The 72,089-nt window shown below is 31.6% G+C and overlaps 2 protein-coding genes across 2 annotated transcripts; both read right to left on the reverse strand.

Moving 5' to 3' along the window:
• Positions 1–1,280: 1,280 nt before the first annotated feature.
• Positions 1,281–59,871, reverse strand: Nse4 (SMC5-SMC6 complex kleisin component Non-SMC element 1). Its single transcript, XM_072534847.1, has 5 exons — positions 59,564–59,871; positions 42,151–42,380; positions 6,767–7,181; positions 6,131–6,246; positions 1,281–1,402 (listed from the first exon to the last, which is right to left on the reverse strand). Exons 1-5 carry the CDS (start codon positions 59,670–59,672, stop codon positions 1,355–1,357), a joined length of 918 nt encoding a protein of 305 aa, XP_072390948.1. The 5' UTR covers positions 59,673–59,871; the 3' UTR covers positions 1,281–1,354.
• On the reverse strand, positions 43,956–46,914 carry LOC140442713 (uncharacterized). Its single transcript, XM_072533699.1, has 3 exons — positions 46,646–46,914; positions 46,240–46,437; positions 43,956–44,302 (listed from the first exon to the last, which is right to left on the reverse strand). Exons 1-3 carry the CDS (start codon positions 46,708–46,710, stop codon positions 44,260–44,262), a joined length of 306 nt encoding a protein of 101 aa, XP_072389800.1. The 5' UTR covers positions 46,711–46,914; the 3' UTR covers positions 43,956–44,259.
• Positions 59,872–72,089: the final 12,218 nt, after the last annotated feature.

Below are 72,089 nucleotides of genomic sequence, written 5' to 3' on the forward strand. Positions count from 1 at the left end.
TTGTATAGAATAAGAGTGCTAAGAAAAGGTAGAATTCAATATTTTAAAACAGATTAGTTTTGGGAGGCAAAGCGATATAGTAGGTGAACATATTGGCAAAATATTTTTTTAAGACATAAATCGACATAGCACAAATAATATAATAATAGAAACACAATCAAGAATAAATAATAGCTACAAGATCTAACGTCAGGAGAAGTAAAACAACTAATAAAAAAAAAACAAAAAAATAATAAACATGTAGAATAAGAAGAAATATATCTCAGGTAGAAACATTTAAAGACCGAGAAGTAAGAATAGGGGATAAAAAAAACTAGAGGAGTTGTTTTGATGTAATTACCACACTTTAAATGCCAAAAATTGTTAAAAAGAAAACAGATATAATGGCCACGCTGTAAATCTTTGGACAACATTGACATTAGCGTCTAGATAGCATTAAGATATAGTTCGCTCACGGAACAACAAAAAATCTTGTTTGGATTTGATTGCTCAAGGACTGAAGTATTATCAGTACCAATGAATTAGATATCTATACATGAATAGAGATGTGAATGGGAGTCACCTAAGGAAATAGTTTTTTTATACCATTACTATTAGCCATTAAACAAATTTAAATATTGATACCTGAATTTACATGCATTTTAATGTGAAACTTATATTAATTTTCATATTTGTGTTGTATGTTTTTTGTCCCGAGAGTACCAGAAAGACAGAGGATCTGCTGGGACAACTAAGTAGTATCGATAAAAAAGATTGATTACATTATCAAGTTACATTTGATGCATAGATTAGGATATTACTGATATGTAAGTATTTTCTCACATATATATTTCTATTCTATCTACTTGTCATAATTGACTGATTATTGATTCTGTCCTCTGTCCTAATCAAATAATAATTGTTTGTTTGTTTTGTCATATGCACCATGTATTTTAGCCTTAGTTTCTTGAGGACCTAAAGATGCTGTAAAAGTTTGTAAACAACGAAAATGGTAGCCCATTCTCTTTTACCAACTTTAATAAAAACCTATAACTGATTGTGAGTAGAAGACTTACTTCCCTAACATTCATGAATATGTGCTCACACCAGCAACCTTTTCATCATTTTAAATTAATGTTAATTCTCAATAATAGGTGTCTGGTAGCAGTAACGAACTTTGGATTCATTTACTGTGATATAATCCCACATATTAAATGTACATATGCCTTATTTGTAATTCGTATTAATATTTTTTTTCGTTCCCTTTTCCCAATAAATAAACACTAAAAAAAGTATTCACACAAGGTAAATATCTTTATTATGGAAAAATATAAATATATTAAACGTAAAATTAACTTCATTATCCACTAAATCATCACGGTTTTTTCTTATGTTGTTGAAGGTATCCAGGTTTCTTGAACCTCTACAAAAAATAATAAGAACCAAATAAGCCATTAGGAACACATAATCATAATGAAACATTATCATAAAAAGAAAAATTTACATTACTACCACGTTACATATTTCTCTGTTACATTTTTAAATTTGAGACATATAGTATAAAAATTCTATAAGTTACGGTGAAAAGGGTGAACATAATACGGTTTTCTTTGAAAATACAGATTATATAAGCTATTTTCATCGTTTTAAGGTACATAACCACAACTGCATTTTTAGTTTTTGAAACATTACGGTTCTCTGTATAATACAGTGATCCCAAATTTTTTAAATTATTTCAAAAATGGTAGTCATGGTATATTTTTTACAGGTTCTAACTTGATCTTCAACATTGTTCTGAAGCTATTTTCTTGTGGCATGTTAAAGTAATTACTATTTAAATGGGAATAAGCCACAATTAAAGATTAAAGTACGTTCTCGTTTCGTAATCGAACGATTTCCGAAGTGAAAATTGAAATGTCAATAAACGCACTTTAACCTTTAATTGTGGCTTATTCCCATTTAAATAGTAATTGATCTTCAACATTTATATTGTATAATATTGCACCATACGCAGGATTAAAAATAATTTATAGGAATGTTTATGCAAATACTATTCAAAATTGTCTCATCAGTCTTTGTTTATCGACGAAAAGACACCTGTTGTTCTATGGACTCCATTGTAAAAAAGGTATCGTAGCACGGTTGCCAGTATAAAATATGTTATCTGCCTCCCGCATTTGAAAGCATAGGAAGCATAGAAACATAGAAGCATTTAAATTTTGTTTATTCTATTCTAAGAGAAACTAAGTGTTTTTCGCCGAAGTTTATGATAAACTAACGTTCGAATATATAAGTGGAAGACGCAGAATTAAAACCTTATACAGGATGGAATTTGAAACAAGTACATGAATTAAAACTTATCGTTCTTCAAAATTATTCGGTCGCCAAAAAGGAAGCGAAAGTGGCAGTAGCAAAAACTAAAGCAGAAGTGTATACAAATCTATATGATCAATTTGATACCAGGGCAAGAGAAACAAAGATATATAAAATAGCCAAACATAGAAACTTCTGGTTTCTTGAATTATTATTATAGTTATTTCTCTTGTATTGTTTTCTCTTACGTCTTTTCTGATTGACCGGTGAATATATTTATTTAATTTGTACATATCTTTTTGTACATACTTGTGACAAATCAAAAGATGGAAAAGGGAAGTATTTTTTAATTGTGTTAACAATTTTAATTCCTAGCTGAGCGCTTTCTACTTACGAAGCCATCTTCAGAGCTATGATCAAATATTAAAGTATCCTACTAGGGGAGATCATATAGTAAGAAAATTGCAGAAAAATGCTAGTTCTATTTTATTTTTCTACTTTGTCAATGAAAAAACACAAAAAGGACTGTACACTGGACTCCACAAATACAAACATTAAAACATTTGGTTATGGTACGGGTGTCAGAATCCGACCATTTATTGTAGTTGAAGCACCAGATCTGCTAATTTTCATTGTCAAAGTACAAAATATAAAATAGAACCAACATTTTTCTGTAATTTTCTTACCATATGATTTTCCCTAGTAGGATTCTTTAATATTTGACCACAGTTCTGAAGATGGTTTTATAAGCCGAAACTGCTCAGCTAGGAATTAAAATGTTTTACACTTCAAAAATATTTCCCTTTTCCATTTTTTAATTTCTTTTTAAATGTTTTGGTTGCTGAATGCCTTTGTTTTAAATTTCGGATCCAAGAAAGAAGCTTTACCCAGTATAATATCGTTTTCAGGATTTCCAAAACGGGCAATAATCGAGACAAACAGATAATTTATTACATTTCTTTCTGCTTGACTAAATACTTTAACTTTAATTCGTTCTAAAGACGAAAGTAGTCCTTTTATAACAAGTTTAACTTTGGAGAGAGTTACTTGCTTTTCTGCACTTATTTCACCAGTAACTGCTTCAAAAGGCTTTAAAACAAAAGTTTTTTTTAATATCGTCAATTTTTCTTCAGTTAGAATATTAATAGGATTGAACAAAAGACCATCTGTTGCAGCTAAAGGTTCTGAAAATGTAACTAGTCTCTCAAACATATAGTATGTCGAGTTCCACCATCATTAATTAACTTCAAAGGGTTCCGTCAGGTTTCATTTCATATTGAGTAGCTATTATTTAAAAAAATAAATCTAAACCGAAGTCTCTCAGTTTTAGTTCTCAACTCCCATCCACTCAAAGCAAACAAATATTTAAAACTAATAAAGTCAAATATTAGATTCTTTTTCTGGACCGTCGTTCTGCCTATTTCTTTTCATTTATATTAAAAAACAGTAGGTCAAGGCTTCTTTTTATTACAGTTGCATATTACTAATAAATAGTGTAAATATCAAAGAAACCGGCAACCATTTCGGCAGGCGCCTTTAGTCTTTACCAACGATGTAATATACTCTGTCGTTGGTTTTTACACTACACTGCGTCGCCAGTCTCATCTCGGTTGATCTTTCGAAGTGCTGATTACTGACATGAAAATCGAAGAATTGGTTTTGTTGCCGACATTCGGGTATTTCGCATAGTTTACTACAGCTTGTTTCAAATCCAGTGGTGAGCCCTTTGACGAAATAGTTAATGGCGCAGACAACAGAATATATATGATCAGAATCATGCAGTGACGTTGCAATATTAAACAAATTAAATTATTTGAAATCGCACTAATTACAAAATTATTATTCATTTAAATAATAAATGGAGTTTGATTGTACACAGATTGTTTTATTGATACCAAACTTTTTGTTTGTTATAATACCATCTTTAATAATTGATACTCTATAAAGTTTGGTAAAAGTTAATTTCTAATTCAGTATCAGTTACCTTAAAGTCAGTATTAATGACTCGTTAAGGACATACAAAGTCTCATTATGTTGTCGAGTCTCAACAAGAAAGGAGCTACAACGCGTATTAGAACTATTTTGTAGAATGCAGATGGTTAAGTGTAGTACGAGTAAACAGATCAGATTGACACCAGAATTGAAAGGAATAGTTTACAATGTATTTAAATATATGCAAATACTATTTCCTGAAGATAATCGAACCAGTATTAAACAACGTGTGAGTGAAGCTACTGGAGTATCTTTAAGTACAGTACAAAGGATCATTCAACAAGCGAGTATGTTAACAAAGGCAGAGTCAAATAATACACTAAAATTTCCCGCTACAACACTTGCTAAAAGGAAAGTGACAGACTTGAGGGAGTATGACAAACAGTTCATTAGAAATACCATTCATCGTTTTCGTGAGACTGAACGTTGTCGTGTATCATTGAAGCTTTTGCAGAAAAGGCTTGAGAAGGTGTATGAGTGGACTGGAAGTGTGAGTTCTCTCTACAGAATTGTGAAAGATTTGGGATTTAAACGAAAGAAAACGAAAGATAATCGACGTTTATTAATTGAATGGAATGATATTCGTGCTCTACGCATTAAATATTTGGACAAAATTGAATATTACAGAAGCGAAGGTAAGTCAATTGTATATGTTGATGAAAGCTATGTACATGCAGGACACACTACGCCAATTAGCTGGACAGATGACAGTTTCAAAGGATTGTTCAAAAATATTTCAAAAGGAAGTAGGTTGGTTATCGTACATGGTGGTGGGGAGATGAGTTTCATACAGAACAGTGGTACACTCGGGGAGAGGGGGTTGGAGGTTAAAACCCCTCCCAGGGCACTATTCCAACACTGTTACTCACAAATTTTTAAGGCCTCAAAATGGAAGTAGGATAAAAAGTTTTTAATATAAGATAATATGATAAGATCATTTTCAATATAAACATGTTTCTTTAAAACTCCCGATATATCATACAGACTTGAACCCTATAGAAATGGTTTTTTTCGCAAATAAAAAATGAAGTTGCAAAACAAAACGTTTATTTTAAGTTAGAAGACGTAAAAGTGTTGATGGAACAGGAATTTGCTAGAGTAACTGTAGATAAATGGAAGAATGTGTGTGAACATGTTGTCAAGGTTGAAGATAAGTATTTATAAAGTAAACGTCGCATAGATGTAATTACTAAAGAATTAAGGATTGATTTAAATAATTCTAGTGACGACGACAGTGCATCTTATGAAAGTGAATAATATAATTTAACACTACGATGTACCTATGTAACCTATGTGAATATAAATTTTCCAAACTGTCCTGTATGTATGTATTATTTTTTACTTTATTACAATCATTTCGTATATTCTTCTATTTATCTTTGTGATGTTTAAGTGGGTAATAATATAAATAATAAAGGTTTTAAAGTTAAAAAAATCTTTGTAATTAATATTTATTAATACTGTAATCTGTAAAACGTATCTATGGTTTCACACACAGATAATATACGTATGTGATATATTATAATAATATGCATTAAAATGTAGTACAATATTGCCAAAAATATAATCTGATGTCATTGTTTAATAAATTGTGTGTACATATCTTTAACAATTTGATTTAAATTATAAGTATTTTTTGGAACGCCACTGCTTTGTTTGGTGAGGCTTTACTGTTCCTAGAAGTTTCCGCCACTACACTTGAAACATACTCTAGCTTGGTTATCTGTACCAAAAGTAACGAGTATTTCTAACAATGAGGAATCGGTACTTTGGGTATTGGACAAATACCCATTAGTTTGTAACGGTTAGGTACTTTTTTTACATCACTAATAATTACACTACTTACTTTCCATTGCTCCATATTTATCTGTGTAATAATTTGTGCATTTACACCACCTTCTTCCCTAAATCCCTTTAGTACATTCTTTTTCACAGGTTTAATGATTGGGTCACCTTTACGATCTAAAATATATAAAAGGAAAGTACAGAAAGTGTATTTTTAAATCCTTATATTATAAAGTAAGCAAGTTCTAATAAACTAGTCATGCAAAGTGGGCTTCTATAGTCTCGGAGGAATATAAACTATAAAAAGTTGATGTGAAATGTTAGGAATTATTTTGGGAAACAACTACTTTAAACCAAAGATGAAATAATTCAACATAAAACCTATGTATCATTAAATACACATGCCCCTAGTGAACTAACATTTATTTGCCTAAACTTTACAGAAAAGTGAATGAAATCAAGAAGTGAAACCTACTATAATCTACTACAAAATAATATAAGACAATATGGCTTCTGCAAGTTCTAATGAAGGCCGTAAAAATCAAACCATAGGATAATACTTCTAAACAGTTTAATGTCCATAGTGATATCTGGTCAAGAACATTTCAAGAATTCGTTCGGATACACTTTAAAAACAATTTGTCGAGATAAAAAAAAAACAAGATAAATATTATATAGAACATAGTCAATAACTTACTTAGATCTATACTGGCTTTACCATCTCTAACTAAAAATGAGAAATAAAAGATGTTTTCTACAGTATTTGCAAAATCGTCAGTATCTATAATATAATCGTAGTAAGGAATAGGCTCCTCATTATTTTCGATATATTTAATATTTAACACTTGAAAAAATACTTTCACAATGTCCTCAATCGCTTCTTCTTCTTTGTTAAGATTGGTAACTCTTTCTGGTTCTTTCTTTTGAACTGTCTCCTTTACAACTTTTGCTCGTTCTTTTCTAGGTTTTGGTTGAGGTTGCGTATCTAGATCATATGCTCCATAGGTATATGAGTATTCAGGTACTTGTGGAATGATGTGTCTAGCATCTTCAAGCAGTTTTAATAAATCTAATGATACCATTTCTTCATTTTCTTCTTTGATATTATTAATCTGAAAATAGTTTTAAAGTAATTCCAAATCTAGAATTGTTTAATTTTCTAGCATAAAACATAGAGATCAGAAAAGAATATTCTCAATAAATAAAAATTTCGAGAAGGGTACAAAAAATATATTTTTGTTTATTAAAATGTCTTATCATCTTATCATATATAAACTATAATGCACCGTAATTTTTTTATTATATTTATTTAATATCGTCCGAACCACTGGAGTTATAGACGACAACAATGGAAAACCACATCCATCCATCCTATGGCTCTACAACCCAATTCAAACCCTGGCCTCCCTCATCAAACATTTCCATTCGTTATGGTCTGTAGTCATTCTCGTCCACGATCGACTGTAAAGGAGATTTCTGGCATCCTCATCCACATCATCCTCCCGTCGCTTTCTCGGCTTTCCAATAGGTCTCTTTTCCTGCATTATTGCATTCAAATAAGAAAGAACATTTATAATTGTCGTTGTAAACTGTTACCAGGTCCATTACCAAAAAGCATATTAAAAGTCCATAACGCGGTTACTAATTATTCTCTTAAAACCTGTCGCAATGAAAGTTTATTGTTTTTGGACCATCCTGAATTTAACATAATTATATTTTCATGCGAAACAAATATTCGTTTGTTGTGCAAAGTAAAAACTTTGTATATGAATGGTACATTTTCATACAGTACCAAATTTTTTCTCCAATTATTTACTGTACATGGCTTGGTAAATGGACATTATGTTTCTTTAGCATACTGTTTGTTAAAGGACAAATTGTCAATGACATACAAAAATTTATTTTTGATTTTTGAAACATTTTAATTACCATTAGAGCAAACTGAAATATTTGTGGACTTGAAAAAGCAATTAATTGTGCTTTATTGGATATGCGGTCCAATGTAAAAATTAGCGGATACCGTTTTCACTTACAACAAAACTGGTTTAAAAAAATTCAATCTTTGGGTTTGGTACAAGAATATAAGGATACAAATTCAGAAATTGGAAAATGGTTATGGGCATAGGTTGGTTTAACTTATTTAAATCCAGTGGATATTGAAGAATGCTTTGTTTATGATTTCATGTATAAACCTAAAAACAATACTTGATGTATATGCAGATTATTTACTGGAAAAATACATAATCGATTTTCACATACAATTAGATATGGTCTAATCAGAATCCGTCTATTGCGAGGACCACGAATGCCTGTGAATCCTTTCATTCGAGGTTTAATTCTTCTTTTGAAGTGAATACTTCTTATCGCTCTAATGTTTTCCACGGGCCCGAAATCCTATTTAGCGTAACTCGAAAAATCGAGACGGGTATATTAACCTTGCGATATACCATAATATACATTATATACACAAATTTGCCAATCAGTTGTCATCTACCGTCAGTCATTAAATTTATAAACTTTTTGCATATAATCTGAATTCGCATATAATTTGCAATAGTAATAATGGTTTGTTTACTATACCCCGTATATATATATATATATATATATATATATATATATATATATATATATATATATATATATTATATATATATATATATATATTATATACATATATATATATATATATATATATATATATATATATATATATATATATATATATTATATGTACTATATGTCTCACGTCGTCCTTTTTGATGTCATATGCTAGTATTCGGCTAGTTGTTTATTTAGTAATCAGTCAGAGGCCCTTTTCAGGTCAATAAAGCGATATTTACCTTATGCTTTATATATAAAGCAAATAAGTCTATTATCATCCATAGTGTCAAGTGATATGTCGTATGTAGCTATACATTCAATAATAACGAAGACGACGTGTAGTGCCCTTTTGTTAGTCTATTTGTTTGTTTTTTCTGAATTGAATGAAAATGAATTTTGTCAGAATAATGTCATTTATGTATTTAGAATAATTAAGTGTTTTTGGATGTACAGTAATTTTTAAAATTTTTAAACATAAAAATATGTTTTGTATATTAAAAAAAAAAAGATGAGAGACTGTGATAAATTTTATCAACATTACAATACATCTTCGTTGATACAACCTCATTAAGTTTGTAAGTAGTGAATTTTTTAATTAATTATACCAATGCCAACAATTTATTCATCACATTTGTAGCTCCCTGATGAAGGACATAACCAATGTCCGAAAGCTTGGAATAAAGATTTAAAAGAGTACACGTTTCATTTTTATTGCTGCAAACCCAATATTTATCGTTTACTTCTTTATATATATATATATATATATATATATATATATATATATATATATATATATATATATATATATATATATATATTGCTATGTGGCAGGTTAGGATTCGTTCAGTTGTTTATTTTGTACTCAGCCAGAGGCCTCCTTTAAGTCAATAAATCAAAATTTGTCTTTTAGTCAAATTATTTTTATGCATAGTGCCCTAGACATCTAGTATGTAACTATATGTTCATTAATAATGAAGACACTTCGTAGTGCCCTTTTGGTAGTCGCTTTGTTTGTTTTTTCTATCTTAATAGACTCCTGATATCCTTCCCTTTTATTTAACGTATCACACGCTCCAATCGGACCAAACGCAAAGGAGATATGATGTAATATCCTCTTAGCAATGCCGCAATGTGTTTTTTCTGTCTCAACATATTCACTACCGCCTCTTCTTTCCATTAATATGATACGTCACGATTCGACGAACTATTCTACTCCCACCGCAAAACGCTTAAAACATTGTTTAATTCTACATAATTCTGTTTAACTTGATTTAATTTTATTTAATTCCATTTACTTTTATTAAATTTTATTTAATCTTATTTAGTTTTTATTTTATTTTTGTAAAGCGTTGTCGATTGTTAAACGTTATTTTATTTTTATAGTAAGTGTATGTTTATATTACTTAGGTTTTATATCTAAACTAACATAAAGCTTTAAATTATTTTATAGGCATCATCAGGGAAAGCTACAAAGATTGTAAAAAAGGGAAAATTCAACGTTGCCAAACTTATTGGTTTTATTTGACCTGTTGTCTTTTTAGCATTTGAACAATGTTCTAAGATAATAAAATTTGGGCGAAATTGATTTAAATGGCAGCTTACTGTTTTTTATTGGGATATGCCACAAGTGTTATTTAACATTTTGATTTCCACTTCGGAAATCGTTTTATATAAATAAAATTTATTAATGTTTCGTATTTTAAGTACGATTTCCGAATTAAAAATATAATATAAGCTTATTTTAAAGTCAGATTGTGCCTTATTTTCAATAAAAATAATAAACCGCATTATAACGTCAACAATAAAAAAGTTTCATACAAAATTGCTTGGCAACCTCGCGTTGCAACAGCAATACCACTGCAGCAACAGCTGAACGGGTATTCGACAGGCGATAACTAAGAAACTAGAGGTGGGACGTTGACATTTTTATCGATAACGAAACTGAATCGTTTTTCGTAAACAAGTAACTAGTTGATTGTTACCAGTAGTTTCAAATAAGCGAGTACATAAACAAACATAATGGATATTATCGTTTATGTGTATATTTATTGAAGTGAAAGAAACTAATGAAGGATATATTTATTATAACTTGAAAAATAAACTAAACAATACAAATAGTAAATCGTACATTTACATTACACGTTATTATTAAATCGCGAATCGTCTAAATTGACATTTAAAAAAATAAGTTTTTCTACTTTACTTCTTGTTAACCGTGTTCTTCTTTTATTTAAAATTAAATCAAATTTTGAACATGTGTTCACATTTACAATATTTGATGAATATAGTGGTCAAGTTAGGATATACATGGCGATGGTTTTTCCACCATTGTAATGGACTCTCGATACAGGTGTACGTTTAGATGAGTCATGTACAATTAATTGATCAAAAATACTTAAGTCATCTTTATCGGTTTCTTTTTCTTGTACTGATTGATTTTCAATAGTACAATCTTCTTGTTCTTTAATTATAGAAGTAACCAGGTTCTTAACTCTTTCTTTTGTTTTTTTAGCTTCATTTTTATCAGAAAATCCCTGCACTTTAAATCGTGAATCCATAAATGTACATAATGACAATGTGCCACTCTTTTCTATCCCTCTAAATCTTTTTGCTAAGCCCGATATTAGTAATTGTATTACGTCGGATACTATGGATGTAAGGTTACCGTTTGATAAAATTTTATTGCGAGATTCTTGAAGGCAGCGTACCATAACAATCACTGAACTACCCTTCAAGTATTTATGGACACTCTATTGTACTTGTTATTTCTTTAAAAGGCTGTAAAATTTGGGAAAGTTGAGAACAAATATTGCAATGTTGCGAAGAGTTCGGAAGACCCAGTCTTATCAAAGCTCAACCAAAAATCAAAACGAAGAAAAGATAGAACATTCATATGTGCAACATGGAATATACAAGGATGGAACAAAAAGGCGACGGAAGTGATCAAAGAGTTTAAAGAAAGCAACATCGACATACTAGTAACAACAGAAACCAAAAAGAAAGTAAATGGAACGGAAACAATAGAAGACCATATCCACTGCTGGAGCGGAGTTAATAAGGAATGTCAAGCAAAGGCAGGAGTGGGAATACTAATCCAAAATAAGTGGAAGAACAGGGTTAGAACATGGGAACCAATCAACGAGAGAATAATTAAAATGCATATAGACATATACGGTAAAGAGACAGTGATACTCGGAAGTATATGCACCAACAGACGATTCTTCGAGAGTAGAAAAAGAACATTTCACGAAACAACTCCAAAATCAAATAGAGCTAATTAAAAAGAATGTGGAGATAATTATAACAGGAGACCTTAACGGCAGAACCGGAAGGAAAGAAAATGATAAAGTAGTGAGGAGATTTGGAGATGATGAACAAAACGATAACGGAGAACGTCTGATTGAATTATGCGAACTAAACAACCTAAAAATCACCAACGGATTTTTCAGACATAAAAATATTCATAAATATACATGAACGCAAGAAACACGAAAGCTGAAATTGATAATAGACTACATAATAATCAAACAAGATACCACAATAAAGATCAAAGATGTGCGAGTCAAAAGAGGGGCAGAATGTGGAACGAACCATAGACTACTGACAGCAAAAATGGGCATTAATTGGAAACATAACAAGACCCCCTCCACAGAAGAACCGTTGAACACTATAAGAGAAAAACAATACAATATAGAACTAGTCCAAGAACAATCAATAAGAGAACTATACCAACAACGTTTAGACCAAAAATTAATAGAATTTAGATACGGCAACATCGAAGAAATATACGAGCATATAAAGGCGAGTATAAAGCAAGCAGCATTCGAAGCTCTTGGGGAAAAAGAACATATAACAAATAAACAGTACTATTATGAAATAAATGAACCAACAAAACGAATAATTGAAGAAAAAAAGCAACTATACAGAAAATGGCTGACTACAAACAACGATGAAGTTTATAAAGAATATAGAGAAAAACATAGAGAAGTGAAAAAAACAAATAACACAGCAAAAGAATGAAGAATGGGAAAGAATCTGCTTAAATATTGAAACATATATAGGAGGTACAAGAACTTCGGAGTCATGGAAAGTACTGAGAGGATTGAAACAAAACTCAAAAGAAAAAATTAAATTGTTAAATATACAGGACAAAGAATGGAAGGACTACTACAAGGAACTATTAACAGAACAAAGACCACAATTCATTCTCACATCCCTACACAACAGACGAAGCAGATTCTCACAACAAGAAATAGAAATAACAGATAGGGAAATGAGAACGGCCATAAAAGCAATCAAAAATAAGAAAGCACCGGGACCTGGAGGCATCTCACCTGAGCTTATAAAATACGGATCAAAAAAATTACACCGGATGATACAATGTTTATTTCAGAAAGCCATAAATGGAGAACAGCTCACAAAGGAGTGGACTGTGGACGGAGGCATATATGACATCTATATTTAAGAAAGGAGATAGAAAACGATGCAAAAACTACAGAGGAATAAGCGTAATATCATCAATAGGAAGATTATATGGGAAAATACTGCGAGAAAAGATAGAGCAAGAGATAAAAGGCAAAATCGGTGAGGATCAGGCAGGCTTCACGGCAGGAAGATCATGCATAGACCAGATATACACACTGGAACAACTGTTAGAAAAGAAAAAAGCAAAAAATAGAGATATACACTTGGCATTTGTGGACCTGAGAAAGGCGTATGACCCTGTACCAAGGTCAGAACTATGGGAGGCAATGTACAAATTAGAAATACAGACGGAACTCATAGAAGCTACAAAAGCTCTATATAAAGAAAATAAAGTGTCCACTAAAATGGGAACAAGAATCATAGGAGACTTCACCACAACAAAAGGGCTCCTGCAGGGTTGTTCCACATCTCCAACCCTATTCAAAATATACTTAGAGAAAGCCTTGACTACATGGAAAACAAAATGCGAAGGCATGGGAGTACCGGTACGGAACGAATACCTATATACGTTAAGCTTTGCAGACGATCAAGTAGTGATTGCACAAGACCAAGACGACCCCAGCTACATGATGAAGAAACTACAAGGAGAATATACCAAGGCTGGCCTAGATATTAACCTCGCGAAAACAGAGTACCTATCTACAAGTGAAGAAGACATAGAAAATCTACAGATTGATGACAACGTAACAATCAAAGGAAAGGATAAATTCAAATACCTGGGGTTTATAATCACGTAAAAGGCAACAACAGAGGAAGAAATTACGCAAAGATTAGGACAAACAAGAACAGCAATCCGACAACTGAACTCAGTATGGTGGGATAGACACCTAAATATGAAGACAAAAACGCAGATTTATAAAACGGTGCGAAGTATTATGACATACGGGCCTGAAAATTGGATCATAAACAAGAAAAACAGCAGTAAGATAGTAGCAACACAGATGGAATGCCTGCGAAGACGCAGCAGAGTAACAAGAATGGATAGGAGAAGTAACGACGAAATAAAGCGAAGAACATCAATAGAAACAGAGATACTAACATATATAGAACAAAAAAGACTAAAGTGGTATGGACATGTAAGAAGAACTAGCGACAGCAGATGGATAAAGAGAATAACCGAATGGAGCCCCATAGGAAGGAGGAAAAGAGGACGACCCCGAAAATCCTGGAGGAACGAAATGAGTAAGAGAGGCCTAAACGATGGAGAATGGAACAACAGAGAGAGATGGAAACGGTTGAGCGAGGGAAGGCAGTGAATACTGTAGAATCCCTAAATAAATATATATATATATATATATATATATATATATATATATATATATATATATATATATATATATACAGTAAAACCTCCGTTAACCAAAATAATTGGGGGGGAGGCCGTTTCGGATAACAAGAATTTCGGTTAAAAATAACATTGTTTTTTATAATATTCTTGATCAAAGTATTGGTATTAAAAAATACTATGAGTTGATTTCGTAATGTTTTCTAATAAGTAAATCCAAAATAAAGTAATAAAATGAACAAGTTTAACATGCTTTTTTAAAGAAAGCTGCTATTTTTTTTTGCGTTTTCGTTTGACATGTTTCTCTCTTCCTCCATCGTTAATTTGCAGAACGTCATGAGTTTGCCTCATTCGATTGTTCGACGAAACGTAAAGCAATCTGAAAAGGACAAAACTTTATGTAATGACAACAAAAATTAAGAATCTAGTCGTGTCCCTAACTAATTAGGCCTACTGTATAAAATGCTTTCCTCTAAAACATTGAAAATCTCAGGTTGTCTTGATAAAGAACCATATCAATGATGTCCTGGTCGATGAATTCACGTTCTGAGTCATCAGCTGCTAACCAGTCACGTATCTCTTCTTAGTTAATTTCGTCATGCCCCGGCAAATTTTTAATGAAAGGTTTAATTTCTTCTGTAGTTTTCTTACCATTTTCTTCTTCAAGATCGTCAATTAAAATCTTATCAAAAAGTTTGTTCCAGCATTTTTCCAAAGTTGAAGATTTGATCTTGGCCCACGACTCAGCTCACCAATAAAAATGTTTTATTGTTAAAGATTTGAGAATTTCGGGAACACTTTTGGATCAATTCGTCTCCTGTAATAACAGATGTCTTAAGAATGCTTCTCTATAATGTCTCTTGAATGTCTCTATGACTCCCTGGTCTAACGGCTGGATTAAGCTTGTGACATTCGGTGGCAAAAATCTGACAATTGTCACCATTTTGTAGATTTTGAGGGTGAGGGCGCATTGTCAACAAGCAACAATGCTTTGATGAGAAGGTTTTTTGATTTTAAAAAGGATTTTACACTTGAGACGAATTCATTTTCAAACCATTCTAAAAATAAAGTGGTCGACATCCTTTTCGGAAATATCTTTTAGAGCTCTTGGTTTTTGTGATTTCCCAACACATATAGACATCAATTGGTGAGTGAAATTAACAGAATTGTTTACGTTTTGCGACAAACATTTACTTTTTATTGACGAAATTATTGAAACTGTCAGCCGTTTCGGTTAAACGATGTTTCGGTTAAAAAGGTTTCGGTTAAGGGAGGTTTTACTGTATATATATATATATATATATATATATATATATATATATATATATATATATATATATATATATATATATATATATATGAGAACAAATAATCCAGTCTTCATTATTTAGATTTGGTCTAAGTCTGTATTAACTAATAACAATGTGGAACGGATTGCTTCGTTCACTTCGAACAATGCGGTCATTCTTTTTAACATGTAATAGGTGAAGTTCTACCTAGTTTCCACGGCTTGGATTGGCCGTTTGGGAACTTTGTTATGTTTTAATTGATATTTAAAAACCTTTCTGAAGATAAGGTACTTTTTTTGAAACGTGTTTTTTGCCGAATTGTCGAAGAAAAAAGACTTTTTATTTTATCTATTTGTACACGACAGCATTTAAGTGCATCCTCCACCAATAAATTTAACGTATGAGCAAAACAATTTAAATGTTTTCATTCCAAAACATATTTAATAGCTTTGACCATATTTGAGGCATTATCAGTTACTGCAAAACGTACTTTTTGTATTAGACCCCACTGATAAATAATTTCACTAATTTCAAAAGCGATGTTTTTGATATAACATTCCTAAAGTAATGAACCTGACAAAGTTTTTCTTGTTGGCGGTTTATATCCAGGAATCCACCCTGCAAACTTTTTAAAAGCTCGTTCTTCAACTATGGAAAACGGATGAAACGAGTCTTTGCATAGGTTTAGTAAATCCATATCTATTTGTTTTTTTTTTGTTCTAAACTAATATTTTTATTAATGGAAGTATCCATCGCCTTCGAAAATGCAGATCAGTGGTAAATCGAAACTCATTAATTAATCAGAATACCTAGTTATTTTATTTTCAACGTTAACCGATAGCCCGACTGTCCCGAAAGAGTTATTTTTAGTTTTGTAGTAGTCTCTCAGATCAACTAATCGTCCTCGTCGACGTAAAGTGTTCGTTGCTCCTCTGTTTACGTCTACACAAAACGTAGTTTTTTTGAATCAACCATCAACTAGTTGGCTTACTAGTGAGAAACCGTAGATTCGTAAATGACAAATAATGATTTAAAATGCAGGGATTTTCTGATAAAAATGAAGGTAAAAAAACAAAAGAACGAGTTAAGAAGCTGGTTACTTCTATAAAAAAAGAAAAAGAAGAATGTACTATTGAAAATCAACCAGTAAAAAAAAAAAGAAATTGATAAAGATGACTTAAGTCTATGGTGTATTTTTGATGAATTGGACATGACTCATCTAAACATACACCTGTATCGAGGGATATAAAAGAAGTCGACATGTATTTGTCTGATGATATATTACCCACAAAAAAATTCGAACGGAGATTGGAACTGTCCATTACCATGGTGGAAAAACCATCGCCATGTTCGATTCACGATTTAATAATGTGTAATGTAAATGTAAGTACTACTGTATATTTAAAATGTCAACGACCCACCTCTATATTAGCATCGGAACCAGAGATATGTAAAATATCTCTGATCGGAACTAATCGTCTCAGTAATGGGCAATGGGCGTCAATAAGAAATATGGAGGGGAGACCAAGAGGAAATATGATTGTTATCTTTGTCTATTCGCTGAAAATATGATTTTATATCTGTGTTAGATATCCTGTTAAATTTTACCATACCGACCATAAACTTTTACCTACACTGTACATATATATATATATATATATATATATATATATATATATATATATATATATATATATATATATTCTTTTTTCTTATATATATATATATATATATATATATATATATATATATATATATATATATTGTTATGATGTATTGTTTGTTTGAATGATGAGCAATGAGTATTTTTTAATAATATAGGGTTTTTATCGCGGTTCTCAAAGAATTAGTTTGTAAGTACTTTTTTAAATTATCTTTATTATATCTATTATGAAACACACATATATATCTAACCTAGCCAATGTAAATTTAAAATAAACTATCTTTAAATTGAAATTCTTATGAAACTAATTAAATTCTATAGACAATGTAAAATTTAAACAAAATATCTTCAAAATTGAAATTGTTATGACACTAACTAAATTATATTAACAAAATTTTGTACCTTTCTGTCACTGAATGCCTAAATGAACTGTTTTCCACTATATAGATTATAATCACCACTCAATGTCTTCTTCGCAGCTTCGGTTATCCTTGTTTTTGTGAAATTACTTTTTCCAATTATCAGCTTCCACCAATTTAAGATATTTTTCTTCACCAGCATTTATAAACCACCAAGCAAACCAGCAAACAGCATTTATATTTATTCTTCTTTTCTATATACCAATATCCAATCACCAAATATATTATTTAAATTTAATATTCAATTAATACTTCTTCCATTATCCAATTATCATTTATACATAACATAATTTTTAATCTTCAATATTTTCTTTATACTGTTTCTTACTTTTGATTTAACTCACTATATTGAACAATTGTAACTGATTGACTGCCTCTAACTAATTTTCATACTAAAACTGGACTAATAGTAACTATAACTCACAACTGACTAACTTAATGGACCTTCTTACTAAAAACTTTCTGACTGACTGACTAAAACTGGACACATAGTAACTGTAACTCATAACTCATCACTGATTGACCAACTGAATCCAAATCACCGGGTATTTATATCTTTTTGGATGTTCCAGAATCATCTGGTAAGAAATCATGTTCCATTTGTTCTATTAAATACATGTCTGAATTTTCTGGAACAAACCATTTCGCAAACAAGGCCATCTCCGGTGATCTAGAGAATTCCATACTTTTCTATTAATAATTTTGTTGACATTTAGGCTTTTCAGATCAGAATAAACACTTAAATCAGTAAATATATATAAATTAAACATTTTAAACTAACATTATTATTATAACCCCACTTAAATTCGTAAAAATGATTAATTTCTGTCTGTCACTTACTGTATAGTTGGTTGCCTATGCACATGGCTCACTTAAATATATTTACAACATTAAAATACAACTTTTTACAATTATTATATGCTAATTTCTTAAAAATGCCCTCACATAAATAATTTTTATTAAATTCTCTAGTATATAACTTATTAAAATAACCAACTACTTTTAATATCTAATCTTATCTAATCTATAACTTGTAAATTATTTTTAATCACTATTTTTCTTTCTCCTATATCATATCAATATATATATATATATATATATATATATATATATATATATATATATATATATATGTATTTATATATATATATCTACGGCATAAAGTGGACTCCGCCCATGTTAAAATTCAGGTTCAATTGAGCTCCGTGGTCAAGTGGATACCGATATACGGAGCTCACTTGACCATTCCATAATATTGGTTCTGTCGATTCATCAACATGTAGAGTTTAATAATTTATAAAAATTTTTTGGAGCCCGTAAATACCCCTGTATCATAAATGTATATCGTTTAGTTCACGTGTATATATTATAGGGGTCGTACAGATCTTCTTCAATGTATATTTGAACCATACGTTTATCGGTTTAAGTAAGCTCTGAGAGTTTGGCAACTGTGCGATTATACCGTATATTTTCAGCATATACCCTGAACGGTTCATATGGGCTCCTTATTTTTATCTACTGTTCGTAGACAGTGTAATCTAATACGCATTACACTGAGTAACAGAGGATATCTTATTACCTGGTATAACTACGTACTAAAGGTAACTGGTTCTTTAAAAACAGGTATATAGATACAAAAGGATTTGGGCTTATTATTTCATGGAATATTCGCTTGCATAGGAAATTTTATTTTTTCTGCATTTTTAAAAATGTTGTTCTTTTATTTAATATAATTTTATTAGTTCAATGCCGAACTCGATGTTTTTTTTAATTACAGAAATTTCGTAATATATTTTGTTTACGTGAGTATGTCTTTGTACGTCTTATGTAAGCATCCGATTAATAAAAACTAATTTTATTTCATCCAATCTTCTGCGATATCTTTTATAAAGCTTTTTTATTATTTTAGTTCTGGTCTTATTTGTGTACTACATATGATATCTCGATGAACGGTTATCTCAAAATAAATATGGTTAAGAGCTACAATAGATATTTTTGTGTTAAAATTGGTAGTAGTGTGCACAAAAACAAAAAATGGTTAATTTGTCTAACAAGGTATATTCGGCGGCAGATGCATTAGACCAGTCTAGTTAAAAAAAAAGGTGGAAAAATGTTTCGCAGATATCTGAAGCTTTTAAGACATAGGTGGGGGATACTAGATGATGAACAGATGAAAAGATACTCCTAGTTTTACCTTGCGTTTTTCTTAAGCAATAATTTATGGTCACAATTTGATTTTTTGTCTATAAATTTTTTCCCTTATATTTTAAATAAACAATATTTATGTAATTTTTTTATGTCAAGAATATATTTATTTTTCCGTTTTTTTAATTAAAATTGATATAAAATTTACAGAGATATTTGCAAAAAAGCTATTTTTTGCACTAATTTATAAATTTTATTAATTTTTTTATTAACAAAACAAAATGCTATTAATACATTTAAACATCAAGGAATTACCATCTTTTAGATTTGTGCGAAATTTCCTCCCGATCAGTCATATATTTTATAAGTTATTTAATTTGTTTATCCCTGAGGCTAATTATTTAAACTATTGAGCTTGCCCTATGCATGATGCTAGATACATTCAGCAAATTTCATAGGATTCTTTAAGACTTAGACTATCTCAGAAGTTAAATGCATATTGAGTTTTCATCGAAATTATTTACAAAATAAACGTTTGAAAAAGGGGTATGTTTTTTACTTATAAACAATTGTAATAACTTCTATATTTTTCAAGCTACAGACTTGTACGTACAACCATTGAATAGCTGGTAAAAAAGCTCACATTAAAAAATAAAAAATCTTCTCTGACCAATAGGAACGAAGTTAGTGACTATTTTTAAAAAAATCATATCTCCATTGTTTATAAACATTAAGAAGTAAAATTTGCACAAATTTTGAATGAAAATCTAAACTTTATATTGAAACTTATAGCTATAAAATTTATCTAATTTTTCGAAACAACGGTACTTTCGAAAGATCGACATAGGAAAGTGGAGAGGATATCTGTTTCAGCTCCGTTTTTTTTTTCGGCATCGGAACTTCAAATTGCAACACGTAGGAAAAATATACATTATCTCGGCTTCCTTTGCAGCTGCAAGCCTCTTTTTTTTATTCTGGGATAGCTCGTCGAAATATAAATAACTACATAGTTTTCACTGGCCGGAAAATATGGGAAAACTCGGAAAAATTGAGTCCATTTGAAATTCACCCTAAAAACTTACTTTTTTTTATTTGCTCGAATAGTCTGTCTCAGTATTAATAATAATGACATAATTTTCACCCCCCATAAATCTCGGAAAATCCCGGAAAATCAACATATGTTTTTTCATTTTATATCAATGATATAATAATACTTATATATTTTATAAATTAAATTTCAGGTAATTTTTTACACATTATATTATTATATTCCATATATTAATTATAATTGTTTGTATTTTTATAATTAACAATATTGATTTTTATTCTATTTTTCTTACAAATATGATATACAATATTAATCTAATCTGCCTTACTGCTTTGATAAAATAAGTCGATTTTTTCATCACTTGCCTTATTAAATTTTGCAATGTTTATTGAACTTTACTTTTTTTATTTTCTTTACATACATTGGCTTAAAAGTTAAAATTTGGATCATTTATTCAACTTCACTGTCAGGTCTGAACCTTTTTGTTGCAGGTTGTTTGTCTTCACTTATTAACTCAGTCTTTCCATACATTAACATATTAATGGGCGACCTTAATGCCAAGGTGGGTCAAGGTAAGGTAGGAGAACAAGTAGGAAAATATGGGCTTGGAAACAGAAATGACGGAGATCGATTGATTCAATTTTGCCAAAGTGAAGACTTCGTAATAACAAATACCTTTTTCAAATTACCTCATCGACGGTTATATACATGGACATCTCCACAACATACCAAAGAAAAAATAGTGAGAAATCAAATAGACTACTTTATGATAGCAAGGAGGTATCATAATGCTGTTAAATGTACTAAGACGTACCCAGGAGCTGATATAGGCTCAGATCATAACCCGGTAGTTACTGTGATAGAGGCGAGACCAAAAAAGATTAGAAGACCACACAGAAAGGCACTAGATTTAAATAAACTTAGAAACAAAAATATACGACAAGAAACAGGAGAAGAAATAAATGAAAACCTCCGTTCAGTGCAGCAACAAATTAAGGATACAAACAACGTTAACCAAAAATTAAAGTACATAAATACAGCTATACAAACAGCAGGAAAGAAATATCTTACAAAAACAACAACAAAGAATAAGGGGTGGATGACACAAGATATACTAGACTTGATGGAACAAAGAAGAAAGATGAAAAATTACCCAGACAAATACAAAGAAATAAATAAACACATAAAAAAGAGAATAAAAAAGCCAAAGAGGAGTGGATTAAAGAACAATGTGAAGAAATGGAAACCTATGAGAAAAAGTACGATGCGTTCAATATGCACAAAAAAGTAAAAGAGATAACAGGAAACATAAAGAAATGCCAAATATGTAAACTTAAAGACAAAGATGGAAATCTTATTGTAGATCTAGAGAATAAAATAAAAATATGGACAGAATACCTGAATGAATTATTTGAAGACGATAGAAACAACTTAACTCAGATAATCAATGCAACTGGGCCAGACATATTGAAAGAAGAAGTAGAATACGCAATAAGAAACGCTAAACGGAAAAGCAAATGGACCTGATGAAATTCCTACAAAACTGTTGAAGCTTTTGAATGATAAATCCGTAACCATAATATTAAATTTTGCAGCGAGAAGCTAAAACAGTTTCCCCTCCACTTTCCTATGTCGATCTTTCGAAAGTAACTTCGTTTCGAAAGGTTTTAAGTTTCGAAAAATTGGATGAATTTAATAGCTATAAAATTGAATATAAAGTTTAGATTTTCATTCAAAATTTGTGCAAATTTTATTTCTTAATGTTTATAAACAATGGAGATATAATTAACAAAAAAATTGTCGCTAACTTCGTTCCTATTGTTCATAGAAGGTTTATTTTTTTTGTTAAATGTGATTTTTTTTACCAGCTATCTAATGGTTGTACGTACAAGTCTGTAGCTTGAAAAATATAAAAGTTATTGCAATTGTTTATAAGTAAAAAACATACCCCTTTTTCAAACGTTTATTTTGTAAATAATTTCGATGAAAACATAACATTCATTTAACTTCTGAGATAGTATAAGTCTTAAAGAATCCTATGAAATTTGTTAAATGTGTCTAGCATCATTCATAGGGCAAGTTCAATGGTTTAAATAATTAGTCCCAGGGATAAACAAAAATTAGTGCAAAAAACTGCTTTTTTGCAAATATCTCCGTGAATTATATATCAATTTTAGTTGAAAAAACGGGAAAATAAAGATATTTTTGATATAAAAAAATGGTATAAATATTGTTTATTTAAATTTTAAGGGAAAAAACTTATAGATAAAAAATCAAATTCTGACCATAAATTATTGTTTAAAAAACACGCAAGGTAAAAATAGGAGTATCTTTTTATCTATTCGTCATCTAGTTACCTCCACCTATGTCTTAAAAGCTTCAGATATCTGCGAAACATTTTGCCGTGAAATCGATGATTTTTGTATAACCAGACTGGGCTACATATAGTGCAAGCGTCTATGTTTTAAGGGTGGAAGGATGTGCACCTCATTTTTAGCTGACAAGCTTGCGAACAATGTTATTTCTGGTCCTCAATTTACCTTTTAGTTTTAAACAATAATCTGTGACTGACCCCGTGCGATACAAACTATTTTCAAGGAATTTATAGGGAGTCTACGTTCAACAATCATGACATTATTGGATGTTCAGTTTTGTGAAAGCGTCTATGTTAGGGAAATTGAAGGAGCACACACGAGCTTTTCAGGGGTTTTGGCTGAAAATTGATTCATAGTATATTTTTATTGTGCAATAATAGGTGTATCGTCTATATAATAGAAGTCCTAGTATCTACCGGTATGGATCGTTCGTTTGTGTAAATGTTATACAGTGTAGGTGCCTTTATGCTACCCCAAGCGAGACCGTTCTTCATCTGCTATTCTTACCATTGAGTGATATAAAAAATATTCTCTTGTGTAGGCATAAGCAGACAATATAAGTGAGTTTGTTATCCAAGGGGATATCATATAGTTTTTGAAAAAATATTCTGTAAGTTAAGGTGTCGTAAGCGGCATTTAGATTGAAAAATACCACCACTGATACCCGATATTTTTCGTACCCATCTTTGATTTAGTATTTGTGATGTACATTACTTTGAATAGCTGACAAACTAAAAATTTCGGCTCATAGTTTTTGTGGTCGTTGGAGTTTTTGCCAGGTTTAAGCAAGGTAACAACTTTGGCTTGTCTCTAGACTTTGGGTATCTCCTAATTTGAATACAGTTGTTCATCATCTGGATAAGCCATTGTAGTGTTTTTGGTCCAGATTTCGTAATAAGCTTTGTGCTCAGATCCTCAATGTCGGTATTTGTATTATTTTTCATTAAATATGTAGATGGTGGATCCAAGCTCAAAATCATTAAAAGGTTCTCTTAGCTGGTTTTGTTCTTTCTTACTTTGAGTTATTCTTTGCTTCTTTTCCGATAGAAATAGTATGTCTATATCTATAATGTGGTTTTCAGCGATCAGCTATATACCAAATACCCTAGGTTAGGCCCTATATGTGTTTCCTGTACTAGAAATTAGTCAGATTCATGTTTAGCTCATATGTCTGATAAGTTTAAATAAAGTAAAGTTTCTTGATTTTTAGATATACCCTTAACAGTTATAGACATATGTTATTAGAATAGTTGGTCCTAAAAAGGAACAATTTGACAAAATCATATTAAAGGGGTGACTGAAGAATTACCCGATTAATTAATTAATCATTACCCGGGGTATGCCCGATTGCGGTGGTCTTATTAGTACTTCAATCTTCCTAAAGGCTCGTTTTTTAAACCCCATAAGTAATGCGTAATCTTTTACTTTTTATTAAAAATTTAAATTTTACATGCCGTGTATTACTTTTTGAAGATATGTCGAATCAGATTTGTATAGTAATAATTTTAGGTTCTAAAGAACCTCTTTGTGGAAAATAAATAAGTTTGTGATATCTGTCACAACTCATATATAGATAATAAAAAAATAAACAGGTAAAATAAGTGTAAACAATCTTAACTACATACATCGGCGCCACTGTTCAGGTGATGGGTTTATCACAGATATCAAAGGTTACATTCTAATTCAATGTACTATTTACGTATCTTCAATATTAAAAAAGTAGAAAAAGACATGTTTATGCTTTTATTTTTTTATGCTATTTTCTTTCTAGAGTTCCGTCTTTTTTGAACGACCTGTGTTCTTTTTTCAATTGGGTACTTGTCCAAAGCTATGACAAATACTCTGTCCTCTGCTATTCTACATTAATATGACTGATTTATTTTATCTTTCTTGCAACTATTTTATTGGTTATCCTGTGTATCTTCTTCTTCTTCTACTTTTTCTTTTCATATAGACATAACTGTCTGTTTTTCAATGTGCCTCCAGTAAGTTGCCTTTCCATCGTTTTCGTGGTCGTCCTACTGATCGTCTTCCTATGGGTTAACCGTCTCTTGCCGTCTTTATTGTTTTATTTGTTGTCATTCGGCTTATATGATCGTTTCATTCTACTCTTCTATTTCTTAACCAGTTTTTGATGTTCTTCACCTTGCATCTACGTCGTATATCTGTACTTCTAGCTCTGTCCCATAGTGTCTTACCATCAATTTTTCTAAGTGTTTTCATCTCTGCTGTTTCATATCCTTTTTGTCCTCTCTGTGTCAGTCTCTGTGTCAGATCTTGTTTCTGCCGCGTATGTCATTATTGGTCTGATGACTGTTTTGTAAATTCTGCCTTTCGTTTCTGTTTCGATATTTTTATTTCTTCATAATGTTTCATTTATGCAGCCTGTGGCTCTGTTTGCTCTATTCACTGGGTCTTCCACTTTAGTTTCGAGCTTTCCGTAGCTAGATAATGTGATGCCTAGATATTTAAGCTCTAACACTTGTTCTATTATATGACCTTCCAGCTCCAATTAACGTCTTAGTAAATTTGCTGTTGTAACCATGCATTTTGTCTCTTTGGGCAAATTAACATATTAAATTTTCTGGCGGTTATATGAAATTGGTACAGCATACGTTGTAAATCATTTTCACTTTAAAAGAGTAGTATTCCGTCGTCTGCACAGTAGATTATTTTAATTTGTTTTTCTTCCATTTGGTATCCTTTTTTAGTTCTTATTTTTTATTATTTCATCCATAATCAGGTTGAATAATAGAGGACTCAGGTAATATTCCTGTCTTATTCCATTGTCACCTTCAATAGGGTCGGTTAGTTCTTCTTCTACTTTTACTTTTATTGTGTTGTTTTGGTATATATTTTCGATCGTTTTGATTTTTCCTAGAGGTATCTCTCTTGCGTACAATAAGGGGATAACGTTTTTTTAATTTGTGTATCTTCTGTATATCATTATTTCTTTTGTGGATTAAAAATTAAATTTTGGTTATTATTTCTTAAGATTCTCTTAACGTGTTTATTAATTGTCTTGTTTTATGTGTATCAAGATATGTGTGTCATGATAGATTGTAATGCATATTTCATTTAATGTAATTAAAGTGCTCTTTGCGTTTGCCTATTACTTTCTCACTTCCTTAGCGATAGGTCTTTTTTTCCTCATCAATAACCTTATCCTCGCTCGATACAGCTATTTTAACCCTCTATAGCCCCGTGTGTACTCAAGGTAACAAAGGAGTTTTTGATGCAGAAAACTTTTTTAAAACAATTTCCGACTCTAGTATGCCCTCTGTTAATTTCAGGCAATATTTGGTTATACATTTTAATACACTCTATGAACCTATGACGAAACCTATATGGAAATGTTTAACAGTATGTCAAATGGACATGACTGCCTTATTAGTTTGTATTTTCGATCGTGATTTATTGTTATAAATTGTGTACAATTTATATAAAAATACATACAGAGGCATTATATCAGCATTTAGATATTGATTACCGTTGACATTTGTTTATTTTATTGTGTTGTTTCAGTACTGTGATAAAAAACTGGTATGTAGCTTTGAATCCACACTTTACCATATTATTTTAAATTATTTCTTTAAGATGGATACAAAAACGTTCTACGGGAAAAGCAGTAAATATCCGAGGAATCCAAAGACTCTGACTTTGATAGTGATAATAAGAAAGTAATAATAAATTTTCCAGGTACCCAGATATTAATCGATCCAGAATCAAATAAAATGGAAAATGAAGACGATTTGTACGAAGCAAATTTAGACCAGGATACCAATTTAGATTTAGACTAAGATGAAGATGAGGGCGATACCGATAAAACTGAAAAACACACTGAACAAAATGTGCTCAAAAGGTCAAAAATGATCGTAAAAAACATTCAGTGGAAGAGTGGTTCTCGAACAGTATTTCCAATTCCAGAATGGAAAGGTAATTTACCAACATGCAAATTATTAGAACCGGAATCCCCTCTACATTATTTTAAAAAGATGATATCTACCAATATGCTGGAAAACATAGTAGAACAAAGTAATTTGTATGCACTGCAAAAGAATATAAATAAACCATTGAATATGACACTAGCAGAATTAAACCAATTTATTGGATCTGTTCTACTGATGTCAATATATGGCTTGCCAAGGACAAGATCATTTTGGCAGAAGGAAACACGTATTGCTCAAATAGTCGAAACTATATCTAGGAATCGCTGGGAAAAAATAAAAACTAAAACGCATTTCAATAATAACGAAAATATGGTCAACAATAATGATAAGTTATACAAAATTAGACCATTCATCAACGGTCTATTTTAAAATTTTCAAAGTATTCCAATGAGTGAAAAATTGTGTATTGATGAACAAATGATACCATTCAAAGAGGCACATTCTTTAAAACAATATATGAAGAACAAACCCAAAAAATGGGGATACAAGGCATTTGTTTTGTGTGATAGCAATGGTATTGTTTATAACTGGGAATTATATACAGGAACTGTTAAAGATCCCCTTCATTTACCTAATGTAGACACCAGCGGTAATGTAGTAATAAGATTGTGTGAGATAATCAAACCAAACAAATACTATAAAGTATATTTTGACAACTGGTTCAATGGCATTCAGTTGCAGATTGAAATGGAAAAACGTGGACTGCAATGTTTGGGAACTGTTCTTCCAAACAGATTGCCTTATTGCCATTTTTCTGATGACAAGAATATGAAGAAACAAGGCAGAGGTACTGTAGAAGAAAAGCACGCTACAGTAGATGGCATAAGACAAACAGCGTTAAAGTGGTACGATAATAAACCGGTTCATTTGCTTAGTACATTTGTTGGTTCTAAGCCTACTTCGTTAGTCAAGAGGTGGGATAAGAAACAAAAATCAAGAATTATTGTATGCTGTCCAAATTCAGTACAATTTTATAATAAATTTATTGGAGGTGTCGATCTTATGGATTCACTAATTGCTCTTTACCGAACAGACATAAGATCTAAAAAGTGGTATCTAAAAATATTTTTTCACCTTCTGGATTTAGCTGTTGTTAACAGCTAGTTGTTGCATCGTCGTGATTGCGATTACTTTGAAATTAAAAAGAAAAACCAGTACGCTACATAAGTCCCACTTATGTAGCGTACTGTTAGCAAGCAATGATCAGATCAAAAACAAAGGACGTCCCAGGCTCAGTGAAATTGAGAACGAAATTGTAAAAAAACAGAGGAGAGGATCTACTGCTATTGTACTACCAAAGGAAGTTAGGCTTGACCAAACCTTCCACTGGCCAGTAATTTCTGAAAAAAAAGGAAAAATGCAAAAAACCAGGATGCTGTAATACTTCTAAAGTAATGTGCGATAAATGTAAAGTTGCTTTATGTTTTACAACTAACTACAAATATTTGTTTTTTTGAATGACATAATAAATAAGTATATAACTTAATTCGTTAGTTTTTGCTAAACACTCCCAAAACTCTCCCCAAACGAAATTTAAAAAATCTAAAAAAATTACTAGTTGTTGTAAATGGATATTTGAGCACATATACAAATTAAAACATTTTATAAACAAACAAGTTTACAAAAAAGTCGGGCAATAGAGGGCTAAGATATTTATATTTCACTATATGCTCTATCATTTGGTTTTCATTTATAATTTGCACCTATGACGAAATTTATAATATCTAAGATCTGGTGCTTTCATATGAAACTGGAATAAAACACTTGTTAGATAATATTTATTCGTTTTGAGTACACTTTTCTTAGAACCTAGTATATAAAAAAATAAATATTTGTCTGTCAACAAATTTCTTTATAAAAGTACGAGGCACTATTTTCATACTGTGAGCTTTGCTGCTCTGTTACTTTTATAACGCTTAAGCTATTTTTAATTTATTGTCAATAATTTTGAGGTGTGTTATCTTAAATGATCATTTTTAAGGTTAGTACGTTTGATTAAATGAAATTGACATTAATTTGATAGTTTCCATTTTATTAGTGCTGATGGTATATGACTAGCATCTGTTGGTACTATATATCAATTTCAACATGTGGAAGTGAGAGCACTCTCTTGTTAGTAATTTCAGCGTAAATTTTGAAATAACCCATATTATTCTCCCTGTGTGATCTTAGTATTTCCGTTGATTAAATAGTATAGGGTATCCAATATCAATATCTAATGTTGATTTTTAAATGCACACTTTAGATACTCTGTTTTTGTTTACCTTATTTTTAGACCTTTTTGCTCAAGCGCCCATCTCCATTGTCTCAATCATTAATTCAATTATCTCTCCTTATCTCTTACTAACACCACATCGTTAGCATACATAAGGCACCAAGGGATATCTCCTTAACATGTTTTCGTTAATTTTTCCAACACTAATTAGAAGAGATAAGGGATTAGCACTGACCCCTGATGCAATACTATTCTCAAATGAAATTTATCAGTCTTACCCTTACTTGTTCTAACATTAGTTTTCCATTACTTGCCTTATGATAAAAATTGCATCCGTAGTTGATATGCCTTGCATGAATTTAAACTGATTTCCAAATATTTCTGTTTCTTCCTTTATCCTACTATCAATTATTCTCTCCCACAGTTTCATGGTGTGACAGAGTAGTTTTAGGGCTCTATAGTTTGTACAGAGTTTAACATCTACTTTGTTTTTGTATACAGGTACTAAAATGCTAGTTCTCCATTCATCCGGTATTCGCCTTACTTTCAAAATTCTATTAAATAGTCCTGTTAGCCAACTTGTTCCTGATTTTCCTAATGCTGATCATATATATCCAGGGATGCCATCAGGACCTATGCCTTTTCTTTTTTCATCTTATGTAGCTCTTGAATTACTTCCGCGGTCGTCATTTTCGGCACCATTGCTATTACTGTCTCTGTTGCCTCTATAGATGCTTTCTCAAACTCTTAGTTTAATTGGTCGTTAAAGAACTCCTTGTAGCTATTTTTTAGATCCTTTTCTTGCATAAATAGTTTAATGTATTTATCTCGTATACATTTAATCTGATTAAAATCTTTGGTTTTCTTTGCTCCACTTTTAACAATTTTGTATATGTTTTTTTCTTAGTACTCAGTTCATTGTACAGCTTTTCATGCGCTGCTACCTTAGATTGTGCTACCGCACATTTGCTTCCTCTTTATCTATTTGATACTTTTGATAATCTTATTCTGATATTTTTTTCTTGTCCCTCCTTATATAATCTTCTCTTGTCTTTTATATTGTCTTAAACATCGTCTGACTATCTATATTTACCAATTTTTAAGTCAATTTTCTGAGATTTTTTCAAGTATTTTAGTTACACCCTCTTTAATAATTTTTGACACATTTCTCCAAATTTCATTATGACCTTTTTCTATATTCCAACACATTCTTTTTTTATTTCTGTTCTAAATTGAACTACTTTGTCGCTTGTTAACGTCAATTAATTGTTTTTGTGACTCTCCTCGATATTTTGGTTTTATTTCATATTTTACTTGTATATCTAGTACCAGCACTTTATGCTGTTGGCTTACAGTTTCACTAATTATTACTTTAGAGTCTTTACATAAGGGATTGGCTTACGATCCATATTTGGAATGGATTTTGTCTGCTTTTAAATTGGATAAGTTGGCTTTCTCTTTTCTAAAAGCATGTACTAACAGTGGACTAGGTATGGCCACTGTTAGTACATGCTACTGCTAATTCCAGCATATTATCTGCCATATTATTTGCTGCTAATAGCATTCTAATATTTCATCTATAGATTAAATCCGTATAACAAATAGATATTTTTCACTTTCTCGGAGTAATAATATTCTAACATACAAAATGCTATTAAATTGCCAAAACCTTCCTTGCATATTTTATTCACTTATAAGGGACAGCAGCAATATTAGTACCATAATAAGGGTATAGTCCTGGACTGGCTAATCGTTGGATAATAGGAAGCATGAGTGTAGCAGTTTTAATGTTTTCGGGACTGCTACCTGGTATGGGGGAGCAGAGATATCAGTACCAAGTTATTGCATATATGAATTGTTGCTTGAACTTTATTATTATTAAACAGCACTATATAAACAGCACTATATTCCATAACACAAGAAACACTGTTATAAAACAGTCGAATAATATACAGATTCTCAATTCAAATATTCAAAAAATTAAAGAACAGCTTACTAAAATAGAAATCGCCTATTTAAAATGCAATCCATTAATGGCCCAAAGTACCAAGCACTTCTAGCATATGGTAATGATATTGATCTCATAAGAAACTCCCTCCCGTCTGCGACATCTTCAACAAAGTGAAGAGAACACGAAAAATGTTTTACTTAAAATCAACAAAATGAAAAACAAATACAAGCGAATCAACAGAAGAGAGCAATTCAATCTAGATTGTGAATAAATCAAGTGATGTTTTTATCTAAGGGGACGTCATAGAATTTTTGGAGAAATTTTCTCTAATTTAATATGTCGTAAGCGGCATTTCGATTGACAAATACTACCCCTAATACCTGATATCTTTCGTACCCGTTGTTGATTTTTGCAACAACGGGTACGTTATTACATACTTTATAAGTATTACGAATAAAAATAAATAAGCAAGAAGAATGTAAGTGTACTATATTTAAACCAAGTGACAGAAAAAAGAATATTATACATACATGTACTTCTAAATTAAAAATTATATGCCTGACAACGCAAGATACAAAAAACAATGATTTAACATTGAAAACAATGATAGCTTGCACAAGCGACAAAGTATTTAAAACGATAAGGCCGAACATATTATATGTAATTGTAATAGATATGTTGGCTAAAATTATACCATAAGACACCGAAATATTATATCTATGTGTTTATGTGTATCTAAAGTATAGTAGTATATTGAATTCCCTACATTAAAAAATCGAAATATTTAAATTAGACAGTAAAAAATTATAATTTTAAGATTGATTTATAAATTATTATAATTTAAATTTTACTGCTTGATGAAACAAATATTGTAAGTCATACACTATAGCAATCGAAACATCGGAAAGTACATTAATAATATAATAAATATTTCAGTGCCAATGTATTCAAAAAAATTCTAGTACATAAAAATGGACACTTGCCTATTCAAAGTTTATAATAGACACTAATTTCAGTTTATCTATAATTAAAGCAAGTAATATAAATTATAATTATTAAAATATTTAACTACATTAACCAAGTACGTATTTGTGAAATTTCTCGATGACTAAATTGATTGATATTTAAATAAATTTGAAGTTCCAAAACGTACCTGCTGTAAAATTTAAAAATCTACGACTAATCAAATTATTGGCAACATCGGAGGAGTTTAGTTGGGTACGCAAAGAAATGTATACGGATCCCAAAAGTGTTTTAACCTATTACAGAGTCTACTTAATCCGACGTGTTGCTCGGAGTCCACATAAAGCGCTACCCAGATAATAATATACACGGTGTATATTCGCCTGGAGTTAGTATAATACCGTTTTAGTACGGAGCTCTCATTAACCGCTAGATCTATATATATATATATATATATATATATATATATATATATATATATATATATATATATATATATATATATATATATGTATTTATATATATACATCTAGCGGTTAATCTGAGCTCCGTTCTAAAACGGTATCATACTAACTCCAGTAGAATATACACCGTGTATAGTATTATCTAAGTAGCGCTTTATTTAGACTCCGACCAACATGTAGGATTAAGTGGACTCAACAACAGGATAAATCATTTGTGGGATCCGTATTTACCATTTTGCGTACACTTCTAATCTCCTGAGATGTTGCCAATAATTGTATTAGTAGTAGATTTTCAAATTTTACAGCTGGTACATTTTGAAACTTGAAATTTATTTAAATATCCATCAATTTAGTCATGGAGGAATTTCAGGACTATTTGGCTAATGTAGTTAAATATAAATTGTTAACCGACACATAACTTTATTTTACTTTTTAGTTTTAATAAACAAGGCGGTAATTTATATTACTTGTTTTATATATTTTTAAACATAAGAAAGTGTCTATTATAAACGTGGAAAAGTTAAGTTTCCATTTTTATTAATTAGTATTTTTTATTTAAAGGCATTGTCACTAAAACATTTAGTTCATAAATGTACGTACATCGGATAGAGTAATCGTGTAACAGTTTATGAAAGTAGAAGCCCCTTCGGTAGGATTATAATGCTTGTTACCCTATTAATATAATTAAAGAAAACTCAAACAACAGGGAGATCTTTGTAATTTTTGGATTACTGCAGTTTATGACATGCAATGTTTGTTTTATAGCGTAGTTGAATTTAAACTACAATAATTTATAAATCAATCTTTAATAACATACTTTTTTACTGCCTAATTTCAATAGATATGTCGATTTTTAATTAAAATATTTAATGCATTAAAGTCGCGTAGAGATTTTCACTAAACATTTAATTTTAAAGCTATTATTATAATAGTCCAAAAAAAAAGTATAAAAGTCTAGGTAATTCAATATCCCACTATGGATTTGTTTTATAGATTATCGTAAAGCGTTCGACAGAGTCAAATGGATACACTTATGACTGATACTAAAAGAATTAGGTGTACAACAACACCTAATTTTGCTTATAACTGAACTGTACGAACACACTACTGGACCATTTAAACTAACATTAAAAGAAGATTGAAAATCAAAACGAAATATAAGTATCTGGGAAAAATTTCTCAAACGATATTAATATTAAAAGGGACTTTAAAGAGCATCTGACAAAGCATGCTAAACCTTAAGGCGACTAAACCACACAAAATGGTTATTTGAGAAAAATTATAGCTCGTTCCAGAAAGAATTGTAAATATAATAACATTAATGTAGATTAAGAAGAAACGCTGAAGAAAAAAACAGTAGCGGTTAGCCTAAATAAAGAAAGGCAAAAAGAAAATGTAATTTGATGTTTTGAAAAAATCTGATCCGAAAACTGTATGAAAAACATCTCATAGTATAGACATAGAGCGCGGCGGTGCCTCTACCGTCTGGCGGCCTATATCGGAAACTTTTACTACCATTTGACTATTTGTGTACAATTTTGTGTATGGTTAAGTGGCACACCACAAAAAGTGTTTTTATTTTCTCTTTTGTTCAACAATTAAAATGTATTGCTATACTTCTAGATGTTCCAATACAATAAAGGATAATAAACATAAAGCACAGGGTAAAAATTTTTATTATTTTCTCTGCACTAGTGATTATAAACACATAAGCTATACTACAATTAAAAACTATGACCACTATGAAAAAAATACGGTAGACTATGACTACATTTGTGCTTTAGCACTATAGTAAGAACAAGATAAAATTCTTAATTCCTACATAATTATATTAACGAGAAGTTAATAAAACTTTTGTTCGTTATCAGTAAGAGAAAGCGCATTTCAGAATATATTATGAAAAATGTTGTTGATATTACAATATCAGATGATAGGAATACAAAAATAAAAAACAACTTACCTTTTCAAAACAACAATCAATCACTTCATTTTATCACGAAAAATTTAAAAATTGCAATGTAATTGAACCCATTTTGCGAGCTATAGTTACATTGATACTTATGTGGCAATTAGCTGTAAAGTCATTAGTCTTTCGCGTCGTATCATATTTTCCTAATATTTTTTGTAGGCAAGCGGTTTAGTTTGTGTAATATAATATCCCCAATTCGTCTCATAATATTTAGTTTTCAAAACAGCTGTTAATAATTCGTTCACATTTTTTAAAGCTCTTTGCAGTACATTTGAAAATCAGTCGACAGTAAGATACTTTATTAATTAGTTTATTAGGTAAGCCTAGTTCTGCCATGGTATTTCATAGTTTTATTCTTATGATTATATCAGTGTTTGTTTAAAATCTATAAATAACTAGTTTAATGTTTTTTTTTGTATTCCCAACATTTCTAATTAACTGCCTAATAGTCAATAATTGATTATTCACTCAATCGTTCCAGGTGTATTAGAAAAAATATTGTATATCCTAATAATTAATAGATATATAGCTTATATATAGCTTATATCGCTATAGTTTGTGTAGTATATTTTATTATCCCTTTTGTGTATGGTATGCTTTTCAGCAAGTTGGTACTTGCTCTTACTTCTAAATTGACAGATCAGCTGTTTAACTGCCTGTGCTTAACTTTCTTCTTCATTTTGCAAATATATATAAAATTTATAAAACTCTGACATACCATTAATTAAAATATTGGATACCCTATACTATTCAATCAACGGAAATACTAAGATCACGCGGGGAGAATCTGTCTCTATCTAATTAGCCTTTTTCGGTCCATCTTTGGACATAGGCCTTCCCAATCCTTTTCCATTCTTCTCTGTCTGTCGGTATGGTTATCCACCTAGAGCCCACGTGCTTCTTGATATCATCTGCCCATCTCATTTGGGACCTTCCTCTGCTTCGTTTATATTCCCACGGTCTCCAACTTATAAGAATTTTGTTCCATTGGTCTTCTTTTTGTCTTATATTGTGCCCGGCAAATCTCCATTTCAATTTTGCAACTTCTTGTCTAACATCCCTCACTTTTGTTTTCTCTCTTATCCACTTGTTTCTCTTTTTATCCATTAGTCTTATGTGCAACATTTGTCTTTCCATTGCTCTTTGGGTTTTTATGGTTATGTCCATGTTTGCTTTTGTAAATGTCCACATTCGAGAACCATAATTTAGAACAGGGAGTACGCATTGATTGTATACTTTAGTCTTAAGATGCTGTGGATATATTTTGTTTTTAAGAATGTAGCTTAGTTTGCCAAATGCCGCCCATGCCAGTCTAACTCGTCTTTTTATCTCTGCTGTTTGGTTTTCTTTGTTACGTTTTATAGTTTGACCCAGATATATATAATCCTGAACTTGTTCTACTTCATCTTGTCCGAACCTCATTGTGATGTTTTCATCTGTATTTGTTATAATTTTGGTCTTGCTGTAATTCATAATAAGGCCTATCTTTCCAGCTTCTACGTCCAGTTCTTTCATCATTTCAAATAATTCTTCTCATTTATCTGTTATCAATGCGATGTCATCAGCGTATATTAGATGGTTCAAGTGTTGTCCACAAATTTTTATACCTTTTTCTTCCCATTCTAATCTTTTAAAAATATCTTCCACAGCCTGATTGAAAAGTTTCGGTGATATTGTGTCACCCTGTCTCACGCCTCTATTTATTTGTATTGATTTTGTTTATTCATATACTTTAATTGTTGTTTTGGCTTCCTTATATATATTGGCTATTAGTTCCGTATATCTGTGGTAAATTCTGCTGTTAATCAAAGAACTTTTCACTACCCAATGTTCGACACTGTCGAAAGCCTTTTCGAAATGTATGAACGCTATATATAGAGGAATATGGTATTCATTTGCTCGTTCTATAAGTATTTTCATACTTAGTAAATGGTCACTTTTGCTGAATCCCTTTCTAAAACCAGCTTGTTGGGTTTCCATCGAATTTTGTCGTCAATCTATTGGTTAAAATTGTTGTTGGGAGTTTATACATTACATTGAGGAGTGTTATGGGACGGTAGTTTTTTATATCTGCTTTATCCCCTTTCTTGTGTAGGATAATGGTTACGGATTCCTTCCAGTTGTTTGGGATTCTTTTTTCTTTTAATATCTTGTTAAAAAGGGAATGTAGAGTGTTAATTACCACTTTTCCACCATATTTCAGCATATCTGCAGTTATTCCATCTTTTCCAGGCGATTTGTTGTTTTTCATTTCTTTCAATGCCTTCTTTATTTCTGATTTGCTTATTTCTGGCTGTAGCTCTGAGTTGACATTTTTTACTTTAGCTTTAAGTTGGTTTTTAATTGTTTCTGGTGGTTCCTTTTTTGTTTTATATAGTTCTGAGTAGAAATAGTGGATAATATTTATAATGTCATCTTTAATGTTTGTTTCTAGTCCGTTTTCATCTTTTATTTTGTTTATTTCACACTTACCTAATTTCGGTCTTAAGCATATTATATTTTTGTTGTTTTGTATTACTTTTTCTATTTTTATTTCTTGTTCTTTTCTCTTATTTTCTCTTATCATTCTGCTTATTGTTTTATTGATTTCTACATATTCTATAGCTTTCTTCTTGTATCCATAAGCTTCTTTGTTTCTGTTGATATATAGTTGTTCTTTTTTAGATCCTTTTTTGCTATTTCTTTTCCTGATGTAATCATCGTTGCTGTAAGTATGTTGTCTATTTCATCTATATCTTTGTCATCACTGTCTAATTTTTAAGTAAGTTGTTCTTTTAATAGGTCTTTGTATATCTCTTTATATTGCCCTAGTTTGTTTCTATCTACTAGATCCCAGGTTTTAATTATTTTTCTTTTCATTTCGTAGTTACCGTCAACACTAATTTTTGCTCTGACCATCCAGTGATCGCTACCTGTTGTGAATCTGTTAAGAACTGTTACAACTTTAATGATATATCGTTCCGTGGACAGTATGTAGTCGATCTCATTTTTTGTGGATCCATTAGGGCTGATCCATGTCCACTTTCGTTGGGGCTTCTTTTTGTAAAAGGAGTTCATTGCGTATAGATGCTTTTCTTCTAGGTAGTTCATCAAAGTAGCACCTCTATCATTTCTCTGACCATACCCGAAATCTCCTGTTTTAGTTTCTTCCTTGTTTAGTTTTCTACCCAGTTTGGCATTGAAATCTCGAATTAGTAGTATAAGACGATTTTTATGTTCTTCCATAGCCTTTGATATATCTTCATAAAATAGTTCGATATCTTCGTCATCATAAGCTGTCATGGGGGCATATACCTGGATAATTTTAATTGATGTTCTTCTTATTTTAAGTATGACATAGGCTGTATTCGGGTTTCTTCTTTTCGTCGAGTTTCTGATAGGCCTATTATATCTCATTTTATGTTTGTTAATTCTTCTTCCAATTCATGTACTTTTTCATCCGTAGACATTGATCTAATATTGTATGTCCCTATTGACAGGTTGACGGATTTTTTTGATTTATGTTGTGTTCGTCTTAGTGGGTTTTTGTTTTTATCTATCAAAAGCGAATTATTGCGTCTCCCAGATACCGCGAGGCAGACCTTTGAGGTGTGGGATAATATTATGGGTTATTTCTGGTTTCGTCATAATTTACACTGAAATTACTAACAGTAGAGTGCTCTTACTTACTTACGGTCAGATAATAGAACAAGTGATGGAGTTTAAATATCTAGGTATCACATTATCTAGCTACGGAAATCTCGAAACTTAAGTGGAAAATCCACTGAATAGAGCAAACAGAGCCGCAGGCTGCTTAAATGAAACAATATGAAGAAATAAAAATATCGGGAAAGAAACCAAAGGCAGAATTTACAAAACAGTTATCAGACCAATAATGACATACGCAGCAGAAACAAGACCTGACACAGAGAGGACAAAAAGGATGTTAGAAACAACAGAGATAAAAACACTTAGAAAAATTGATGGTAAGACACTATGGGACAGAGCTAGAAGTACAGATATACGATGTAGATACAAGGTGAAGAACATTAAGAACTGGTTAAGAAATAGAAGAGTAGAATGGAACGATCATATAAGCCGAATGACAGCAAATGGAGTAGTAGACATGGCAAGAGACGGTTACCCAATAGGAAGACGATCAGCAAGAAGACCACGAAAACCATGGAACGGCAACTTACTGGAGACACATTGAAAAACAGACAGAGTAATATCTATATAAAAAGAAGAAGAAGAAGAAGAAAAAGATACACAGGATTGACAGGATAAACAATAAAATAGCTGCAAGAAAGAGAAAATGAATCAGTCATATTAATGTAGAATAGCAGAGGACAGAGTATTTGTCATAGCCTTAGACAAGTGCCCAATTGAAAAAAGACCACAGGTCGTTCAAAGAAGACGGAACTCTAGAAAGAAAATAGAATAGATTTAAAAAATAAATAAAAGCATAAACATGTCTTTTCCTACTCTTTTAATATTGAAAATACGCAAATAGAACCTTGAATTAAAATGTAACCTTTGATATCTGTGATAAACCCATCATCACCTGAACAATGGCGCCATGTATGAGGTTGAAATTTTTTACACCTATTTTAACTGTTTATTTTTTTATTATCTATATATGAGTTACGAACGATATCACAAACTTATTTATTTTCCACAAACAGGCTCTTTAATACCTTAAATTATTACTATACAAATCTGATTCGAAATATCGTCAAAAAGTAATACACGGCATGTAAAATTTAAATTTTCAATAAAAAGTAAAATATTAGGCATTACTTACGGGGTTCAAAGAACGAGCCTTTACGAAAATTTAAGTACTAAGAAGATCAGAACAATCGGGCATACCCAGGGTAATGATTAAATAATTAATCGGCTAATTCGTCAGTCACCCCTTTAATATGATTTTGTCAAATTGGTCCTTTTTAGGACCAACTATTTTAATAACATATGTATATAACTGTTAAGGGTATATCTAGAGATCAAGAAACTTTACTTTACTTAAACTTATCAGACATATGCGCTAAATACGAATCTGACTCATTTCTAGTGCAGGAAACACATATAGGGCCTAACGTAGGGTATTTGGTATAAAGCTTATCGCTGAAAACCACATTATAGATATAGACATGCTATCTCTGTCGGAAAAAAAGCAAAGAATAACTCAAAGTAAGAAAGGACAACACCAGTCAGCTTTCAGAGAACCTTTCAACGATGTTCAGCTTGGATCCACCATCTACATATTTAATGAAAAATAATACAACTACCGACATTGAGGATCTGAGCACTATTACGAAATCTGTAAACAAAAGTGGCTATAGATAGGGAAGATCATGTAGATTACAAATGCTAAATCTTACCCAACACATCAGAGACGGGTACGAAAAATATCGGGTATCAGGGGTGGTATTTTTCAATCTAAATGCCTCTTACAACACCTTAAATTACCAAATATTTCTTGAAAAACTATATGATATCCCCTTAGATAACAAACTCACTTATATTATTTGCGTATGCCTACACAAGAGAATATTTTTTGTATCACTCAATGTTAAGAATAGCAGATGAAAAACGGTCTCGCTTGGGGTAGCATACAAGCACCTACACTGTATAACATTTACCCAAACGATCAACTCATACCGGTAGATAATAGGACTAATATTATAAAGACGATACACCTATTATTGCACAATAAAAATAAACTATGAATCAATTTTCAGCCAAAACCCCTGAAAAACTCATGTGCGCTCCTCAATTTCCCTCAATGTCATGAAATTGTTGAACTGTAGACTTCCTATAAATTTCTTGAAAATAGTTTGTATCCCACGGGATCAGTCACAGATCATTGTTTAAAACTAAAAGGTAAATTGAGGACCAGAAATTATATTCTTCGCAAGCTTGTCAGCTAAAAATGAGGCGTACGTCCTTCCGCCTTTAAAACATAGACGCTTGCACTATATGCTTCTGCTGCCGAATATACCTTGATAGACAAATTAACCATTCTTTTTTTTGTGCACACTACTACCCATTTAAACACAAAAATATCTATTGCAGCACTTAACCATATTTATTTTGAGATAACCTTCTATCGAGATATCATATGAGTATACAAATAAGACCAGAACTAAAGTAATAAAAAAGCTTTATACAAGATATCGCAGAAGAGTAGATGAAATAAAAGTAGTTTTTATTAATCGGGTGCTTACATAAAACGTACAAAGACATACTCACGTAAACAAAATACATTACGAAATTTCTGTAATAAAAAAAACATCGAATTCGGCATTGAACTAATAAAATTATATTAAATAAAAAAACAACATTTCTAAAAATGCAGAAAAAATAAAATTTTCTATGCAAGCGAACATTCCATTAAATAATAAGCCGAAATCCTTTTGTATCTATATACCTGTTTTTTAAAGAACCAGTTACCTTTTAGTACGTAGTTATACCAGGTAATAAGATATCCTCTGTTACACAGTGTAATGAATATGACATTACACTGTCTACAAATAGTAGATAAAAATAAGGAGCCCATATAAACCGTTCAGGGTATATGTTGAAAATATACGGTATAATCGCACAGTTGCCAAACTCTCAGAGCTTACTTAAACCGATAAACGTATGGTTCAAATATACAATGAAAAAGATCTGAACGACCCCTATAATATATACACGTGAACTAAACGATATACATTTATGATACAGGGGTATTTACGGGCTCCAAAAAATTTTTATAAATTATTAAACTCTACATGTTGATGAATCGACTGAACCAATATTACGGAATTGTCAAGTGAGCTCCGTATATCGGTATCCACTTGACCACGGAGCTCAATTGAACCTGAATTTTAACATGGGCGGAGTTCACTTAATGCCGTAGATATATATATATATATATATATATATATATATATATATATATATATATATATGTATTTATATATATATATATATATATATATATATATATATATATATATATATATATATATATTTATACTTTAAATTAAATAAATAAATTATTAATTATGATATTTTATTTATGCCGCAGCTTTATTTATTTGGTGTCGAAGTCGAATATACCTGTAAGATAAAAACGGGTCTTTGGGATTGATTTCACAAATTAAATTTTATTCGCTACCTGCTTAGTGTGGAAATTTCCTACGCCCATTATCTGTTGCCTAAATATTTTAAAATGTATAAATGTATGCCATCAAGCCAAAAATTTGTTAAAATATTAATAAATACATACTTACTATGTTATTGGAATATTCTTTAGAATCATATGTAGAGGTAAATATATCAACAGCCGTTACACATCTTTTTAAAACAGAACTTGCAGAAGATAATACTAAACAATCTAAAAATGTTTCATCGGCATTACCCACTCTCTGCGTAATATCACATTCTGTATCCAATGAATTAGCCTCTCTTAACACTGATCCTATTTCATTTACTGTGTTTAAACTGACATCTTCTGTTTCTTCTAAAAGTCAAAAACATATATAGGGTTATTGATGGTATAAGAAAAATATTTTTAGAAACGCTTGTTTCAAGTAATACGGTATCATTAGATGCGAAAAAACAATGCCCTGAAAAAAGCATAAAATAAAACTATTTTTTTAGAAGCACAGCTTTATCGCGGGTTATGGATGAAATGCATTGATCGGTAAAATGGATTGCGCAGCGGTGTGAAAAATCAAAACAAAAGAACTGCAATGAAACGCAAATCGTGCGACCACACATTAAGTGAAGTAGTAAACGCAGTCCCATGCGTATGTCTTAATAAAATAAAATAAAATAAACTAATCGAATCGAATTGAATGGAATTGAATTAAATTGAATTCGGTTGAATTCAATTAAAATAAATTAAAAATCATCGCCTCGTGCGTAGACGATAAGAAAGCTATGCTTCCCTCCTCGGTCACTCCCGGAGTACCACATGCCGTTTTTAATTTTAAATTTCTAAAATTTTATTAATCATACCACAAAATTAAACTTTATTTTGTAATAAATTAGTCAAATAGGTCAATTTTTTCCTTGTTCGCCTGTATTATTACATAATATACAGTGTAGGTAAAAGTTTATGGTCGGTATGGACCTTACCTAAGATGGAGTGAGAAACACCTGTTTAAAAAGAGACAGATATATTAGGTCCGCCATTTATATCGTTGAAAATGCATTAGTGGAAATAATAAAAGAGGGAAAGTTCAACGTTGCCAAACTTATTGGTTTTATTTGACCTGTTGTCTTTTTAGCATTTGAACAATGTTCTAAGATAATCAAATTTGGGCGAATTGATTTAAATGGCAGCTTATTGTTTTTTTATTGGGAATATGCCACAATCTTCCTTTACAATAAGTTTAATTTAACATTGTGATTTCCACTTCGGAAATCGTTTTATATAAATAAAATTCATAGATGTTTCGTATTTTAAGTACGATTTCCGAATTGGAAATATAAACATCTCAATAAACTTATCTTAAAGTCACGTTGTGCCTTATTCCCAATAAAAATAATAAACTGCATTATGACCCACAATAAAAATGCCTCATACAAAATTATTTGGCAACGTCGCGTCGTCAAAGTAAGAACACTGTAGTAACGAGCAGAACACAGAGGTGGGTCGTTGACGTTTTATCGTTAATGAAACTGAACCGTTTTTCGTAAAGTAACTAAGTAGTTGAAAAACTAGTTAAATTATTCAACTAAGGTTCGTTCGCCCAACAGAAAAGTAGAATATAAACACTAGTAATGCGTGATCAATTCTTTCGCAATTTCTAGAGATACTGAAGAGGTATCTACTGGTTACAAAACATGGACGTATAAATAAAGATGGACTGGGCATGCCCTGTACTCTGTTCACCTAAATTTGAAGTCGAAAAGTTTATAGGCGCGGAGAAAGAGACGAGGTGATAGACTGTGACATTTCCCTTTCAGTCAGCGGCGTACCTTCCAATAATTGAAAGGTATTTGAAACACTTTTTTCATTTGTATAAATAATGACTATTGGTTTAATTGCTTTTATTTTTAGTATCGTAAACATATAAAATATTTCGAATAAGTGAGAAACAACGAACGATGAATAGTTTTAATTTTCAGCGTATAGAAATATATTTATAAAAATTGATTTACACAAAAGAATAGAGATGGAGTAAATAAAATCGCGAAGTACTTTATATAATATTTTATTTAAACTGAAATAATACACAAGCCGAAAAAATTTAAAAAATTCTTCCCCAAACATTAACCTGTTCAAGGTATTGAGTATGTCCTTCTCTTATCCAGTGAGTGATACGTTGAAAAAACATAGTGAATTATGGTGTATAACTCCAGCTTAATTTTTAATTGGCAACATTAATATGTCACGCTAGACATAGCAGTAGACAGAAGAACTCGTTTGTAGAACTAAAACATTGAATTAATAAAAAAAAAGAAAAAATATATGCTATCATAATTATGGAATATACGGGGTGGTCCTTAAGTAATTGTACAAACAGAAACCGTAGATTTTCCACTTTAAAATATTACGATTTAAGCCAACTTGCTTTAATAAAATGTTGATATTAAGAAAGATACAGGGTGTTAAAGTGGAAATTTAAAATTTTATTTTTTGCTATAGCTTGTATATTTGTAAATGCTTTTGGATAAAAATTTACAGTTGAATGCTTTTAAGTAGGATAAATTAAAATTTTATACTTACTTTACTGTAACTAATAGAGGGCGCCACATGTGTGGCATAAATTTGAGCTTAAATTTTTGCTGTTTAAGTTAGCTCTATTTATCTTAAAAAATATCAAAGATACATTATTTTTACAAAGAAAAGATATACTTGTTAGTAAGCTGAAAATTCAACCGTTTTCGAGATAAATGCATTTTATAAGTCAGCTGCACAATAATTCTTAGTTTGATATTTATGCGGTAAAGCACTGAATACCTGTAGATAAGCATAATTCATAGTTTATTCTTATTAAAACAACTCAAAGATAATGTAACATCACAAAATGCTTTGTTATGGGTGGTAAATGTCTTATTGGAGAAAATATATTTCATCTTCTTCTTTAGGTGCCGTATTCAGACGTTGGCCGTCATCATGTTTACAATTTCCCTTTGCTATCGCTTAATAATATATTCATCCATTATACATTATAGCCACCACGTAGCTTTTAGTATTTACGTAGCACCACCACGTAGCATTTAATCCGCTTGATTTTAGTGTATGGGGCGCATTAAAACAACATGTCTATAAGAATGCCATAAACATTCGCAACCAACTATGGGAAGAAATAAATACTGCAGCAGTTTCTTTAAAACCAATGATGCTATTTAATATGAGACAATCTTTTATGGAATATATTCACAAATGAATTAAAGAAAATGGATGACATATCGAGCACTTACTTTGACAAAAAGTTATGTTATTTAGTTTAACTATTTCTTAATTTGGTTTGTAAACAAAATGTTTTGATTATGACTCTAATTTAACATAAAACGTAAAATGTTTGATGTAAAATCCTATTATTCTGTTATTTTGTCAAATCCTATTATTAATTATCCTGCTGATATATTTACTTTATTTAATATTTCGTTAACTATTAACTTTAGTTAAAAGTATTTTATACCAAAATTCAGCAGTATTAATGTTTTTGTCTATTTTTTTTCGATGCCTGGAGTAATTGCCTTAGATCAGAATTATGCAGCTGATTTTTAAAATGTGATTATCTCAGAAACTTTTGAGTTTTAAAGTTATTAACAAGTATACCTTTTTTTTTGTTAAAATAATGTATCTTTAATATTTTGTATCCCAAATACAGGTAACTTAAAGAGCAAAAAAGTTAAGTGCAAATTTATACCACATATGTGGCATAAGTGGCGCCCTCTATCAGTTACATTAAAGTGTGCATCAAATAGAGAGAGAATATCATGGCTGCGGAATTTAAGAACATGGTTTAAGAAAACCTCAACGGAGCTGTTTCGAGCCGCAGCGAGCAAGGTCATGATTGCCAATATGATTTCCAACATCCGAAACGGATAGGAACCAGAAGAAGAAGAAGAAGTGCATCAAATTATAATTTCTCATATTTAAAAGTACCCAGTTGTAAATTTTTATACATAAATGTTTACAAACATGAAAGTTATAGCGAAAAATAAAATTTTAATTTTGCACTTTAACACCCTGTATCTTTCTTAATATCAACATTTTATAAAAGCAACTTGGCTTAAATCGTAATATTTTAAAGTGTAGAATCTACTGTTTCTTTTTGTACAATTACTTAAGGACCACCCTGTATATGAGTATTTATTATACTCTGTATAGTAAATTATATAGAAATTCGTTTACTTACCTTGGTTCTGGTGATTTATGATAAATATTTATTGGAACAGTTCCTTTCCTCAAATTAACCCGTCCACTTGGTTGTGTAATTAGATCATGCTTTCTAACGTGTTCTGAGCAGACCAAGGCAGTTTTGGTTATTTGTTCTTTATCTAAGCCGAACATAGACAACCACATATCCAGCATCTGTTGATTCTTTACTGGGGACCTGCATATAATATTTCATTGAAATTATTATATTTATAGCAATTATAGTGTAGATTAGAAAAAATAAATAAATGTATTTATAATACTATAAAATTTACTTTATTTAACAAAATTAAACTCCAATTCATGTCAAGAATTAAGTAATATCACATCCCTGTACTACGCCCATGGACGTAATTCCAATGTTTATAATACTTGATAATACTTACAAATGAAATGACAGTTCTGGATGTAAATATTCAGTTTTCCTGCATACAAAACAGTTACGCATCATTATTACACTTAACTACTAACTATTCTTCAATTAAAATTTAAAATATATTAACAAATTCACTAAAATGTCACAAAAAGGAAATTATCAACTCAAAGGTAAACAATACAGCGCCATGTTCACTTTCCTCAAATCGCTACGATTGGTTTATATTACCAATGATGCCAAGTTTTACAAAAATTTAAGATTATCAGAATATATTTTCTATTAATAAATTAAATAATTAATGTTTTTCTTTTAATTCCTTGGTTGCGAAATGAGTATATGTAAAAATAGTTTATACTAACTAGATAATACATTTTTATTTATAAATTAAAAATAAATTATACTAAAAATCAAAAATTATTTCGAAGATTGACTTGAAAAAAAAAAAATTTGACAACGTCAAATTAGGGATTTGTGCCTATGACTGTGACGATCTCATGACTTCAAGTAAAGATGTAAACAGCCCGGTCCTTCTTTATTTATACGTCCATGTTACAAAATCACTTATACTGTAACTGATTATATACAAAAGCGTATCATAAGTAACAAGTAGAAACTCACAAGTAACGACAATCTCCACCTCTAAACAAAGACGCTTAATTTGCAGTTTTAACAGATATGGATTCAGTAATCCTTACGAATCACATTTATGTCTGTTGAATTTAATTATATAAATATAATTTTTACTTTTAATAGCTCTATGTATGTGTGTGTTGGTATAATAAATTATAGTGTTGGTTTATAATTATAGTGTTATTTAAATAAACTTAGAACTGTGAAAATTTTTAAGGTGTTTGCTGTTTTCTATCAACTTTAGTAAGTAAATTTAATATTATTTTGACTCTATTATAATAATTACCTATTATGATTATAAAAGGGTTGCAAGTGTGAGTCCATAATTGAACAGATATATTAAAAAGGTCAATACTCACAATCTAATATTTACTTTCAAAGTGTTACAGAAGCGATCGGTTTCGAGGCTTACAATAGTTGCCTCATCCTCAGGCCCAGCAAAGAGTTTGTTTTGTTAAAAAACAATAATATAGATATCGCCAATAAGAAGTTTTTAGCTTACATCCAGGGTTCTGTCAGTATTTATCTTTTCCTTATGACATTATCATTATAGTGAGGTGATATGTTGATCATTATATATGTATGTAAGAACCTGTCACAAAAACAACAAAAAAAAAGGACATCATAGTGCATAATATGTGATTTTCCATCTTCAAACTCTTTGCTATGCCTGACGATGAGGCAAATATTGTAAGCCTCGAAATCGGTGGCTTCTGTAACACCTTGAAAATAAATATTAGATTGTGAGTATTGACATTTTTAATATGTCTGTTCAATTATCTATTATCTATTATTTTATTAGAATATTAACCTGAAAATAATACTTTGCAGGTTTGTATATACAGTCACTAAAACAAATTAATATGGCAGAATCGGATTCTGCCGATGAACTCGTAAACATACCTTTAACTCCCCCCAAAAGAGATCGAAAAAATGCCATTTAAGCGTAGACGTTAAAGAAATAATTGTAAAGGTGTATAAGCACGAGTTAAAAGAAAATCTAGCGTTAATATTGTCCGCTGTTGAGAAAAGAGTAGCTGATAAAGTTGGAGTATCGGATAGTTCTGTGTTTAAAGTTATTAGAGAATAAGAACTACACACACATTAGTTGCACCAAAAAATGTACCACTCATAAAGGTGAAGTATTCGTGGATTAGGCCTACCGGGAAAACCACAAAAAAAAACGCACCAGTATCACTCTACCTCTATGGTGGTGTGGAAATGAGTTCTCTTCTTCTTGATGTGCCTATCCGTGATAAATGTTGGCTATCATCATGGCAATCTTCACCTTATCTCGCACAGCGCGGAAAAGCTGCATATATATTGTGTTGAACCAGGTTCTGAGGTTCTTCAACCAGGATGTTCTTCTTTCCGGACCCCGTTTTCCAAATATTTTTCCTATCAGGATAGCTTGTAGAAGGGCATATCTGGATTCATTTCGCATAATGTGTCCAAAGTACTGTAACTTTCGAGATTTGATGGTGGTCAGTACCTCTCGGTTCTTCTTAATTCTTCTCAGGACCTCCTCATTGGTGACTCGGTCAGTCCACGGGATTTTAAGTATTCTCCGATATAATCACATCTCAAATGCTTCCAATTTTCTGCACATATCTTCGTTCAAGGTCCACGATTCAACACCATAAAAAAGAACAGAGAAGACGTTGCATCGCAGCATTCTTACTTTTATACCAAGAGAGAGGTTGTGGCTCTTGAAGAAGATCCCCATCCGGTTGAAGGTGGATCTAGCTTTTGAGGTGGAAATGAGTAGCAATGATAAATAAAAAAAAAACTAAATTATTCGAAATTACATAAACAAAATGGAATATTTTAAAAATGAAAAACTGTAACCCATTTTACTCATTGTACCTATGTAGTTTTCCAGTAATTAGTTTGCGTAATTCGATATTACTTTTATGTAATAGTAAAAAGTTGTTTTTTCATCATTTGCAAAGAAAACCTTTCGTTTTTACATCCGCAAAGTATATTCGTTTGTGCGTTGACGCCTATGCAATACTTCAGGATGATCTATCGATGGATTCATATATAGTTTTGTCTCCTGAATCAAAATCTGAAAACGGCATTTTGATATCTCGAATCATCTTCGACATAACCGGCATCAAAATCAAAAATAGTGACGTCACAATACTTAGAAATATACATTCGCTTCTGCTGAGACAAATAAATGTTAAATCGAAATCGAATCGTCGACTAAATAAATTTTATTTATTAATGTTAATGTAATGTTAAATGTATAAGTCTATCTACCCAATAATATATGTATAAGTATTTTCCCTAACATTTACCCAAGAAGAGGTCTCTTTTTATATCATTAATGATAATATTATTAGTTATTTCCAAATATTGGTCTTAAAGCGTAAAATGTATAAAAACAACTTTCTATTTTTTGCCTTCTGATTAATACCACAATTAGCTAACGATGTGTGAATGACAGTTTTAAAACACTAATATTTAAGTGTACTTCTTTGGAAGATTAATCATTGAGTAATCATAAAAATTATAAATTAATTCATTTCAAATTCAGATGTTATAGACTGCCAGAATCTTAATACAACCCTGTACGATTATATAAACATCAGGTTTCATGTGTTCTGTGCATGTATTTGTTGACACCTACTTTTCTGTTAAATGAATTTAGTATAGTTAATAGTTAATTGTTTAACAGTAGTTTCAAATAAGTATGTTTTCTGAAGTATGTTTTCTTTTTAAATGGTTTTCAAATTTGCCGTAGTTGATTTATAACTAAGTTTTGCAAATATTGTATACAGCCTTCTCACTGTCAATGTCTTTCTCAAAGTGATGTCATAAAATACTAACAATTTTACGCGCAGACATGTTAAACACACAAACAGTTAATAAAGTAAATATTCAGTACTCAGAATAAATTCACATTTACGTTAAACAAAACACAAACTCCAAATAAAAATGATGCTTGCTGAATAATACAAAACATGAATCGGGGACTCCCATGTGTTAATATTTCAAATTAAAAATAATCGATCATTGCAATATTGAGAAAGTCGTAGTCGAGCATAAAAGCTGCATCTTCTACAAATGTGCATTTTTTGAAAATAAAATTATTACTCTTATACTAGGTAAATAATTTTAACTAAGAAAAAGAATATTTACAATAAATAAATCCTTTCACGAACTATCAATAAAGATTTGAAATTGAAAATGCAGATCAATCAAAAATCATTCAGCATCAATCAGAATACCTACATAGTTATTTTATTTTCAACGTCAACAGATCGCCCGACTGTCCACCGTCCCGAAAGAGTGGGGATGTTATTTTTAGTTTTTTAGTAGTCTCTCAGATCAACTAATTGTCCTCGTCGATGTGAAGTGTTCGTTGTTCCTCTGTTTACGTCTACACAAAACGTAGTTTTTTTGAATCAACCATAAACCAGAGGGTTCCCAGTGAGAAACCGTAGATTCGTTAACGACAAATAAACGGTTGAATAAAATAGTACGTTGATTCAAGGCTCATCTCTACCAGAACAGAACTAGTTTGTTATGCCATGCGCATTGCATGGTGTGAAAATAAAAATTAGTCATATAAAAATGAAATAAAATAAAAAATAATTCTAAACAATTAGTGCCACCTCTAGACTTCCCCTAATATACTCATTCCTAATCATCTTTTTTGTAACTACACTCAACAATCTAAGCATTCTTATTTCCGCCACATTCATTCGTTGTTCCTTTTTCTTTTTAACTGCCCAACATTCAGTTCCGTATATCATAGCTGGTCTTATGGTTGTTTTATAGAATTTTCCTTCAATTTTATTGGAATTTTTCTGTCATACAACACACCACTCGCTTCCTTCTACTTCATATATCCAACCCCAATTCTAGTGCATGCGTTAATCCCAATTCCCCCATTAATCTGTAACACCGATCCTAGGTTCTTAAAACTATTACTTTTCACAATCATTTTACCATCCAAATATATTTGTACTAACTCCATATTTAAATGAACATTCCAAATACTCTGTTTTTGTCCTACTAAATTTTAAAACTTTTTCCTCAAGAGCTTGTCTCCACTGTTCCAGTTTTTGTTCTAGGTCGCTTTCACTATTTCCTACTATCACTACATCATCAGCATACATTAAGCACCACGGAATATTACCCTGTCGTTTCACTGTTATTTGATTAAGAGCTAATGAGAATAAATAAGGACTAAGCACTGAGCCTTAGTGCAATCCTACTTTCACATAGAATTTATCAGTTTCTCCCATAACTGTTCTAACACTAGTTGTTACTCCCTTAAACATGTCTCTCACAATCTTTACATATTCACCATAACGATGATGATGATTAGGAACCAGATATCGTAAAATATATACGAAGATAGGAAGTCTGAAGTGGATGGGGCATGTCATGCGGACGAAACAAAATGACCCAGCTAGAAAACGCTCCTTGATAGACCCATTGGTCAGAGAAGAGGAGGAAAACCCAGAACAAGGTTCCTTGATAACATCGATGAAAACATGAGAAATATGGGAATATGTGCTTGGTGGGGGAAGGCGATGGATATGGACGACTAAAGAGAAATTCTTGAGGAGGCTAGGACCCACGCAGGGATGCCAGAATGATGAATGATGATAAGAGAAAGAAATACGACAGGTAGAAAAGCCATTACAATGTTAAACAGTATTTTATGGGAACAATCAATTGGCAAAGAAAATAAAAAGAGGATATATATGATACTATAGTGAACAGGATCACTCTAAGCAGCTGTGAGGTATGACCACTGAAAGAAAGACCGTTGGCGACGCTGAGAGCAACGAAAATGGATTTTTGAAGAGCGGCAAGAAGGTTAAGAAGAGAAAGGGTTAACAACGAAGGCATTAGAGAATAAGTGGGAATCAAACGAACAAACACAGATGACTTATCAGATCAACAGAACAACTTATCTGGTTCCGACATACACAAAGAATGGATGAACAACGAATAACAAAGGAAATACTAAAACGACAACCAGAAGGCAAGAAAAAACGAGGTAGACCGAGAACAAGTTGGAGAGAAGCAGTAGACGAAGACCTGAGATAAAGAAGCAGAAGAGGACCTATTAAAGAGACCGTTACAAAGCGACATGTAGTAGTAGTAGAAGCATCGCAGGTCATGCAAGCCTTAGTGTTTGATGTGTAATCTGTTAACAAATTACCGCCATTTTTAAAACATTGTAGTCTTTTATATTTTCCAATGATGGGTGGCTTAAGTTTGTATGTCCCAGTACAGTTTGTTCCTAGCACCACTGTTAAATGAATCTTGCTGTTTTTCCCACCATGACATTTTTATTATCGACACTTTTACAACATATTTTTCGGAAAATAATTTCGTTTCTTTTTTTAATTTTGAAGCCACCCATTGCTAGCACGTCGCAATGCCCTCTCATTTCCCAATTCTACCAAGAACTGATGAGCCTTTTCCGGAAGAAAATGGCTTCCGATTGCGATATTTTTGTCCCGTCACTGTTTTAACCAGTTCAAAACTCATTCCCCTATGTCCGTGAATTCACATAATTTTAATCTTTGACTGCTTGCAGGCAACCCACTTTCTTTCGAAAATTTATCTTTAAACTTTAAAATTGTCGCCAACATACTTGTGGGATTCCAGACTTGTTAGCAATCTCGAAAAAAACATTGTTACGAGATCCACAGCTAAAGAAACCAGACGGAACTTACGACGACGAACAATGCAACGAAATAAGGACAAAGATTTAAAAATATACACTTGGAACGTGCGTAAACTTTATGAACCTGGAAATCTTAAAAAGTTAATAGACATACTAACTCAATATAAAACACGCTTTACTGCTGTGCAAGAAGTAAGATGGACTGGCCAAGGATTTATCCAAAAGAGACAATGCGATATCCATAACAGCTGTCACAAGACCAATCATGAATTCGGGACCACATTCATTGTTATCAAAAAAGCAAAACATCTCATCATGGACTTCAAACCAATAAGCCCACGAATATGTTGGTACGATAAATAATGACTCATAATATCTAAACTGTAAATATCCTTTCTCATTCAAGTATTTTCCAGATCATATACCTGCCGGCAGAAATTTCTAGTAAGAAGATCCACGGGCCCCCTACGCTAAAAGACATGTTTGGCTCCACGACGATCGAGTAAGTTCTGGAAGGTCAACGCCGCTTCGAGAATAACGCTTGTTTGGTATAAATATAGAGGAACCTTTTATTTAAGTTACAGTTAGTTCTAGTTTTGAAGTCGAGTTTTTAGTTCGAATATAAATGTAAAAAAAATAAATTAGTAAATATTGTATATATAAATTAAATAAAGACTTTAAATAAACTAAGTGTTAGAATATTTTATAATAAATAAAGTAAATAAATTAGACTAATTAAACTCAGTACAATGTTATCTACGAGTAAGGGGAAAGTTGTTTAACATCAGTTTAATAAACGTATACGCCCCAACCGAAGACAAAGAAGAGGATGTCAAAGATTAATTCTATTACGAAGTAGGGACCATCTACGGCAAATGCCCTAGAAACGACATCAAAATCATAATTGGAGATATTAATGCAAAAATGGGGAAAGGAAATAGTCCATCCATACATCGAAAAATGCAGTGCTTATGATGTCACCAACGACAATGGAAATATAATAATAGGATTTGCAGCTTCCAAGGGCATGGTCGTTGGAAGTACCTACTTTCCCCACAAGAATATCCATAAAGTAACATGGACTTCGCCTGATGCAACAACAAAAAATCAAATAGACTACATCCTAAAAGAACTTCTTTAATCTAATGGATGCACGTACTTATCGTGGGGCTGATATACATTCAGACCACTTCTGGGTAGAAGCAAAAATAAGAGCAAGAATTTCAAATGCAAAAAAAGAAAAGGGAAAGAAAGGCACTCTTGAAACGGCCCCACTAAAAAGGTATTAAAATTACCTTCAAAATTAAAACAACAGATGAGAGTATAACAGCTAGCGAGCAATGGGATATCTGTAGAAGAACAATTAAGAAAGCGGCAGATGACGTCCTAGGGCCAGAAGAACCCACTACACGCAACAAATGGTTCGATGATGAATTTGAAGATATCACTAAAACAAAAAAATATGCATATAAACCTATGCAACAAAGAAGAACGCGGGATAAGGAGCAAACATACAAAGAACTCAGGAAGGAGTAAAAACGCGTACATCAAAGAAAAAGCGCACCTTGGAAAACCAGATTATGCAAGAGCTTCAATTACTAAAGGGAAAAAGTGAAACTAGAAAATTCTGTAACATTCTAAATAAGACAAGAAAAGAATTCCAATCACGGCTGACGATATGTAGGGACAAAAATGGACATATAGTTAGTACCAGTGACGCAGTATAAAGCAGATGGGTTGAGCACTTAAAATAACTACTTGTTACTGAAGTGGAAAATGATGCGTCACCCTCAAAACCAAAAAATATCACCCACACAGAACTTCCTTCAATATTGGAAGTGAGAGATGCAAATCGTCTGCTCGCCTTCAAGTAAGACACAGAATAATGGGCACAATATGTGGGAATGGTATTTGGAGAATGTGATATAATTTCGAATTGTACGAGGAGTATAAGCAAGTATAGATGTAATATTGTTCATATAAATATGTAGGCTTAGATGGGCTGGATGTGTCAAGAGCAAATGAAAATTACCCACCCAGACAAACTCTATTTATTAGCAGCACCAGTAAGAAATAGGAGTAGAGGAAGACCCAGACTGAGGGATGGTGAAGACAGGGATGTGAGGTTGTTCAGCATAGCAAACTGGCAACAGTTGGCGATGAACAAAAATGACTGAGGAAATAGACTGGGGAAGGTCGAGGCTCAACTAGGGCTGAAGCACCACTAATGATGATGATAGGAATGGAATTCTATCTAAGTAATCTTCGAAATTTTTTTGAAATATATAAACAGCAAATGAAAAACTTACAATCTGCCATTTAGTATGTTCTATTGTAAGAGTACAGGTGATAATGGTCAAGACATAGTTAATTTATTTGGTAATTTTTTCTCAACTAAATATTCCAATTCTAAAACTAATCAGATACCAATTTTTAACTATCAGCAGAGTGTCAATGTGAATAATTATAATATCTCTGACATAATTGATAGTATTTTAAAGATGCCTTGCAAATTATTGCTTGAAACAGAATGTTTGCCAGCTTACTCAAGCATTGCATTTTTACTCTTGATTATTTAACAACAATTTTCAAAACCTATTTGAGTGTCTTATAAATAATTTTTTAACATGGGATTGTAAAGATGTAATTGATGTTCAACAACATGGCTTTTCTAAAGGTAAGTCTACATGCACAAACTTAATATTGTATACTAATTTTATTGCTAATTCAGTTAAGCACAAGGGACAGGTTGAAACTATCTTCACAGACTTCTCTAAAGCCTTCGATAGATTTAACCATGATCTGCTTATTGCTAAATTACAAGGCTATGGATTTGGAGGAAAAATACTTGAGTAAATAAGTAGTTATGTGTCTGGTAATTGTCAATATGTAAAATATGGAAATTCTTTATCTCAGCCAGTATTGTGACTGCAGGAGTTACTAAGGGGTCTCATTTGGACCTCTCTTATTTCATATATTTGTTAATCATATATCACCAGTCATTAAAAGTACAGCTCACTGATCTTAACATGGGCGATAATACACCCCTCTCTCAAGTTGTGTGTTCACTAGAATGCTTGTAAATTTGATGCAGAAAAGATTAGCCCCACCTGCCACATTACAATCGAGAACTGTAGTAACTTTCTAATTTTTGCTGACAACCTTAAAATATTTCGAATATTTAATATCCTAGTTGATGCCTCTTTGTTACAAATGATCTTAAAAGCTAGTTGGTGTGAAGTAAATATACTATACTTAGATATAAAAAAATGTTTTAAATTTACTTGTGTTAGATCAAGGGAGTTAAAAAATATTATGATATTTTAATATATTATTATTATATTATAATATTGTTATTGTAAAAATATCAAAGATTTGGGTATAAGATTTGATTCTAAATTAACTTTTAAATATCATACTAATGAAACTTGTTGATGTTGGGATTTATTCTTAAAAATTGTAATCAGTTTTCATTACAAACTTTAAAAATGTTATACTTTAGTTTAATCAGTTTTGGAGTATGGTCCTATCATTTGGTCTCCTTTACATAATAGTGATATCTACAGAATCAAGAAAGTTCAAAATACATTTTTGTGGGTGGGAATGTGCTTACAAGATTGGTTTCATTAGACAGCAATACATATATGATAATATATGATCAATACATATCTCATTACTACATCATAGAAGGTTTGAAGCAGATTTATGTTTCCTTCATAAGATTATAAATGGATATGTTAAAGATCCGGTGTGTAAAGGGGGTAGTGAGGCGCAATATATGATGCCGTATCCTGTTGGCAGGTGGGGTGAGAAGGTGGGGTCAGGGCTGACGAAGAAGGGAGTCTTGGTCCTCCGACGAATAGGGGGTTGGGCTGAAGGTTAACTACCTTCTCCTAGAAAAACTATGAGTTATGAACGTTCAAGGAAGAAAAGCCGGACTTATCAAACGACGACGACTGTGCGAAAAAAAGGATCACGATTTGAGGGTTGCGACATGGAATATTCGAACCTTATATAGATTGGGAGCTCTCCAAAATTTCCTAAATGAACTAGACAGATACAAAATAGACATAACTGCCACACAAGAAATGAGGTGGGTTGGAAACAATGTAATGGAAAAAAGAAGCCATACGATTTTCTACAGCTGCGATCCTAAAAATCACGTCTTGGGCATAGAATTCATAGTAAACAAGAGAGTAAAGCATACTATAAGAGATTTCAGAGCTATTAGTCCAAGAATGTGCATTTTAAGAGTTAAAGGTCGTTTCTTTAACTACAGTCTAATTAATGCGCATGCCCCGACAGAAGAAAAAGAAGAGGAAATTAAAGAAGAGTTTTATGACGAATTAGAGTCTGCATATCAGTTAAGCCCAAAAAATGATATAAAAATAATCTATGGAGACCTAAACGAAAAAGTTGGAAAAGAACAGCAATTCCAACCCACAATAGGTAGGCACAGTCTCCATGAGCAATCAAATGACAATGGCAATAGGTTAATAAACCTAGCAAGATCACTTAACATGGTGATTGTCAGCATGTACTTCGCTCGCAAAGATATACACAAAGGTACCTGGAAATCCCTGGATGGACTTACAGTAAATATGATAGATCATGTCATTGTAGACTCGAGACACCAATCGAATATAATAAACATCCGCACCAGAAGAGAGGCAAATGTGGATTCTGATCACTACCTGGTTGAAAGTAGGGTAAGAGCTGGAATTTCAAACATCAAAAAGGAAAGAGGCTCTAAACATGAACGATACAAGGTAGAAGGACTCAAAGAAACAAACAAAAATAAAGAGTATAAAGAAAAGATAAACAACAAACTAGAAAACAGAATAACACATGAAAACCTAAATAAGGAGTGGGAAGAATGCAGAGACATCATAAAAGAGGCAGCTAAAGAAGTACTAGGCATAGAAGGTAGAGAAAGAAGAACAAGAACGAATGACTGGTTTACGAATAATGTCAGATCATAACAGACAAAAAGAACAGAACATATTTACTGATGCAACAGGGGCACAGAACCCGGTAAGCAGAGGAAGAATATAAACGACTACACAAAGAAAAAAAGAAAACTCACTGAAGAAAAAAGAGAGAATATATGAACAAAGAACTTCAAGAACTAAGTAAATCAACAGAGCCAAGAAAATTTTATCAGAGACTGAACAAAAGCAGAAAAGACTCCAAACCGAGCACAACAATGTGTAGAGATAAGGAAGGTAATATATTGACAAAACAGCAGGAGATACTTAGTAGATGGACAGAACATTTTACGGAAAAGTTTGAAGGAGATTGGAGAAGACGAACCCTGACATACCATTAGACCAAGCAGACAACAGAGAAAAGACTCCACCAACAATAGCTGAGATTAGAGGAGCAGTAGACAAATTAAAGAACAATAAAGCACCAGGATCGGATCAAATAGCATCGGAGTTACTGAAGGAAGGATACGCACTACAAAAAACAATACATGAATTGATAACAAAGATATGGTCAAATAAATAGCTACCAGCGGAGTGGAATAACGGTATTATTGTACCATTACATAAAAAAGGAAATCAGTTAGAATGTGGAAACTACCGTGGAATCACGCTGCTGAATGCAGCATACAAAATACTGTCCAACGTCATTTATGAAAGACCACAAGCGGAAAAAATAGTTGGCAAATACCAAAGTGCTTTCTGTAGACAGAAGTCAACAATAGACCAGATATTTGTTCTGCGACTCTTCTTCTTCAGATGCAAATCCACTAATGGTAATGCTTGGTTTTGTCAGTACATTCTTTGAGAATAAGTCCAAATGAGTAATGAGTACTTTACTCAAAATCAACATAAAAGTGGAGTACGCTGGTTTTGGCAGTAAGACAATGATGTATTTCAGTTTAAATGTTCAAAATTCCTACTAGTGTATATATTTTGAAGTTCAAATGCTGAGAAGAAGAAATTTGTATATTTAAATAAAAAGATTAAAAATTGCTGAATAAAACGAACTGCTGTGAGTATTTTGTTTCTCCTAAAATGACCTCTACAAGATTCTTTAAACTTCAAATTCAAAATTCTTAATACTTTCTTCTGCACTGAAAATACCTATTCCATAAAACTATTTTGCCCTCATAAAAAATAATTCCACATGTAATAAAAAATAATTTCTTAAAAAAAATTATTATAATACAGATTAATTATAATTATGCTTGGATTAGAATCAGAAGTTTGTCAATAAATTATGTACATATTAGGAAGCTCCAAGATGCCATCAAGTATGTATCAAGTATATGAGATATCTACTATATGAGATAAAGAGATAAATTATGAAGATCAACCAAACTTCCTGGGAACAATATGACTGCATGAGTTCCTCTACTCACTGGAGAACTACCATAAAAGATAAGAAATGGTGCAAAGCTTTATTAGTCTTAGTGACTTCTTTCCTAAAAGTAGTAGAAGTACCAATAAATATTAAGAATAAAAATTAGAAATCAACCTTAAACAAATTATTAATAATTGCATACCTATTTCAACATATTTTGTGAATACATTTTGGAGTTACATGTTACATTTTAAAGCAAGGTAGAATATAACATGTTTGCAAATAACATGTCAACGATAATACTAAATATGTAGTAACTAAACTTACCTATTCCTTCTATTTTATTTAAAAGTTCTCTGTAAATAATTTTCCTCTCTCGTGAATTCCTTCTCATTGTGCAACGATTCTCTTGATTTTCGCTAGAAAATTGTTCCATTTCAGATAAGATAAATGAAGGTTATCGGTTATCTAATTTCCCGGAAATAATGAATAGTTCAATAGTAGGTGATTTGTGGTTTAATAGTCAGTAGAATACAACGAATAGATCAGATCCAGATGTATGATGTATTTTTTGCAAAACAAAATTGTCAAAACATAAACATACAACAAAACAAACTTGTGTTATTGCGGTAATGCGGTGTTGCCGCTATTTTAGAAGTCATTTCTTCTCTTCATTGAACCTAAATAGTTGTAAGGTATCCGGACAGGATATAGTTCAACCGAGATTTTAAGTTGCCAGGGGTAATTTAATTATTCATTTCACACAATTAATAACCAACGGTTGTTTATTCCGTGGTCATAATAAATAACACTGACAATTGTTTCTCTATATTGAATCTTTTACAGTTTATTATTATAGAGTTGGTCATCATCCAATATATGCTGCGGTGAAGATAGCTACAATACAAAGAACGTCCACAGAACGAAATATTTGCATTTCAGTGTTGTCATGTCCTTATAATGTATAGTTGTATGCATGATACTATGACTAACAAGATAGGGATCTTCATATCTTCCCTAGCCCAAAATCGGTCGTGTTCGCGCATGCCGTCATTGGAGAGTAGAATTTGAATTCTTGTTAAAGTTAAATGGGATTTTTATGCATTCTGTGATGAAATTATTCAATTAGCAAAATAATAATATTAAATAAAGGTTTAATAATTACAATAATCGTACACAAAAGGATATCTCCAAACTATTTATTAAAGATTATTTATTGACACATACAAAAAACTGACATTACGAACGGGCAACTCTCCAATTACGTCACGACTTATGCGCAATATCTTATCTTCTTAATCATAGTATCATGGTTGTATGTATAGATATTATCAAAGAATATAGACGATGAATATAAGCGTCTATATTCTTTGATAATATGTTTGCTTCAAATTTGCAGTGAAAAAGTACATCCATCTTATCTTTCTTCTATATCTATCTATATAAAATACTCCAGTCGTCAGAGACGAAAATTCCACTGAACCTCTAAAAATCATACCAACAAGCTGAATTTTGCTGAGAATATCAATTTAGGGATCCCAAAACAGATGCAAAAAACTTAAATTCTGCTACACCCCGGCTTCCCCCCAAAAAACCACCTACGTATTGGGAGAAACAGAAAAAAATCGATTTACCAAGAATCTTTACGTCGTAGAAAAAAATGTTTCAAATAAAAAATAGAGGAGACATAATTCTGAATAAAAATGTTTATAAGTCCTTTTTCTGTAGAATTAACCGTTCTCTCAGAAACAACACTTAAAGCGACCATCGGTTTTGAATGCCAGTTACGCAAGTAAAATCAATATTCAATAAAATTGCATCAACTCGACGGTAAAAATCCTATATCTTTTGATCAGAGGCCACTATCGAGAAAAATCAAAATGCGTTTGAAGATGAAGAGTAGCTTTTGTACGCAATTTTTGTATTTTGCCGCAAATAAAGTCAGTTTTTAAAAAGGTGTTAAATAAATAAACGTTGATCTATTTTTGTCATTTTTTACGATTCTCATAAGACCAATAAAATTTATCACTTTTAAAGACCAGTCACTATAAAATTTCTATTATTAGACCCCATAATATCGTATCTTTGAAACCCATAGCATGAGTTACGGAAAAAATGTGAGGCATTTGAAATATGCCAAAAAAACTCTGAATTTAAACTTTTACATTACAAACGATCTAAAACGTTTAAAACTGCTTCTTTTTGATTACACAAGTACCTTTTTTGAAAACATACAACTCTAGCTACAAAGTCTATCTTATACCGTCTTGTGGAGGCATTCCCCGTTACGTGCGATCGTTTTGTAGTGTGTCAGTTTAAAATCTGTGTTTTTTAGGCATATTTCAAATGCCTTATATTTGTTGCCAAAAGTTCAAAATTTCATGTCATATGTTTTAAGGATTAGATCTAGACGAAGATTTGCTGCACTTCCAACAAGATGGAGCACCTCCTCACTATGAAGCTTCAGTTAGGCACTGGTTGGATACTAATCATCCGAACAAATGAAATGGAAGGAGAGGTCCTATTGAGTGGCCACCGAGGTCACCAGACTTATCGCCACCTGATTGTTTTCTATGAAAGAATTACGCAAGCACTTCGCGCTATTACTAGAACAATATTTGCCAAATTTCGTGCAGAATTTGAAAATAGGCTGTATTATTGCTTACAAAATAATGGAACCTACTTGGAACATTTACTTAATTGACATTTTTAACAAATTTGTTGTTCAACAAAAACCTCATTAAATTTTCCATTTAAGCCAAAGTTTCTCAATTCTTGCTTCACCCTGTATAATTATTATTTATACCATTGCATAGCATTTTTTATAGTCTTTTCAATGATGTATCACAAGTAAGGGTTTGCAATTTCAACTTTTTTTGTTGTGGTGGGTGGGGCCTAGGGGTTGATGAAGGTGAGTTCTCCTTCATGTCATTTTAGTTCCTCCTTACTATCCTAGTAACGGTTTCAAGCATTTTTCGATATCAGCTTTTGTTCGTGAGATATAGCCCATTTTAAGTTTAAAAATTGACACACTGTATATATATATATATATATATATATATATATATATATATATATATATATATATATATATATATATATATATATTATTGTGATATTTAAAGTCTTGGTGCGCCAAGCAATAATTAGCTAATTAATTTTTTTTTTGATTAATTAAAATTATTTAAATGATATGATTATGACTTTATCACAATGTTTAATTCTTTTATCTCAGGGTTAAATTCGTGCTTCAATATCTATGCTATTACATGTGAAAGGTAAGGTCCAGAGAATACCGGAATAATAAAAAACACATATGATCTAACACTATATATTGAAATAAAAATAATGAAATAATTCACACTCAAACGTTTTCAATAAACAAACCTCATATAAGGATTCTCAAAATTTTGTTCTCCGTACGTGAACAATCAAAATTTATGGTACAAACAATATTAATTGAAATCTCGAAATCCCAAACTATTCTAACTCTCCTAATCAAAATATTTATATCCTTTCTAAATTACGTGTAAAAATTGTGTTATCAATAAAAGAAAAAAAAACTGCAGAAAACAAAAATATCTCTCTCTGATGATGAGTGGTCCAAATCCTTGTTCCTTGTAGACTGTATTGTCTCCTCTCAACCGCTCCCTATGTAACCAGCAATCTTACACAGATTGTTGCAAGTATATCGTCCTTAATGATCTCCTTCAAAAGCACAAATCATTCAACTTATGATAGCCTTTCTCCTCTCGATAAACTGAATCTCTCGTTGGCCCGAGTGAAAAATGACTCTTGGAATATCTTCTCTTTACGATAAACTGAATCTCTCGTTGGCCTGAACAGTGACTCTTGGAATATAAGTAGAGAAATATGACTTACAATATTTTGCTGCTTCAGCTTCTGTCAGATACACTAACTCCACAAAAACTCACTAACATTCAACACTACTGCTTGCTACATTTCAGGAACCGACCAGAGAACAATCACTGTTCCTCTTACAGACTTGGAAAACCAACTGATCATATCTTTTCTCTCTCCTCAATCTCGCTAAACTTTTTCCTACATACTTATCCCACCTTTTTCAATCTCCGCCAATCAAAACTCGTCACAATTCCCCCATTTTTTCATTTCGATAACAAACAAAATTTTACCTATAATTATAAAATTTCCTAAAACTTATTTACAAATAATATTTTCTATAATTCTTAAAAACTAACAAAAACCTCTTTCTAAAATCTCTTCTATTTGTCTCTAATCACTGCATTAATGTATTTTGGAAAACCCCGTTCAATTGTCTTTTTGTTTTCACTTAAAATTATGCGGGTCACTCAAGTATAACAAAGAAATAATTTATGCAAAGCTTACATTTTGTTTAGTACAGGTAATTCAAGAAATTAATAACTCTCCTTCTTCGAAATGTTTGTTGGATATTATCCTACTTATCTGAATTATTTTAATGTTATTGAATTTTGAAATATTTTTAAACAAACCAATATTTTTCTCGATTTTACATATCATAACAAATCCCCGCCATTTGATCTGCCGAAAACTCTTTGTTAAATTTTAAAAATGACAAAAGTTTTCTAGGATCAAATTATTTCACTATGTTATTAAAATCTATTCATGATATTGATAGATGTCGTGAATGTTAAAATACCCCGTATATTGCCTGTCTTTATACGGGATTGGATATATTTTCGTTTTAAATTTTTCCAAGTATTTTCCGTTAAAAGAAAGTTCATAATTTTTAACCACTTGATTTACTTTATTAACAAAATCTCCATGGTTTCCTAAAATCTTCTCTAATTCCTTCTCCATGTTTTTTCCACAATTTATTTTTCTTTCATCCACCTTTTGTTCACATGTGTTCACTGTCCATAATACTTCTTCACAAAATTCTGGATTCTCGTCCATCAATGCCATTTTTTCTTCTGTTTTCTTTTTATCCTCTAATTCCCTTTGGTATTCCGAGCACCATGTTTCTATTCCTTTCATTTCTCTGATGATACCTTCTTTTTATTCCTGCTTCCATTCTGTTTTATCGTCGGTTGCCAACAATTCTTCTGTACCTTCTATTTCCTGTTTTTCTCTGGTCTCCATCTTATTTTCCTGCTTTCTTTTCGAACTCTTCTTCTTTTTCTTCCTTCTCTTTTTCTTTTCTGTTAGATCTTGTTCTTGTACTTTCGGTTTATCCTCTACAGTCATATCGATTTCTTTGCGTTTTTCCTGTGCATTGATCCTTCCAGAATTTGTTTTCCTATCTGTTTGCTTTTCTTCTCCTGTGTTGTATGGTTCTGCTCTGATTTCCAGTTTATTTTCCGAAAAATTTATGGTGATATCTTTTTTCCTCAATTCATCAATTCCCGCTATCATATCATGATTTAAATCTTCAATCACCACACATTTCATAATATGGAATTTGTTTCCCACTCTTATCTGTACTCCCAAGCCTTCGTTTACTGTCGTCAAATTTTTATTGTTTGCACCCACTAAATCAACCCTAGGAATCTTATACACAAATCTGTCCAAATTTAATTCTTTTACTAGTTTTTTATTGATTAGCGATATCTCCGATCCAGAATCAATCACAATTTTAATCGCTTTATGTTTTATAAATGCATCTAAAAATATTAGATTAGAATTAGAAATTTGTCTGTCGTTTCCTATTGCTACATGATTCATCTCCCTTCTATTTTGTTGTTGGAAGCTCTGGTTATTTCTATCGTCCCTTTGTTCGTTAGTATTCCTATTCGGAGGATTTTGTGCATCTCTATTCCTGTTGTGATTTTCATATGTTCTCTGTTGTGTGTCATTCCTGTTATCGTAATTTTGTTGTCTATTGTAATTATTGTAATTTCTCGGCCTATATTCGTTTGTTGATCTGGGATGTCGGTTTCTCTGGTCATAATTTGATGAATACCTTCTTTCCGGTCCATTATATTGGTCATGTTGTCTTCTATTTCTCATTTCTTTTCTTTTCGCTTCTTTTAATTGGAGGAATTGGTACAAACTATCAATATCTTGATAGTTTCTCAAAATCACGTGATCTTCCAACGTTTCCTCAAAATGTCTGCTGATCATTTCTACCAGCTGTTCGGTAGAATATTTGTATTCTAGATATTTTGAATTGTTATATATCTGCAAAGCATATCTTTCTTCAGATATTCCCATTTTTTCGTGATATTTTCCATTCTGTAGCTCTTGGTTGATTTCTCTCTGTTTATTTTTCCCCCAGAAATAGTTGAGAAATTTATTTTCAAAATCTGTCCAATTTTCAAACTCATCTTCCTTGCTTTCATACCATAACGCTGCTCCTTCTTTCAAATGGTTTCTAATTGTTTCTTTGCAATCGTCAAAATATCTAATATGTTGTAATTTGGTTTTCAAATTTTTAACAAACGGTACTGGGTGTGTTTTCCGAATATCCCCGCCAAACTGTATTTTTATGTCACCCGAACTTTGGATGAGTACTTCTCTCCTGTCTCCCATATCTCGTTGTTTTCTGATATCCTCAATTTGTTTTTCTATTTCTTTCTTGTCTTCTTGTAAAGCCATTTCAAATTTTGTTTCTAACTGTTCTAATTCCTTTTTCTGTACAGTCTTAATATCTTTCATTTTAGTTTCTATTTCTTCTCTCTGCATCTCTAGTTTCCTCTCTGTTTCTTCTCTGACTTTTTTTAAACAGACTTTTACCTCATTTTCATATTTGTCCAAACGCTTTTCCATTTTTCTATCATTTTCTTCTAATTTTTGTTCATAGTTTTCCAAACGCTGCTCTATATTTCTGTTATTTAGTTCTATTGCTTGCCTTGTTTCCCGTTGGTTTTCTTCCATTGTTTGTTTTGTTTCTGCCATTGTTTGTTTTGTTTCATCCATTTTTTGTGACTGGAGTTGCATTAGTTGTAATATTTTATCTATTCCTGATAGTTCTTTTCTCTCCTCAACTATTGTCATATTTCCTTCATTATCCGATACTTCTTCCAAAATTGTTTCATCTTCTCTGTTATCCTCCTTCCTTTCCTGCATTTTACTTTGTCTCCTTGTGACAGACATGTTGTTACTTTTTGTTATTGTTTTTGTCCCCGCCAAATGTGAAATTTTACAACACTCTATATGTTTCCGAACACGACAATATTTCTCCCCAAATGTATTAAATTTTCACGACAAATATCAAATATGCAATCAGTAAAATTCAAATAATTCAAAATAAATATCAAATGTACGATTGGTAAAGAAAATAAACTCAAATAATTCAATAGCAGTAAATATCCACTAACTACGATCAATCAATAAATCAAATTTATATTCCCTGGAAAAATTGTCAAAATACTTTCAAATTCAAATTCCCTCAATGTTATATGTTTTTATCTCTGGATCACCTGTACTTATTCCAGATCTCTTTCCCTTCCTTCAAATGTAAAGCTGCGATATTTTCAAGCCCCACGTTTTGGAAGCCAGTTATTGTGATATTTAAAGTCTTGGTGCGCCAAGCAATAATTAGCTAATTAATTTTTTTTTTTGATTAATTAAAATTATTTAAATGATATGATTATGACTTTATCACAATGTTTAATTCTTTTATCTCAGGGTTAAATTCGTGCTTCAATATCTATGCTATTACATGTGAAAGGTAAGGTCCAGAGAATACCGGAATAATAAAAAACACATATGATCTAACACTATATATTGAAATAAAAATAATGAAATAATTCACACTCAAACGTTTTCAATAAACAAACCTCATATAAGGATTCTCAAAATTTTGTTCTCCGTACGTGAACAATCAAAATTTATGGTACAAACAATATTAATTGAAATCTCGAAATCCCAAACTATTCTAACTCTCCTAATCAAAATATTTATATCCTTTCTAAATTACGTGTAAAAATTGTGTTATCAATAAAAGAAAAAAAAACTGCAGAAAACAAAAATATCTCTCTCTGATGATGAGTGGTCCAAATCCTTGTTCCTTGTAGACTGTATTGTCTCCTCTCAACCGCTCCCTATGTAACCAGCAATCTTACACAGATTGTTGCAAGTATATCGTCCTTAATGATCTCCTTCAAAAGCACAAATCATTCAACTTATGATAGCCTTTCTCCTCTCGATAAACTGAATCTCTCGTTGGCCCGAGTGAAAAATGATTCTTGGAATATCTTCTCTTTACGATAAACTGAATCTCTCGTTGGCCTGAACAGTGACTCTTGGAATATAAGTAGAGAAATATGACTTACAATATTTTGCTGCTTCAGCTTCTGTCAGATACACTAACTCCACAAAAACTCACTAACATTCAACACTACTGCTTGCTACATTTCAGGAACCGACCAGAGAACAATCACTGTTCCTCTTACAGACTTGGAAAACCAACTGATCATATCTTTTCTCTCTCCTCAATCTCGCTAAACTTTTTCCTACATACTTATCCCACCTTTTTCAATCTCCGCCAATCAAAACTCGTCACAATTCCCCCATTTTTTCATTTCGATAACAAACAAAATTTTACCTATAATTATAAAATTTCCTAAAACTTATTTACAAATAATATTTTCTATAATTCTTAAAAACTAACAAAAACCTCTTTCTAAAATCTCTTCTATTTGTCTCTAATCACTGCATTAATGTATTTTGGAAAACCCCGTTCAATTGTCTTTTTGTTTTCACTTAAAATTATGCGGGTCACTCAAGTATAACAAAGAAATAATTTATGCAAAGCTTACATTTTGTTTAGTACAGGTAATTCAAGAAATTAATAACTCTCCTTCTTCGAAATGTTTGTTGGATATTATCCTACTTATCTGAATTATTTTAATGTTATTGAATTTTGAAATATTTTTAAACAAACCAATATTTTTCTCGATTTTACATATCATAACAATATATATATATATATATATATATATATATATATATATATATATATATATATATATATATACAGTTTGTCCGTAAAGTATGGAATAAATTCGATATTTCCTAAATGAAAAGCCTTTTTAAAAAAAGCTAAAACACGTCGATTTTTTAAATGTAACACCCCGTATTTTAGGACATTTTTAGATCGATAAAACTCAGCTGATTTCAAAAAAGTAATCCAGTAATTAATACATGACTTAATCCTACATGTTTGAATTGTAGCCTTTGTTGTATTTGATAGTAACCCAAACGTTGTACTAATTCTTGTAGAACCTTGTTTATGCTTTCTTGAGAAATATTGTTTATTTCTTTACGAATTCTTGTTTTTAAGCCTCCAATATTTACAGGTTTCATTTTATAAACAACATTCTTTAAATGACCCCACATAAAATAATCCCAAGGATTGAGGTGTGGCGACCTCGCTGGCCATTCAATATGTCCACGTTTCGTCCAAAATTTCGTTTAGGTACCTTCGAACATCTAAAGCATAATGCGGATCGCACCATCCTGTTGAAACCATAAACTTTAATCAAAACCTCCAAGATTAATTGTACTGGGGAATAAATTAACTAAAGTAGGTACGAGATGAATATTATTATGGCGGTCAGACTAGTTGGACGTGTGTAGTGTCGCTCCGAAATTAAATTCCAATCTTGGGTGGTTTCGAGTGTAATCTGCATACAAAATAGTGTAAAGTGTATTTAAAAAGGGTATTCTTCTAATGCACTTTGTGTGAATATTCAGATATCTCCTCTGAGATATATTCCTAAGAAGTGGAGAGAGTTACGTGTGATCTTTATACCAGAACCAGGTAGGACGGACTACAGCCTACCAAAGGCTTGCTGACCAATTAGCTTAACATCGTTTCTCTTGAAAATGATAAAAAGGCTATGCGAGAGTTCCACAAGAGATGAAGTTTTGGTTCATAACCAACTTCACCCAAATCAGCTTGCATGCACTTCGAGAAAATCTACTGATTCTGCACTGTATCAAGTAGTAAGAAGAATTAAAAAATCGCTTAATAGTTCATCAAATCATATTCCCAATCATCACCCAAAAACTAAATGTTAGGAATGTTCCCCTGCCGTGAGCGAATGGATATTCAGTATTATCTCTAATAGAGCAGTAAGCATAAATGTAGAAGACGTTTCTGTTAGAGATATGCTTACGAAGAAGTGTCCACAGTGAACGGTGCTATGACCACTCCTCTGGAGCATAGTTTTAGACACACTGGTTGACTAACCTAGCAGCAACGGGTTCTCCACAATAGTCTATGCAGACGATATTGCTGTCCTGCAAAGCGGTTTGAGAACTTATCTACAGTTTATAACTGTAGATCTAAGCAATCAAAAGTAAACTAATGCCTACATCTTCGTTTTCCACTAGAAACAAAAAGGTGGCAATCGGACAATAAACGTCATCAAAGAAGATTTTTCGAGTTCTGGAAGTTCCGGGATGTTATCTTTTAATAACATGTTTAGCGATCAGGAAATTGCTATAAATAATAGTTCTGGAAGTTACGGGACGTCATCCTTTAAATATACTTACCTTTATGTAAGTAAATAATCAGTTATCTTAATATTGTTCTGAAGCTATTTTCTTGTGACATTTTAAATTAATTACTATTTAAATGGAAATAAGCCATAATTAAACGTTAAAATACGTTTATTGACGTTTCAATTTCCACTTCGGAAATCGTTCTCAAAATACAAACATTAGTAAATTAAACAAATTTTGTTTTTTGTTACTTAGTGAAAAATTCTAATAATTTAATTTTATCTGACTCATCTATATCTTATAGGGCTATTAAAAAAAAGGGGTAAGCAATCGAAGGGTGAAAAAAAAAATAGTTACAGTGTGTCCGTAAAGTATGGAATAAATTCGATATTTCCTAAATGAAAAGCCTTTTTAAAAAAATCTAAAACACGTCGATTTTTAAATTTAATGTTCTACATTTTACAATAAAATTTCATTATACAAGGTGATACACATTACAGTGATGACGTCATCGGCTCTTTTTTTAAATGTAAAACCCTGTATTTTAGGACATTTCTAGACCGATAAAAATGAGCCGATTTCAAAAAAGTATAATACTCTGGTCTAATGGATATAATTTGAAAGATATGCGCTTAGAAAATAAATTATTTATTATCAATTGCAAAAAAGTAGCCAACTTCCAGTTTTTAATAAACTATAATTATTTTTAGTAACGTTCAATAACAATTAAGTAGTACAATAATTGTATTAATTCGTGAATGTTCTGTTTTATTGCTTAGAATTAATTTTAAGTAGAAATGAATTTGAGTGCAAAGCAAATAATTGAAATACTCATGATGATTGGGTATGGAGACAAATCGCGAACTCAGATGGAAGTGTGTAATTTATTTAATGATAAATATCCAGAAATACTCATCACGCAGTCAACAGTAAGTAAGATTGAAAAGAAATTTCTAGAAACTGGTACGGTTGAAAATGCACGCAAATCAGGTCGCTCTGTAAATTATGTTACATTAGATGTTCTACTTGCTTTTAAAGCAGATGCGCACACTTCTGTTCGTAAGGTTAGTAGTGATCTCTATGTTTGCAAAACAACGGTACACAAAGTAAGTAAAAGTAAGTAAAATGCACAGTTGTACAGGAATTAAACGAGGATGATCCAGATAAAAGAATACAATTTTGTGAAATAATGATGGATAACAGCCACCGAAACCCTCTCTTGGTTCAAAATATTATTTTTTTCTGATGAGGCTACATTCAACTTAAATGGCGAGGTCTACCGTCAGAATTGTAGATACTGGGCAAAAGAAAACTCCAACTGGATGCGGGAACATCATACACAATACTCGCAAAAGATAAACGTATGGGCTGGCATTGTAAAAAATAAAATCGTTGGACCCTAGTATTTCGAAGGTAATTTAAACGGGCCAGCATACCTTCAGTTTTTAAGTGGGTAGCTCGTACCTTACTTAATCAGTAGATCCATTTGTACCTTTCGGTGTTGGGCCGTTTAAAATACAATTCATTAAATTACAATATTTGACAGTCTTCTGAGGTGTCCTAGCTCTTAACGAACTTTCTCCATTCCTTCCTATTGAATGCCATCTGTGTCACGCCATGATCACCATATACAACAAAGATCGAGGACCATCTTCTAATCTCAGTACTTTCCCAACTTTTCGCTGCTGATTTTTTAACTCGTCCAAACGACCGAACTTCTTATAAAATACTGATGAGATTCCTTTAGTCGTCACAAGATCTTGGGCAACACAGTGGGCTAGAGAGACGTTATGCGGAACACTAAAAAGATCCTGCTGAACTTCTGTGGTCACGCCGAATCTAGCACTCTTTCTCTCTGCGTAATTTGACATAAATTCATTAAACCTTGGTCGCCGGTCATCTTTGATCTCATATTGAAGGGTTCGGGCTTCTTCTGTTTTATTTGATCCAGCAGAAGGTGCAAGACAATTTATACGAACTACTTTTGGTTTAGCTTCCGGCAACTTCTTAATTCACTATATTACGTCATTTATTCTCTTTTTAATTTCATACGGACCCTTCCATTGTTTTTGCAATTTAGAAGACAAGCCACGACGAAGTTGTGGATTATAAAGCCAAACAAGATCACCTACTTCATAGCTTTCATTCTTGCATTGAGAATCATATTAATCTTTCACTCTGTCACTGGCTAACTGGATGTGTTGTCGGGCAAGTTCATGAATGTTGTTCATTCTTAATTTCAGGCGGTCGACAAATAATATTCGCTTGCAACATGTTCTTCGGAAGGGCAAACGAACTTCACGACCTAACATCAGGCAGGTTGGAGTCTGGCTTGTAGTTTCATACACGGTCGAGCGGTAGGCCATTAGGAATAAATGAATGTGCTGGTCCCAATCTCTTTGATGTTCTGATACAACTTTAGACAGGTGTTTACCCATCG

The sequence above is a fragment of the Diabrotica undecimpunctata genome, chromosome 6, assembly GCF_040954645.1.
Source record: "Diabrotica undecimpunctata isolate CICGRU chromosome 6, icDiaUnde3, whole genome shotgun sequence".
Lineage (NCBI taxonomy): Eukaryota > Metazoa > Arthropoda > Insecta > Coleoptera > Chrysomelidae > Diabrotica > Diabrotica undecimpunctata.

Bases quoted from the DNA above. Each gene is read 5' to 3' on its own strand.
- LOC140442713 (XM_072533699.1), bottom strand. From the start codon at position 46,710: ATGATGCGTAACTGTTTTGTATGCAGGAAAACTGAATATTTACATCCA. The intron at 46,438-46,645 runs GTAAGTATTATC...TATTATATGCAG, and splicing joins CCAGAACTGTCATTTCATTT to GTCCCCAGTAAAGAATCAAC. The intron at 44,303-46,239 runs GTAAGTAAACGA...TCAATGTTTTAG, and splicing joins CATAAATCACCAGAACCAAG to TTCTACAAACGAGTTCTTCT.
- Nse4 (XM_072534847.1), bottom strand. From the start codon at position 59,672: ATGGAACAATTTTCTAGCGAAAATCAAGAGAATCGTTGCACAATGAGA. The intron at 42,381-59,563 runs GTAAGTTTAGTT...TTTGACTTTTAG, and splicing joins AAATAAAATAGAAGGAATAG to AAGAAACAGAAGATGTCAGT. The intron at 6,247-6,766 runs GTAAGTTATTGA...TATATATTTTAG, and splicing joins TAAAGCCAGTATAGATCTAA to ATCGTAAAGGTGACCCAATC.